Below are 72,089 nucleotides of genomic sequence, written 5' to 3'. Positions count from 1 at the left end.
TTCAATGTGAATTTTAAACACGAGACAATCGGAGGCTGAAATAACCCCCAACCCCGGAAAACCTTCAAGGAAAACCCTCGGCATTTAACGTTGTTTTATTATCACTCCCATTATTATTATTAATTATTATTATTATTATTATTATTATTATTATTATTATTATTGCAGCTGAGTGTCTTATGATGAAACTCGTTTTATTATAAGCTTCCTTGTCACTGACAGGGGGTGACTTCCTTCGCACCATAAAAATCTACTTTCAGAATCCGTTAAAACAGACCCAAAATATATTTGTTTCCTGTCTACGGAGGAATCTTTCTTCTGACTGATAGAAATTGGGTCACGTGATGGTTAAAGGACTGCGTATACCGTGAACGTGTAAATCTTTGTATGATGCGACATATCGCCCGCTGAGCTGAGGTTCAAATGTGCTTTAAATGTAAATTTACATAAATAAAACAGTAGATTGCATTTCCCTAGTGATGTCATAGGCATCTCCCTTAGAAATGAGTGCCCTAGTGATGTCATACATCACGCTGCCATCACTAACCACCGGCAATCGATAGGTTATTTGTGGCTCCCTGTGGTTATTGATAAGCTGGAGCTTTGATTGCTTTTTCTTTAATAAATAATAATCTATATTTTCTGGATAATAAGTTGCATTTTTTTTTTAACGGAGGTTCGTATTCCGTGGATCTGAGGAAGCCGGCGTCTCGCATCATAACCCCCCCCCCCACCGCCCTTACGTCTCAGCGGTCCGGCTATACATTAATCTTTATGTGGGGGTCTCGGCTGCTCCATTACTCATAGGGTTAAGAATCAAACTCTCATCAGCCTAATATCGCATGATTTAGCGTAACGACGACCGCGGTAATTAATGTCGCTAATTATCGGCAGAGGAAATGGCCGCGCATTTCTGAGAGTCCTGCGTAGATTAGAACCAGATGTAGAGAAAGCGGCACCGAAGGGGAACATTTAATCAGCCAACGGCAGCGAATTCACTGATTCCCTTCCAAGTTCACCGAGCCAAATGCCCTGGAAACGCCAGACGGATCAGCTGGAGCAACGAGACGCCCGTCATCCGGCAATCTCCCTCAATGTATGAGATTTAATAAAACGTTCGGTTTTAGGAAAAATTTTGGCAACCATAAGGTGGACAAAATGACCTAAAATGTTTAGTTATTCCGGATGTTTTTATTATAGATTCGTAATTAAAGCAGATCTCGGGGGCAGCCATATTGTCCTCTTCATTACAGCGATGAGCAGATGAAGCGATAAAGTCGTAGTCACGGCAGGAAAAAATCTTTCTTTTTTCAAAAACCATTATTATGTAATTATTATTATTATTTTTGATATTATTGTGTAATTATTATTATTTTTTATATTATTGTGTAATTGTTAGATCAATTATTCTACCCTTTTTTAAAGAAAATATTTAGGCCATTGGGCAAAAAAAAATATTGAAGGTGTAATTTTGCTGAAATACCTCGAATGGCTGTAAATGAGTCAATCAAATAATAAAAAAAACACATATTAAGAAGGGCATTAAGATCAAGGAATTTGGTTTAATAAAGAAAACACGTAGTTGGAAACGCACACTCATCTCCTGCGCGGAAAAGAGCTGGGGGGGGCAGGGAAAGTGGGGCAAATTGGGGGGATTCTGTATTTACAAGGTGGAACCCAAAAAAATTTAAAGGCACCCCACATTATATATCCGTGAGACATCTTCTTTTTCCAACAATTGGGGCAAATAATTAAAAGTCGCGTTTTCTGATTAAAAGTATGCCAGTTAGTATCACGCGAGACCCCCTGACCTGTCAGACGTTAGAGCGCTCCGAAGCACTACGTCTCGGTTTTTAGGGGCAGAACAGGTTTATTGGACACAATTATGTCATAGGAGTGATGAAAATAATAATTCTATAGAAACAAAGGAAACGGATACATGTAACGAGAAGTAAGATACTTTATAACGAGATAAGTAGGCTGCTCAATCACCCCACGTCCTCCAGGGGTCTCCTATATTTCACAATAATCTCGGGGTCTCTCCATCCGATTCCCTCCCCCGACTCTCATAGCCATTACGCCGTCGTTTTTAGAGGCTCGTTCTCGTCGGTACCGAGCAGAGAACCGAATCTTCCTCGCTGTCTTCGCCATCAACCTCAATGATCAACATCAACGAGACTAATAATAACTATAATGAAAAATAAAACCCCTTTTGTAAAGTTTTATGAAATATTTTGTTCATTATAATAACAAAACAGATACAAAGATATATTTCAAGGCTGCTTCACCCAGATATGTATTTATTATTTATTATTTTTCTTATTATTTCTCTGATTCTAAAACTGAACAGAATCAGTCGTGGATTTAATGAGGACGCAAGTAACTAAGACTGAAAAGGAAAATATTCCGAGTCCCACATGAAGTATATAAAGGAATTATGTTGATAATTTATGTAAATTTGACCCTCGTCAAAAACTTACACCCAAAAAGTGAAAAGAAAGTGAAGTTATATCAGAAAAGGAAGGGTTAAGTGTATATATATATATATATAGTAAAATGATGTTGGGTGAATGTTGGGTGCAGTAAAACGCGCGTTTTCAGCTAAAGGTTGCCTAAATAATAATTTACCTTTTTAGAGAGGGGCTGTCGGAGCTGTCAGTGAGCTCTCTGCTCGCAATATAATGGATCGCTGAACCTCATCATTATACTTGGTGCTGGAAATGGATGTTAAATTATACGTTATGAGAACAAACACAATCCCGAGACTGTCAGCGGCGCTGGCCGGACGCAGGACACTCGCTCAAGGTCCTGTACCAACTACTCCGGGACACATGCACAGCGTTCGGACATTCACTTACTGACGGCTGGGCACATGAGCTAACACTTCATTCATTCTAATCATACATTATATTATCACAGCCTACGGCAATGTACACGGTAACATATACGGCAATGTACACGGCAATGTACACGGCAGTCTCGCTACGTATTATAAGGAAAGGCCGGGGGGTCTCGCTACGTATTATAAGGAAAGGCCGGGGGGTCTCGCTACGTATTATAAGGAAAGGCCGGGGGGTCTCGCTACGTATTATAAGGAAAGCCCGGGGGGTCTCGCTACGTATTATAAGGAAAGGCCGGGGGTCTCGCTACGTATTATAAGGAAAGACCGGGGGGTCTCGATACGTATTATAAGGAAAGGCTGGGGGGTCTTGATACGTATTATAAGGAAAGGCCGGGGGGTCTCGATACGTATTATAAGGAAAGGCCGGGGGTCTCGCTACGTATTATAAGGAAAGGCCGGGGGTCTCGCTACGTATTATAAGGAAAGGCCGGGGGTCTCTATACCTATTATAAGGAAAGGCCGGGGGTCTCGATACGTATTATAAGGAAAGGCCGGGGGTCTCGATACGTATTATAAGGAAAGGCCGGGGGGTCTCGATACGTATTATAAGGAAAGGCCGGGGGTCTTGCTACGTATTATAAGGAAAGGCCAGGGGGTCTCTGTGACAGGGCCAGGCTAGCTGGCTCTTATGTCATATGAAGTTTAGCCGGGTCACGGAGCACTTTTGTGTCCGGTTCTGTATACTGTGACCCGGTAATATATTATATTGTGTTTATTGTGTAACCGGCCCAGAGACTGATGTGGATTCAGCCCCAGCCTTCAAAGAGACGATCCTATAATCTGGCTGGGGCTCTTAATCAGCCAACACAGCCCTGTCTGCCCCGCCGGCCCCCGCACTACAGGGGGGATAACACAGGTGGGGGAACCCATTGTATTCTGTAATCCCCTCACCTGATACATCCCCTGTATACTGATGGGATTTGTGATGGGATGTGGCTGATGGGATTGGGGGTTGGGTTCGGTACACATTGCATTGAGATTGTATAAAGTTCTGTGTGTTTGTAATAAAGAGAGTTCTTCTTGGTTTACTACGAATGGTGGTCTGGATGATCCGTGGATAGCTGAGTGCGATCCGTATGAGGGACTGACTGGTGATTCCTCAGCCCTCAAACAGGGGTACCCAGCCTTGGGTACGGTGACCCTGTAACATTGGTGGCAGCGGTGGGAAGAATCCCACGACTTGGGTGAAATCCAAACCACCAACTGGGATTGCAGACGAGAGACACCAAGAGAGCTCCTGGAGGTTTGTAGCAAAGGAAAGGCTACTCTGATTGCGGACTGCAGAGAGATGGATCGGCACCAGGATGGCCCAGAGGAGAGCCTCGGACTGAGTGCTCTACCAAAGAACATTCTATGGCACCTATCCCTGTACCCAGGAGGGGCTACATCGGAGCAAGTGATGACGGTGATTGAAATGTGTCACCGGGAACTGAGCCAGAGTGGGTCTGTATCTCCCAGACTAGGGGAACAGACCCCCAAAATATCATACCAGGATATCCAACCCTTCCGAGAACCAGAGGATGAGACAGACTGGGTTACAGCCGAGGTGTGTGAGCTGGAACACCAGCAATGGCAGTTAGAGTCTGCGCCTGCAGACTGGAGGGATGATTTCTCCCATCCCCACTTTGAAACGTACTGGGCACAATACTGGACAATGTGGGATATACGAGTTCCACTCCTGGGGGACAACCCGTTGCCGGAGTGGGAAGACGAATTGAGGGGTCTCATATATGCAGAGCTCGACCTCCAGAGCCGCTACCAGGGATTCTCCCAGCAGTTAGCAGGTGAAGACCACAGCGACCCTCTGATGCTGTATAGCCCCATCGACCCAGGACTGATATATGATGCCTTCCAATTTGACTCGTCCTTCGGAAGCCCCTGCCAGTACCGCAGGGATACAATCTGGGACAACCGTGCAGAAGTCCTGGTTTATGCTATTCCCCCCGAGCTGGAGGCTGTTATGGATTGCCTGGTCCAAGAGGAATGGCAGCTCGAGAGGGACTATAAAGAATTGCTGCGGAGAGTGGAGCTCCAGGAGTTACAAGGAGACTGGGAGCATGGTACTACAACTTGCGGGAGTGGGACCGAGGTCCTCTTCACCTACTCCTCGGCCCCTGCCCTGGTGAGAAGAACCGAGGTCCTCGCCAGCAAAAAGAAGCGGAGGAGGAAGCCAAAAGCTCCGACCCAAGTCCCCACCAACAACCCTGGCTGCTCTACCCCGGCAGAAGAGATGACTGTCCCCACCGCCCGAGTAAGTGGCACAATCCCCCTCACCAAACCCTTATCTATGCTCGTAGAAGCCAGGGCCCCAGATTGTCCCCCTGATTTCCCGAGTGTCCTGGGAGAAGTCCGGGTCACTGCCCCAGAGGTTCCCACTGAAGTCCCCGGTGACCCGGTAGAGGCACCGTTCCCTAACCTAGCGAGGACGCCAGAGGGGCTGCCGAGTTCCCTGGGTCCTCTCAGTAGCCTGGCGCAGGCCCTGGTTCCTATCCCTGTGTTCTCTGAAGTGATCCCTGGTTCCCCAAGTGTCCTGGTAGAAGCCCAGGTCACTGTCCCAGAGTGTTCCTCTGACTCTCCCCGTGCCCAGGCAGAGGCACCTGTCCCAGAGAGGAAGATCGAGGGTCTGCTTAACCCTCCCGGTGGTCCAGTATTGGCACCTGTCCCTGCCCCGGAGTATTCCCCTGGGTCCCCTGAGTACCCCGCAGAGCTGCTTAGCTCGCCCAATAACCCTGTAAGGGCACCTGTTCCTGTCCCAGAGTGTCCCCTAGGTCACTCCAGTGTCCCGGTAGAGGCCTCGCTTACTACCTCTACGTGTTTTCCTGGTTCCCCGAGTGCCCCCGGCCCGATCAGCAGGGTTTTCCTTCCATGCAACCACCCTGGCCTGGCAGCTGCCCCAGACTCAGTTCCCAAGACTAGGGAGCAAGAGTCTCCACGTGCCCCTGTTACCCCGGTGAGGGGGATAGCCATGTGCCCCCGGCTGAGCTGGGACCGTCCTCCAATTCACAGAGGACTACTGACTATCCTTTTGGGCAACCAGGGCCCTGGCCCACCTTCAATGGATGATTCTGACAAAGGGGGCCATGAACTAAGGCCTGCACCTTTGAGCTTTGTCCACTCGGACAGCCTGCAGCAGACCCGTGTGGATCTGCCTGGTCTGCCGGACCGTTGGTCAAGGGGGAGATCTGTGACAGGGCCAGGCTAGCTGGCTCATATGTCATATGAAGTTTAGCCGGGTCACGGAGCACTTTTGTGTCCGGTTCCGTATACCGTGACCCGGTAATATATTATATTGTGTTTATTGTGTAACCGGCCCAGAGACTGATGTGGATTCAGCCCCAGCCTTCAAAGAGACGATCCTATAATCTGGCTGGGGCTCTTAATCAGCCAGCACAGCCCTGTCTGCCCAGACGGCCCCCGCACTACAGGGGGGATAACACAGGTGGGGGAACCCATTGTATTCTGTAATCCCCTCACCTGATACATCCCCTGTATACTGATGGGATTTGTGATGGGATGTGAGTGATGGGATTGGGGGTTGGGTTCGGTACACATTGCATTGAGATTGTATATAAGTTCTGTGTGTTTGTAATAAAGAGAGTTCTTCTTGGTTTGCTACGAATGGTGGTCTGGATGATCCGTGGATAGCTGAGTGCGATCCGTACGAGGGACTGACTGGTGATTCCTCAGCCCTCAAACAGGGGGACCCAGCCTTGGGTACGGTGACCCTGTAACAGTCTCGATACGTATTATAAGGAAAGGCCGGGGGTCTCGATACGTATTATAAGGAAAGGCTGGTGGGTCTCGATACGTATTATAAGGAAAGGCTGGTGGGTCTCGATACGTATTATAAGGAAAGGCTGGGGGGTCTCGATACGTATTATAAGGAAAGGCCGGGGGGTCTCGATACGTATTATAAGGAAAGGCCGGGGGTCTCGCTACGTATTATAAGGGAAGGCTGGGGGTCTCGCAACGTATTATAAGGAAAGGCTGGGGGGTCTCGCTACATATTATGAGGAACGGCCGGGGGTCTCAATATTTCTGGCTTTGGAAGGAGAAAAAAGAGAGAGGAGGGAAGTTTATTTTAAAGGAGGAGAGAAGTTCCAGAGGCCTGAGCTTTATAATAATACAAAAAGATAAAACATGGTCAGAGTTTCTGCCATCGCCGAGCCCCGGATACAAAAATGGCCGCCATGCATCCTATATTTGCGTGAGGCAAACGAATCGAACCTGAATGGTTTCCAAAAACAAAGAATTAAAACACGCGATTAAAAGCCGTCACCTTCTCTACACGCAACAAATACACGCAACGTCGTTCCAAATAAACCCGAGTCTTCCTCGCGGGCTCCTGGGGTTACTTTAAGTACAAATCACGTTTCTCTCATATTTTCTAAGCCAAAAGTTAACTCGTTAAATGAGTCGCCCGCTTGATTATAGAAGAGGAACGCGCATCGATGTATACAATAAAGCGTCAAACTGTCTCAGCGCCTGACACTTATTGTGAAAACGACGTTCGGACGGCGGCTCTGATATCAGCTTCCAGATTAATAAATGTGAAACGAAGAAGTTCCGCTGCACTTCAGGGTCGTTACGGTAACGCGAAAGAACATTGAGATTGGGATGAAAAAGTGACAGTTTTCAAATATCTCAGAATATCTCTAAAGTCCCAAAACATCAAGCTTTTTGCTCTTGGTCGGGGGGGGGGGATGCGATGATCTGCATGACTTCCGTACTGAAGGGCAATTTGTTTTTTTTGGGGCAGAATTTTATTTTTCTTTCTTTCTTAATATGTCACAATGTGCCCCGAGGAGTTTGCATTGGGTGGTTGTGCGGCGGGTTATTGTGTCTGCGTGTGCGGAGGGTTAGCGTGTCTGCGTGTGCAGCGGGTTAGCGTGTCTGTGTGTGCGGAGGGTTAGCGTGTCTGTGTGTGCGGAGGGTTAGCGTGTCTGCGTGTGCAGAGGGTTAGCATGTCTGCATGTGCGGAGGGTTCGCGTGTCTGCGTGTGCGGCGGGTTAGCATGTCTGTGTGTGCGGAGGGTTAGCATGTCTGCGTGTGCGGAGGGTTAGCGTGTCTGCATGTGCGCCGTGGATGTGCTGAGTTCCTAGTTTTGGGAAGTCTTTTGACTCATTTATCTAGAAGACTTCAGATATAGGCGAGAGGTGATGAGTGAGCTGAGATATTGGAGACAGGTGATCCCCGATATAGGAGAGGGGTGATCCCCGATATAGGAGCGGGGTGATGGGTGATCCCCGATATAGGAGAGGGGTGATGGGTGATCCCCGATATAGGAGAGGGGTGATCCCCGATATAGGAGAGGGGTGATGGGTGATCCCTGATATAGGAGCGGGGTGATGGGTGATCCCCGATATAGGAGAGGGGTGATCCCCGATATAGGAGCGGGGTGATGGGTGATCCCCGATATAGGAGTGGGGTGAGCCCTGATTATATAAACATCTGTATTCTACCCCATAGATCACAAGCACTCGACAGGAAAGTCTCCAGTCTTTCCTCAAATCAACAAAGAAAAAGAGAAGCGGATTTTGCTCCCCAGCTACGCGGGGGAGATCAGGAACGCAGTGTGTCAAACAAAACCTCCCATTTATAACAGCAGGCCGCTCCGCGCTTCTTCAGATGTTATTAATTCTCACCGTTCTAGAACCAAATCTTCAGAGATAAATGTTTTATATCGAGAAACACAAACACCGTATATATGGAAACTAAGACAGGGGTTTTTATTTTCTTCTAAGTAATCTAATTTTTAGTAAACTGGCTCCGCAGAACAACGCAGGAGTTTCTCTCTCTGCAGAATTCTCCGTCTCATTAATCATCTGTTATTTCCAAACTGCCGACATATATATTTTCACATATTCTCATAAAACACACATTCGATATTTCAAACAACGGCTCTTTCGGGTGCAGCGGATGTGCGGCTGTTACACGCTGTGGCCGCGATATGTTCAGCGCTGTGTGATATTTCTAGAAATAATCTGAGTATTCTGTTTATGCGGAGGCTTGGAGCAGAATTTATACAGAGTACAGGATCCTCCTATGAATGACATCGTGCTTTGGATTGGTGAAGCCCCCTCCGTACTCACCCATGTTCATTGGATAATCAAAAAAAGCCTTATATGGGAGTAGGAGTGGAAGTGGGTGGGGATGGGCGTGGTCAGATATCGTTTCTCAACTCGAAGAAATGGGAAGGCAACCCAGAGAGCCCGGAAGGCAGCGCTTCACCCAGAGACTGCGGGTCATATATGTGAGTCCCGGATCGAAGATTAGAGAGAGACACTGTCCAGCAACCACTAGGTCCCTGGGCCAAATCTCTCACTAGATGTCAGAGGGGCCCAAAGTGTGTACCGGACGGCCACAAACTCTTCCTCTAGTTCTGGTTATCTCATCTGCGCCCCCCAAAAAAAGGAAAATGTTATGTAATTGCCCTCTTTTCACAAACGCAATCAGATGAGATTCTAAAGGTTTTGATTTTTAAATCTTAAAAAATAAAATAATCTAAAAAAAAAAAAGTCAAAGATAGCAAATGGCGCGCGCTCGTTGCGCAAACCAGAAACGCACACCTCCGTTGTAATTCTCAGGGTAACTGGTGCTTAATTAATAGAATTAATAGCCGCAGAAGCAAATTGACTTTTTAGAAGAAAATTGAAGAATTGATAAAGTGGAAAGAAATGCAGTAATTTTCTCTCGGTGCTCACGGAAGCAGCAGGAAGGCGCTGTCTCAGCAGGCGATATTCCACCGAGTCACGTCTGTAGGTTTCTACTAACAGCTTTTAGCTCCAAACACTTCCCTGCCCTAGAGAAGGACGATTAGGAGCTTCAATAAACCGCTACAAATTCTCTTACAATTTGAGGACAAAAATCCAAAATGTTCATTTTCTTCCTTTTTTGGGGCCCGAGCACATTGATAAAAACGTCATTGACATTCTTTTGATGATAAGAACACCCGAATAAAAAGGAAAAACGATGGCATAAACTTGTGGCAATTAAAATCTTTGCAAACTAAACAAAAAAGAAAACTAAACTGAAGTTTGAACAAAAAAAAGACCAAAGTCATCAAAAATCTACCCAATCAAATTTATTATTAAGGAGGTTTTTAAACAAATGGATCCTGCGGCGCGGAGCCTCTGTTCTCCCGTGTAGGCATTTTTGTTTATTCCTGCAGTCTTGGTCACAATTATACTTTTTATTTCATTAGACAAACTTTGAAGGGCCAAATAAAGACAAAATTCTAATGAACTCTGCCCGACCCAAACTCTAGAGGTTACTCGTTAATGGCTGGAGGTGGAAGTTATCAACCTGTGAATTCATTAAACCGGTTTTTGGTCTCGGGACTGATATGGAGTGGGTCCCTCGGTGAAAGTACTCGGGCCTATTCACTACGAAGTCGAGTGATGAGTGGAGGGTTGACTCAATTGACCAGACTCCCTCTCATGCTAACACAACAACTTTTTTTTGTTGCTTTAGAACATTTGCAGGTTGAACTTTTCTCCAACTCATGTGGACTTTTCGTCATTGAGAGGGTGGTAGATAAGTGGAGCAGCCTCCCAGCAGAAGTGGTAGAGGGTAATACCGTGAGGGTATTAAACATACATGGGATAGACATACGGCTCCTGAATCTAAGACGAGACCAACGACTGATTAAGGTTTGAGTCGTAACAGCAGGAGAAACAGGCGACTAGATGGGCCGAATGGGGGCCGATCTGCCGTGTCTATACGTGTCTATGTTTCAAACTGACATTTTTAGCCAACTCACAAGCACTAACACTTTAGTAAATAGACCTACCTAACGTGGCTGATTTAAATAATAAATGATCTGGTTCCCATTTTCCCTTTAAAACCATCGGACATTTAATGTCGGCCAGTTTGGGCCGCGTGGAAAGGTTTAGCAAAGGCTGAATATTCCAGCTCAAGGCGAGTATTACGTCTAAAGGTACAAAGCTAAAACCGAAACGTGAGTGAAGAGAACGGAATAATACAGTGACAGAATAAAGATGCATATCAGAATATTTCATTACATTTTTTGTATCACTTTGATTTTTTTTACATTTGTATCAAATTTCAGTTGCTATGAATAAAATGAATCCCATCACGATGTTTCCATTGTATAAAATACATCCCGTTTTAATTAAATTAACAGAATGTCGCTTGGAATCCCATTGTGCGCCAGATACTCTTTAGCATTTACTATTAGAACCCGATGACAAAGCGTTCCGTCTTTGTGCCGGATAATACCATAATTCAGATTTCTAAATCTTATTTGTTCCAATAAATCTGAGTCAGTAACTGACTCCGGCGAGTCGCTAAACCGATGTCTCATCCTTACTGATCAAGGTTATTATAGTTTAATGCTATTTTAACTCTCGAAAGAATCCTCAAATCCTCTTTAATTCGCGATAGTCAGCAGCTGGGATCAATGTTTATACCAGTAAACAGGAGAAAGAATAATCTGGATTTGAAACAGTCGCAAGAAATCGATAAGGTTCATTAGAACGGGAAGGGAGATGCTATAAGGAATATATTTTGCGCATGTACCCAGATACCGCGTTACACACATGATAAATCTATAACGAGGTTATCTGGCGTTTTCAATGAACTTAAAGAGAGTTGTTTATTCTGAATACGTAATGTAATACGGGAAGGCTTTATATGTTTTTACATTATTATAAAAGCTGCCAAAATAACGCCTGACTAGATCATGAGAAAGTTTTTTTTTTTAATTAATGAGAACATTTTTTGATTATTGTTTTATTTTAATTTTATTATTTTTTTTTATTTTTAATTTTATTATTTTTTATTTTTATTTTATTATTTTAATTTTTTTTTATTTTTTTTTTTGTATTATTAGTTTGTTAATTATTATGTTCCTTTTTTGCTAGACTCGGCATCAGATCTGAACCCAAAGATAACCAGCTCTGAACTAGTAAGTAATCTGTATAAATAAAAATGCAGAACATTCCTTGACATGTTCACGGGAAGCCATCGCTCGCTACGACCCATTGAGTCGGCCATTTTGAATTCCAGATGTAAAATGCTTCGTGCTGAGCAGAAGATTGAGGGATTAGCATTTCAGGGGCTTTTCCTTTATGTATGAGGTGAAGAATCAGTGTTTTTCTTATTATAATTTATTTATCAATCTCTGACATATTCCATAGAGCGGTACAGATCATCCCGACCAGAAATCCCATGTGTGACCAAACCGTCTTCCTCTACGGTTAATGACGGAAGTATTCCATGTACCTGGCGGGGGAGTAGCGGCTTCAATAAGACCCAACGTATTCGTGTATAAATATGTATAGAAAGATTTCTATCTTTCTACTGAAAAAAAGAATATATCTGAATCACAGATTTTGTGTTTATCGCTGAGGATCGATGGCAAAGTGCAATCACGAAACAAGCAGAGCCGGTGCCGGCAGAAGCCGGAGATCGACATCGATGCCCGCCGGGGTTCATCTTACCTCTCGATGCGTTCCCATAAAGGTGTCCGAGTCCCAATTATTAATAAAGAGATGATAAAAAAAACTATTATTTAAAGTTTTGTTTTTTTTTAAAGTATATTGGACCGTAGGTATAAAGAGAAATTCTGGAGCAAAGTCCCAAATATGGAGCAGTTACCATGGAAACCGATAGAATGCTCATGACTACTGTTCCACATTTAGCAATTTGCTCCGTAACGTAATGTAGAACTCGTCCAGTAATTATTGTAATTAGTAATTCTTAGTCCCTGTTTTCCCGCGTGATTTATGTGCGTTAAATCCCGTGATCGCTACAGCCGAGGTCATCTTCCGAGGGATTGATACAATACCACAGTATTATGATTATGACATCATCACTTGGTGCTCTCAATGTAGTGACGAGTGCGGAGGTTGAAACAAGAGTGCCAGGAGGAGAGGGGTAAAAACGTCGGCTTCGTTACTGTTTGCAATGTTTTTTGTTTTTTGCAGGATTATAGGATTACTTAAATATATGAATCAGTAAGAAATGTCTTTTATGTGCAAGAAAACTAAGTATTTTTTTCCCTTTATTATTATTTGTTTTTCTCTAAAAAAAAACCATTATAAATAAACCCAAACAAGTTCTGCATGTTGCATCTTTATCTAAACTATAACAAAGTAGGAGAATAAAACAAGAAGGGTTTTTATTGAGACGTTCCGATAACATAGAACACGGCTGTCACATAAAAAGCGTAAAAGAATTGTTCTAGGTAATAAAATATTTATATGTACAGCTGGAATTATAATACAATGTTTAATTGCCAAAAAATGCAATAATCAGTTTTTCAATTTGAATGCTTTTCCTACACGAAATGTAAATGCGGTGGTTTTGTCGCTTCTCATCCTAACTAATTATACATTTTTCTAAATAGAATTGTAATATTACACAGAATCCATTATTATTGGCGCTGCGGTATAACACGGTCGATAAATCGCTCGGTTCTAGGTTTAGCGTCCCCTTTCGCGAGTTTCTGGGGTAACGTTCCCTCTGTCTGTCTGTAAATCTGCTGGATTTCCATATAATTATTTGAGTTCTACAAACACGGAAAGGGTTGCAGTAAGGCAATGGGAAAAGTGGTGCTGTTACCATGGCAACCAACAGAATATTGCTTCCGATTATGTCAGTATTGACACTTTTGCACCATGTTTGCTCTTTATATACGGCTGTCTCTGAGATAACGATCACATATGTTAAGCAGAGGAAGACCTGGACGAGGTTAATAAAACGACCCACCACGTTACCCCCTAGAAAACATTGACGGTGTCCAGAGGGGCTTTATGGGAAACGGACCTGCAGATGTCTGGAGGAAGATGGTTATATTTGTCAAAGCAAAGCCAGACTAATTCTGGGCTAAAGTTCTAGATCTGGAACAATCAGCAGGAATGTAGAGTTGTTTCCATGGTGACTGCTCCATGTTCAGAGCTTTGACCCCAGAATTGCTCTGGTTGTTCCCCAGGTACAGGGCTTCTATATCCCATAATCCTTGCGCATAGTTATCCCCCCCGCCCCGAGTGCAATGGCCCCAGAGATAAACAGGCTCAGCGATGAGTCCTAAACCCTAGTTACCCCTGTCTGTTTACGGGACGGGCAATAATGTTTCCATTGTCACGGCGGCTTTGCACTTCGTTTTGGACTTTCTGATGCGTTCCGGATTCTTCCCTACTTATTTCAGAAATCTAGAACAGCACGGAACATTTTTGAATAATCTGTAATATTCTTCTTGGATCTGAAAAAAAGGGAGAAAAAACCCATTAAAATATAAAGCGAAAATATTGTATATTGAGATTTTTTTTTAAACATTTTTAGAGTTTGTAGACTTTTAAAAAAATAATTGCCACATATATGAAATTACATGAAATCTGCCATAAACAAGTTTTTTTTCTTACTAAAATTTACTTTAAAAATACCCCAGGCCAGGACATCTGTATAGCTCATCGATAAATGGATTTTTAAGGTCCATGGAACCAGATTGTGGGGGTCTTGTAGCACTATTAACTTCTGAGGGTTCAAGGGTCTGGAAGCAGGTTCCGGTCGGATTCCATAGGAAGGAGTTTTGGGTTAATAATAATAATAAAAAAAATATTATTATGTTATTTTTTATTATTATTTGTATTATTATGTTTATTATTATTATTAGATGTATTAATACTAACTAATTAATTAGACATAACTTTTATTGATCATCTTACCATAACAGGACATGATTTAAAATAAAAAAATGATCCAGTTGGTCCAAATGGGGAAGTTTTTGCCGTTTCCCTTTGATATTTGTTTAACAACTTAGTTTCAGAAATTAATACCGCTAAATAATAAATATTTTATTAACATATTTAAAATATTTTACAAATTTCCTGTTTTCTCCATAGAGAATTAATTTCATAATGTAAATGTTCTGTTCTCTACCCAAACATTCAGTGACACGGTAGCCGCACATCTTCCTGCGCAAGACCCCCAAAAAGGGAATGGAGAAGACGCGGTCATCGCCTCCTACATTATAACTTACATTATAACCTGCCATACCCCGCCATTCCCACGTTCTTTATTTATGTATCACCCGCCGGGCCCTTCCACCCCCGAAATAGTTTTTAGGAGTCAGCAAAGCACCGTGCCTGGGGGGGGGCAGTAACTTCTCCACTAATAGTCGACTTTGATACAATTACCAGAAGTTCAATATTTGTCTTTATTCTACATCACAAAAAGAATCCACAAACTCTCAATTGCACAGAGGGGACTTACTTTTTTGGACAAGACACAGAGGAATATGAAGATGAACATTCCTTGAAACGCGTTGGCGATTGTGAAGAGATACGCTGTCACTACGGACCTATTCACCACATGAAGAACCCCAAACATCCAGGTGGCTCCAAGGAGAAATAAGAGAGCGAGGGCACCTCGGGCGCAGGACCTGGATCAGAACATCAACGATTAAAGTACAGGTGAGAAAGTACCCTCCGGTATTCTGAATACACGGCCCCCCGTAACAAAACAAAAATGTGGCATATCGTTATATTTTATTTTTTTCCCTGTTTAGAATACATTTAGGAAATAAATCTACAAAAGTAGCGAGGAATTATTCATCTCAGATCCTGCGAGGCATGGTCAGGGCATAAACCTCCAACCTGCATTGGAACAGCACCGCTTTACCCAGCTGTAGGCAGTTACCCTCACCTGCCCTCGCCTGAAACTCACAAAAATCACATGTACTCGCAAACAGCTCGTATGTTAGTGAATGAATATGGAAGCTCATGCTGCCTCAGTTGACCGTTCGACCTTCTAGCAATTCTGGGCACCTGACCATAAAAAGTACTTTACGGAACTAGAACATGTGCCAAAGAGGGCTACAAAACGAATAAGGGGATTGGGAGATCTTGGTTATGAAGAGAGACAGTTGTATAGAGAGAGACCGTCCAGGTGATTGTCATGGAGTTACGGCTCAGAAAGACCCGGGATTTCCCATCATCGGCGACATGGCTTCTTCTAACATGAAAAATGACATCCTTCTAGATTGTTTCAGTTTACTATGGATATTTCCCTAATGCTCCGGAAATCATCGAGGTATTTATCCCCCTCAATTACTCTTCATTCATTTTCTACATGTTAGTACCTTTCAAAAGTTTGGGGTCACTGAGCTGTTTCCAGGAAAAACATAATTACAAAAGGGGGTTCTAGCCATCAATTACCCTTTTAAACTTGGATCAGAGAACACAACGTGCCATTGGAACACAGGAGTGATAGGAGTGATAAAGGGCTTTGTTTCCAGCTACAATAGTAATTTACAGCATTAACCCCGTCTGTGCTGGATCTCTGATCCACTTTATGTTATTTTAATGGACAAAATGTGTTTTTTTCTTTTAAAAACAAGGAAATGTCTAAGTGACCCCAAACCTTTGAATGGTAGGGTATATATCATTACTTTTGGAACTCCTGGTAGATCTACTCTTCAATGTAAGGAATTGGAATGTTTTTCTTGGTGGATTTGTCAAATATGACTAAGGATCCGTGTCTCCCGTGCTGTATAAACCCTCGAAATGTATCCGGATTGCAGAGAATCACACGGCGTCTGAAACGCTTTCAGTTCCCCGTTACGAGGATTTTCTGCCATCACTTTCCTCGTCTACGAATGCATCTCAAAAATACTTATTTCAACCGTTAGATGAAAGGAAAAACCTTCATTATCGCCAAGCAAATAAACTCTTATCAGTTGTTTGTGGAACTTGTAAAAAGCTTCCCAAAGTTCCATTAACTTCGTTTTAAAGCTGAAGTCCTGTCATCCTGTCTGCCAAATTATTTTAAAGGAATCACCCTGAGCTTAAAAAGTTCCCCAGTAATTAGGGCAGAGAAGGCTGTCTGCGCGGCACGGGAAGGCTGTACGTTCCGCCAGCATCATGGAGATGAATAGTTGCTTCTTCTGCTGAAATATGGGGGGGAAAAGTCTCATCACTCAGCTTTAACTCCCTGGGTGCTGGAGAGACATAGCCGGCAAGATGTAATTGCTGCCGGGGTTACGGGAAACGTTCATATCTTGAGTCAGTTCTGAAATACTATGGAAGTCGGGAGACAGATCGAAAATATTTAGTCTGAATCAGATATCCGGACTATAAAAAAGGTCTAGACAATCCCAAAGCTTTGTCTAAATCTTTACAGAGCTCCGTGTTCCCCATCAGACTGGGGACGCAGTTTTCCGTTGCCCTCGTTGCTCATTGTTGGGTTATATACACCATAGAGTAGCTTCCTACACAGGAAGTGAGGTGTGCGAACACAAATGGTGTCCCCTATCCTGCTGCCATTTCCAAGTACAGTATTGTTTCTTTATAGGGTAGTGACTGTCGCATTAGATCTTTTATGGAGTAAAATAAGTTATATTTCAGCATTTGTGTTAAATTAGCGTTTTGTATGCCAGGGACCAGGTGTTATCCCCAGGGAGTCAAAGCTGTTGCATTTTGCTTGAATTGGCACAGATATAAGAGGGTTTTTTGTCTGTTTGGACATCTGGTGAAACAAAACGGGTCTGTAAATTTTGATATCCAGCCTATCGAAAGAAAAAGAAAAGTGGGGTGCGTTCCCCCCCAACATGGTGCGGCCTCATAATTTAATTCCGCTACGTGAATTGGTCGATACTCCTGCCCTCGTTTCCATTGTAAAGAAATCAGATGTATTTTTGTATTCACTCTGCGGCATTATATAAAATAATTCATAGGGGGACAGGGAACGCGGCCCTGATTTTATAGGAATATTTCCTCTTAATTTATATGGAACCTCTAATTAACGGACGGGATTATTTCCCATGGGGGGGGCAGCCCGCAGTTGATGAATTCCCACGTTCTGATTGCGCTCGTTATTATGCGTTAATTTTAAGAGAGTCGTTGGCTTTCACTCTTTCGGGTTTCAGGACCGGGAAGGTTACAGACCTTATACTTTCGTAGCAACTAACTTCTGGCTTCAGCATCTTAGTGTGTCGGAAGACTTTGTATATAATCACGCCGAACGCCATCAGGTTAACCTGGAAACAACGAAACGAATAATTACGCTGGATACATTCGCCATTGTTTTTAAAATCGTCAGAAATATGAAATAAAAATAAATAAATCTCTTTCATGAACAATTTCATAACAAAACATCAAAATATCTACTTTGTAGATTAAAATGTTTCATTTAATTATGTTTCATTGTATTCATTTTTTTATATTGTATCGTCTGGGGGAACAAAGAAGCCCAGAACCTGCCGGCAGATCGGCCCCATGCGGCCCCCATCGAGTTGCCCATTGTTTCCCTTAATCAGTCGTTGGTCCCGTCTTAGATTCAGGAGCTGTATGTCTATCCCATGCATGTTTAATACCCTCGCTGTATTACCCTCTACCACTTCTGCTGGGAGACTGTTCCACTTATCCACCACCCTCTCAGTGAAGTAAAACTTCCTTCCGTTCCATGTCCATCTCTGATCCTCTAGTGTTAGATTCCGGTCTCTTGTTGTAACTTTTCTCCTCCTCTGAAATAAATTCCCTCCCGTCCCTATTCCCCATTTATTTGACTCACAGAAACGTTGTGATCAACATAGAACGACTTCTTACAGTAAGAAACGGAGTATTTAGGTAAAAACCAACAATCTAACTAATATATAGTTTCACAAAGCAGAAAATCATTTGCAGAATTCCTTCGCTTTTACGTTTTGACCGTTGTTTCTATTTTTTTGGATTCTCCGACGACTTTCTAATATATTTTAATCGACTCAATAAAATATCTTGTGAAAAACCAAAAGCAGGAAAGAAAAGGAATCTGCTGACTGATTGAAGCCCCGGAGCCGATGTGGCCGATGTTCAAAAATCCTGCTTTTATTTATTTGTTACTCTTTCGGTCCTGCGAGGCGCGGCGAGGACGTCAGCTCGGCGCTCTGATTGGTCGGAAAAGTTTCGGGTGAACCGGGAGGCCGGGAAGTTGGCCGACCTCCCGCCGCTTCACAGCAGAGATTTTCTGTGGATTTTCGGAGGCTGTGAAATTGGGAGCTCTCGTCTGATGCTGCAATTCGGTTAAAAATAGCTGTGATGATTACAGGGTACAGGAGAGTTTGTGAGAAATGAAGATGACGGTCTAATCTTCTGAGATGACCGATCACCGATAACACAATCTCTCAAATATCACATTACGGGGGCTGTTGACATTCCGTCTGCCCCAACCCCCCGCTGAGTTTTTTTTCTAAACTACCGCTTACATGTCAAACTTTATCTTCTACGCCGAAGGAATTGGACAAAAATCGGCTTTTTGAAGCCATTTCAGAAAACAGACCGTTTTAACAATGGGATCGAGGAGAAAATCCAGGAATAGTTCATGCAGATTCACCGAGATCCCAAACGGCAGATTATAAAAAATTTCGCCACAAATTAACGATTTTTTTTTTATCATTCCAGTAACGTGTTTTCTTATTAATTTATTAGCAACGTTACAAAAGGTACAGAGACGACGTCTGAACATCTAGTGGTTTTTATTATTATTTTTATTATTATTATTATTTTTTTTTATTATTATTATTATTTCCAATATTGTTTAAAAAAATTAAATAAACAAAAAAAATACAAATTTATTTAAACTATTATAAAAGTGTTAGAACAAGAGGCCATAACCTAGACTAGAGGCTTAGATGGAAGGAGGTTTTACTTTACTGAGAGGGTGGTAGATAAAGGGAACAGCCTCCCAGCAGAGGTGGTAGAGGGTAATACAGTGAGGGTATTAAACATGCATGGGACAGACATACGGCTCCTGAATCTAAGACGAGACCAACGACTGATTAAGGTTTGAGTCTTTACAGGAGGAGAACCGGGGGCCGGAATCCGTTGAGTGGGATCTGACTGGGACATCTCGCGTCCACCAACGAGTTGAAATCCTCTGTAACAGTGAGTATGTTTTTATAATGATTAATACAAATACCAAATCATATTGACAACATTTTTTCCTGCATTTTTATATTAAAATACCCAATATTTGCACGGATTTGGACTTACGAGAATGATCAAGCAGGCCGGCCCGATAAAACTCCATATAAAGTTATTTTCGGTACTCAACCAACATCTACAAAACACAAATAAACCCAAGAAATGAATGCAAAAGAAATATTACATTAAATAAATATTTTATATAAAGTGTGAGAGTTTAGGATATTCCTGGTGATCCCTTATAACGGTTAAAAAAGCTCGTTTTTGGGACTTCTTACACTTTATCCGTGCCGTAATATTTGTAACCAAGAACAGCGGAGATTCCCACGACCACGGCGGGACTGCAATAGCCGAATATGTAGAAGTTCTTGTGCAGGAATCCTTTGTTGTAAATGACCCCGACCACCATCAGGTACAGGTGGATTCCCTCGATGCACATCCACGCGAAGGCGGCCAGGAAGAAGTAATGCAGCGACCCCGCGATGACAGCGCAGAGGAGCTAAAAACAGCCAGAAGAAGAAAAAGCATTTTATATACAAAAATATATACCAAAAAACCCACCAGAAAAACATTATTTTATGTTACAATGTATCCCTGGCTTGAAGCAGCCCATCGGTAGCAGGAAAGCGTTCCCATTGAAATCAAGATGGAGCACTTTCAACGCATGCGCACGAGAGTCGCAACCGGATTTGTTGGCAATTGGCATTTACAACAAAAATGATGACGTTAAAGATATTCAGCAAAAATATCACAGAAGAAAGATGATGGGAATAATGGGGTGAAAGAGGACATTTTTTAAATAAAAAAATGAACTTTTTTATTTGCATGTAATGAAGAAAATTTTAGAGAGGAAATGTAGAGAAAAAATAATTACTTTTCTTTGGGTTTTAAATGCAGTGATGTAATAAAATAATACTGAAGAGAACCGTCTCATTACCCCAATAAACCCCCTTTATCTGCAGACCTGGAGCCGCCGTTGCTGTCAGTCATGTGATATTTTGGGTGACTTTCCCGGCTCAAACCCCACACTGAGCTGATGCTTTATGGCGATGCTAATGAAGTCCGTCCCTCCATAGACTTTCATTAATCAGAGAGTCCGGCTGGGTGATTCATGATGGAGTCAGGGGCTTCAGGCCCGGGACTTTCTTTAGGCTCCCCACTAGATGGGCACTTTGGGAATCAGAGGAGAGATTGTCTGCCACCTTTACAGGGAAAGATAAGCCCTGCAGCCTTTGTATCATTTTATAGTCGTGCTTCTGACGACCGGAGTGAAAATACAGAGAGGGGAAAAGATAAAATTTCAAGCAGGGAAAAAAAAGAGAGAGAGAGCGAGAGAGAGAGAGAGAGAGAGACTTGTCTAATTCATATAGATTGCTACATATAAAATAAATATGAAGTCGTTCTGTTTGCCGTGATAAATGAAACCAGGAGCTGATTCATCGCTATTTTTATTTAGTGGAACTTCACTGACAGAGAGCGGCTGTAAATCAAATTTGTAATTCAGCAATAATTTCTGGCAGTAAAAAAATATGTGCCTGGAAGCCGCGCACGTGCGGATCGGTAAATATTTATACGGTGATTCAGCTTTTACTGGGACGATAATTTAACAACAAGATCGCGTCATGCGAGGTACGGCGACCGAACCTCAAAAAATCAACCAGCCGGAAATCGCTGACGGCCATAAAGATCCCGGAGACGAAACAGAGAGCGTCCGACATTCGGAACGAGTTACAAAAAAACGCCTGGATGACCCAAAATCCAATACTTCTTAAGTGCCCCTGTTTAGCTTGTCCAGTCCCGCTTTGAGCCCCAAACCCCTAATTCCCCTCTCTCCTCCCCTGATGCCCCCTTCTCTCCCCCCCCTGATGCCCCTCTTTTCTAGGTCAGAATGTTTGCTGGGTATGAGGGGATCGCAGGGTTCTACAGCCTTAAAAGCCCCGATAATGTGTATAGAAACAGCAGGAGACGGCTTTATAAATGAAACGGGGTAAAAAAACCCCATTATTTTGCCTCCTTTTAAACACATATCCCCATGTGATTGACCATGACATCATACATGATGCTTAAAGTTAACTGACTCCTCAATGGCATCAATTATTACTGTACATGACTATAAAGATTCACTTATTATTATTATTATTATGATTAGTAGTATTATTATTATTATTTATTGTTTTATATAGCGCCATCATATTCCATAGCGCTGTACAATGGGCCTCAATCCATAATGTTCCCAATACTACTACTAATAATAACACATTTACTATTATTATAAATAGACACATAATACCATTCATACCTTTGGTGTCACTTGTTTTTGAGAGAAAAGCAGATTTTCCCCATTAAAATAACATGAAAGGGATCAGAAATCCAGCGCAGACGGGGTTAATGTTGTAAATGACTATTGTAGCTGATTTTTAATGGAATCTCTTCATAAGCGTTCCAATGGCCCTTTATCACTCCCATCACTCCTGTGTTCCAATGGCCCTTTATCACTCCCATCAATCCTATGTTCCAATGGCCCTTTATCACTCCCATCACTCCTGTGTTCCAATGGCCCTTTATCACTCCCATCACTCCTGTGTTCCAATGGCCCTTTATCACTCCCATCACTCCTGTGTTCCAATGGCCCTTTATCACTCCCATCACTCCTGTGTTCCAATGGCCCTTTATCACTCCCATCACTCCTGTGTTCCATTGGCCCTTTATCACTCCCATCACTCCTGTGTTCCAATGGCCCTTTCTCACTCCCATCACTCCTGTGTTCCAATGGCCCTTTATCACTCCCATCACTCCTGTGTTCCAATGGCCCCTTTATCACTCCCATCACTCCTGTGTTCCAATGGCCCTTTATCACTCCCATCACTCCTGTGTTCCAATGGCCCTTTATCACTCCCATCACTCCTGTGTTCCAATGGCCCTTTATCACTCCCATCACTCCTGTGTTCCATTGGCCCTTTATCACTCCCATCACTCCTGTGTTCCATTGGCCCTTTATCACTCCCATCACTCCTGGGTTCCAATATAGCCTATTATATAGATTAACTAGAGATGTTGCAATAACTGCTTCTCTTTGATATTAACACTTAGAATGCCGCTCTGTTAGCGGGGAATTCCGTGGATAAAGGCGTTATTTGCTCCTCAGTTACATCGGAATGTTTTAGAAAGTCCGTTTCCTGCAATAAAATGACCTGTGAATTTTTCACAATGTGAGACTTCGCTCTGTTCCAATTTGGTTTGGATAAAATCAGACGTTATCGGGTATTCGGCGTCCCCTCCGCTGAGCGCTCCCGCTATCTGCAATCCTCTCTTGTATTTGTATCTATAAAGCCATCGAAGATAGTGATCCATTTCGGGCTCAGACTGTGTCTGGGTGCATTCAAAGTTTAATTACGGTGCTTGGAGAGAGCATTAATAGAAATTGTAATAAATTATGTTTCTCTAGAGATAACCGCGAGGAGACACAATAGCTTTATTTTCCATAGACGGAAAAGCCAAGGAGCATTTCTCCATGATAGGTGCAGTTAGGAGGTATGACAAAGTATCATTATTTCACCCCAGTCTCTCCTAGGAGGATCAAAACAAAATCAGATTAATGATCTGGAGAGGATCATTAAAAGTCTTCCGGTTTCTGAGTTCTCACACCAGGAAGGCAAAGAAAACTTTTGTATGAAAGTAACGAAAACGATTCCAAATCAATAAATAAAGTCGGGAAATCTTAATAAAGAAATTCCAGCGATAAAATATATATTTTTTTAAAGTTCCCCTGTAATAATATCACATATTATCAAATATTACATATGCCCCCCCTTAAAAAAAATATGCTGCAGGTGAAAGAAAAAATGGTGTCATTGTGATGATGTCATAAGGCTTCTGTGAATCACAAGATACTCGACATTCAGGAATTTTATTGTATTTGACAAGGTGTTAAATTTGGTCAAAATTTGGTAAAATTATCACATTTTGGTGCGACGTTATGATTGGCCGGATGCAGATAAGTCGTAGGGGGGGCTTCTACGGAGCTGAAGGTTATTCGGATCGATGTTCTAAGAGGGTAAAGGGTTAAATGGCAATATAGGGTTATTATGGGAAGGAACTTGGTGACGTACCTTGTTTTTTGTCATATTTATACCAATAAGAAAAAGGAGTTCAGCCAAAAACAGGGCGCAGCAGAGGTTTTTATGAATCGTGATCCTCGTGCTTTGGATTTCGCTGAAGAAGAAAAACGTGAAAATGCAGAGCGAGAGGCAGATCAGGGAGACGATGATCCCCAGCTGGGTGATCCGGGTCAGGACGGTCTGGTGAGCGGCCAGCTGCGGGTCAAACAGATCGCGCAAATAAGAGACAAAACATAGAAACCTAGAACCTGCCGGCCCCATCCGGCCCCCCGTCTAGTCTGCCCGTTCCCCCAAACTTTTGAACGGCTATGTATATATTTATATAAATGGGTCGAAACATAATCTGGTTTATTTATGCCGTAAATTCCCTTTAAAAAAAAACTTACAGAACTTTTCTTTTTTCAAACCTCGGAGTAATAAATGTGACTTAAACGCTTAACAGGTTATTTTAAAAAATAAAATGTGAAGTAAATCAATCGGAGACAAAAATAAAGAAATAGAACCGCTCCTTTTTCAAATCAATTTCTATTAAGAAGAAAGTAATCTCTCCAGACGCTGATGAGAAAATAATACGGAGGCCGCGATTGGATTTTATTTTATAGATAATTAGACAACTTGGGCTGTGAATTACTGGGGGAAAAAAATCGTTATGAGCTTTAAGCTAAATGGAGAGGTGAAATCGCTTACCTGGCTGGGACCTGATGATGTCATCAGGATAGCAAAGTGAGTGAGATGGTTGCATTTGCAGGAGGTATGGCTCACATTGGAATAGAGAACCTCGCAGCCGTCTGTAGACCACTCTCCCTGCATGCTGTCAGGTGAATAATTCCAGAACGCACATTGCACCAGACTGGGATCCGTGGACGGCTGTAAAAAGGATTGGACACGAATATGTTTAGTCCTCGATAGAGATGTGCAAATAATGCAAAAATGTCACAGAAAGCCCCGTCATTGCCCCCTAATTTAAACTTGGGGCAATATGGGGGTGCGTCCTGTGACGTCCCCTTCCTCGATTGGAAGATCAGGGGAGAGGAAGTCACCGCAAGCGCCGGAAGTTGCAGGCCGAGTTATGTCTGCAGGGATCCGGACGAAGATAGAAAACAGCAGCTTGAAGATAGGAGAGAAGATAAAAGAAGAAGAAGACGCGGAAGCGGAAGTGGTCGGCACTTACAGAAAGCGTGAGAGACACGTGAGAGAGGGGGTATCAGGGGAGGAAAGGGGGCATCATGGGGAAAGAGGGGCATCGGGGGAGGGGAAGATGAGCTCAGGAGAGGATAAAAGGACTTTAGAGTAAGAAAGAATGGCATAGGAGAGGAGATGGGGGCTTTAGGGCAGGAAAGATGGCTTTTGGGGGGCAGGGGGTGGAGCTAGAGGATTTGGGACCCAGAGACAGACTAGCCGAACTAAACAGAGACATTTGGGAGTTATGGATATAATGGGGTCTTTACAGACACTCCTGTGCAAATAGGGGGTACGCTCTTAGGGACGTGGAGAGTGCTAGAAATGTAGGTTCCTTTAAACGAGAATTTGATACATTTGTTACAAGAGATGCCATTCTTGTGCTCATTATTTTATACAAACAGAAGTTGATCCAATGATAGAACTTTATATGCCGGTTTTAATCATAAATGGTATTTCACCAAATATATTTATCTGTCTCTCAGCTCGCTACGTGATTAAATATAACGGTAACCTCTCTCTCTGTATAATGGGGATATTCTGCAGCTCTCTCGGATCGGTATATAACTCATGGAGCGTTGGATATGGAAGTCATGTTTCTTTAATGTTGTGCAGAAAAATATACGTTCGGTCCCATAATCCTTTGCACATCTATTTACTACGTCCCAGCGGGATGCGGCCCAGTGGGGGGGGGGTGATCAGGAGGGGGTCTAATGGTACTAGAAAACATGGTGGGGAAAAATATGGGTAATTTATTTTATTACACACACAGAAAATAAAATTGCGCAGATTGTCGACTTTGGTTCCTGAAGCACAAGATTTATACAACCCTGAAAAGGTTATTTTTTAAGATTATCTTTTTTTAAATTAAAATAGAAAAGACAAAATCTTCAAAAAAAATAGTAGTAATAATAAAGATATATAATATATAATATAAGACTGCTTATATGAACAGTTGTCTTGCAGGGTAGGTAGGAGGGGGGGATATTCTGAAGGTCCTAGTTGGGGGTCACATATCAGCGGCGCTGCATTTATGGTTTATTCCATTACTTGGACTTTTACCTTTTTTTTCATGGTCTGGCAGACGTTAGAAGAACATACTTTGGATATTTTATTTGGCTTCTGCTAAGTGGGACAGCGTATTGATCTTTAGTAAGTGGTGGCAGAAGTGGGATTACAATTTGTAACTGCTGATTTAAACCTGCTCAGAATAAAGATAAACGACATGGATAATAATCTTTCCCTATGAACAAATATTATTATAATGTTAATTGCTTTCATTTGTCTGTCTAAAGCCAGAATTTACTTTTATTCTTTGTAATTGTTTCAGCCGATGCATCTTTTTTTGCTTTGACAGAAGAGTTGCCCGTCGACAAATTCATTTCGGAGAATGACAATCCGGTCTCCGTTCCTGCTCGTTCGTTTGATAAATACGGACAATGGAGACACATTTGTCAGGTCTAGAAAAGTTCTCTTTTTCAGTTATTCTTTGATAAATCTATCCCCTGATCTTTAACCCTCCTCGATGGGAACTCGGGAGACAGGATGAAATACATGCCTTGGAGTTCAAACAATTGATAACATTTAATATACCTGAAGCACAGCTGATTTATGTCTGTTTTCTAAGATATTACGAACAGTATTTCTCTAACGATTCTTCGAATTAATCAATAGACGGATTTCTTGCACTCCTAGTTTTATTAAACAGGCAGGAGCCCCCGGATACACCTGGTGATAGAATATTCTTCTAGCTGGATACATTGTATTAAAAAAACAGCTTTAAAAATCCCTGTCCGTAACCAATAGTAATAAATTATATAAAATATGCACCATGTCCCTCTTTCCTCCCATGTACCCTTCTTTCCTCCTCTGATGCCCCTCTTTCCTCCTCTCTGCCCCTCTTTCCTCCCCCGATGCCCCTCTTTTTCTAGGAGCTCAGAAAGTTTGCTGGGTATGAGGGTATCACAGGGTTCTACAACCCGAAAAGCCCCAAATAAAGCAGCCAAGACTGGAGGGAAAATGCTCCAATGGAGCTCAATAGGAGCACTTTCTATACATGCGCCCAGGGGGAGAGAGAGGTCATGTTAAAAAAAACACTCATTTAGAGGTGAAGCTCAATTATTCTATGCATTAAGTGGCATATGGTGGCTGGAATATCCCTTCAAGTAGCGAAGCGCTAAGCACAACATGTAAGCCATGGAAAAGAAAGGGTTAAAACATTCAGCATGAACCAAAACAGAAAATGTTCCCAACAAACTCAAATTCGAGCAGGAGTTACTACGACAACATATCACGGTTACCATGTTGCAAATGCTTTAGTTTCTAAATTAAGTTTCTATGGCAACTCTCCAATAAAATCTTTTTGTAACTATAAAATAGTTCTTTGGATACTCTCAGCTCCCCAGAAGAATTACGGCAACAAAGACGGCATTGTTTATATCACTTTACTTTGTTACCGCTGTTAGGGAATTTAACAAAAAACGCACCGCGTGTCTTCAACGGTGAATATGTTGCATTTAGGGGGAATATTAATAATATTAATTATTACTATTAATAAATAGTTCCTGGTCTCTCCTGTAAGTGTTTTAGCTGGCAGAGATTGTTTGCCGTTTCAGATGACATCATAATTTCAAATGCTCGATATCATAGACATTTTATGAGGGGCTGGCAAAAAAAAAATAAGTGAAACTTATGGTTGCTATGGTGATAGAACAACTTTTGCACCAGAATCACTTAACCCCTATTGTATGTTGTCAGGGGTATAACTAGAAACCACACGGTGCCAGCTTTGCCACCAGTTTGTTGGTACCAACTTTCTCCCCAAACAGCTTGTCAGTGCCAACTTTGTCCCAAAACAGCTTGCCTTTGCCGTCTTTGTCCCCAACTTCCTATGAATTTGGTTAAAACTTGGGATAAGCTATTGTAAATTATTCACTTGCATATAATCTGAAATAAAATACTGTAAAATAAAGACATTATTTACAACGCACCTGTGAATGTTTTAACATGAAGGTAACTTTGTCCAGCTGGTAGAGTGTCGGCGGGTCCGAGTGGATCGCGGCAGCGATAACGGGGGATATTATCTGCTGCGATTCTTCGGGTAGTTGGCTTTTTTCCCCATTATTATTGTTTTCAGAAGATTCGAGCAAAACTCCAACGGTGTCGTATCGCAAGAACACGATAGATACGGTGCCTGGACGGTAATAAAAAAAACATGAACCGTGCCAGTAGCGCTACCCGACAGAACAATGCTAGTAATTTACAAATAAAATATCATCATGAATTCCAATCACTTATATAAACTAGGATGCCAGCCTTGTATGCTGCACTCACCCGGCGAGTGGCCCAGTTGGAGCTTTAACTACTGATCTGGTTAGACATAAAGGTAAAGGACCAGAACCTTAACTTCCATTGAGCAAGAAGGGCAGCTGCCTCAGGTACCATAAGGTGAGGGTGCTTGAGCCCCCCACCGGCAGTGTCCCAATGTACCTTTTCGAAGCGGATGTGACCTCTTATTCAGCCCCAGATGCCAAGAACCCAAGTTATAGCTCTTAAGAGAAATATTATTATTGTTATTATTATTTATTGTTTTATATAGCGCCATCAAGTTCCATAGCGCTGTACAATGGGTATCTCTACAAGGTCCCACAGCTCTTCCATTATACTTGGCCAAACAGTTGAGTATCAGAGAGCAAATGGAGGTGTCTTGATAAAATAACTGTCTGCCGTGTCTTCCCATGACAGCGTGCTCCATGTTGGGTCTTTGGTCATAAATCGCTGTAATTATATTGATTGGCTCATTCAACAAAATGGAAAACTCATCTTCTAACGGGAATGACTCTCGCTCAGCTTTTGGCGGTCCGGAGGAGGGGGGAGAATCGTTTATCATCGGTAGACCCTCCAGTTGGCCATTTGGGATCTACAATGGGTTTTATAGCCAGTGGATAATAGGGGAGTGGCTTGGTAGGTGATACAGCAGGGGGTGGGGCCTGTAAAACCAATCAATGTGCAGCTTTGTATCCAAATTATGTGCCAGTAGCACAAAGAGGCAAAGATGGAGCCACCCTGCTTCCGGGAGAAGAAACGACCAAAACATTCAAAATATTACATTTACAAGTAAAAAAAAATTCTGTAATTAGGCGAATTTACTATGAAAACTCCACATTTCTTTAAATGGTTTTAAATACATTCAATAAAATATTAATGATCTATTTTGTTCTACTTGCAAAAAAAAATTATTTAGTCAGCTTTTTTCATAAAAAAAGACAGCTAGTTCTGGTGAATTGGCCTTTTATTCATGATTTTTAAAATATTTTTATGTTTTGTTTTTTTCTCTCTATATTTTTTTCTGATACAAAAGGCAATCTGATACTTACCATTTGGAAGAGATGTTTCCTTTTTCTTGGGGGAGATCTTGATATAATCTCCTTCTATAAGCACGTGCGGGTGGATGTGCTTCATGTGGCCGGAGTCAAAGGTAAACAATTTGAGAGCTATGAAAAAAAACGGGGCAGAAATTACACATTGTGTGATTCCGCTCCGAAAATAAAAACAACTGAAAACATATAAACATTCCAAAAATATCCAGCAAAGGAAGCTGCGCGGAGATTGGGAGTCCGTTCTCTTCCTTCGGTGACAATGAAATTCCTTTTTTAGTGGAAAAATTCCTTCTTTAGTGGAAGATTACAGTTATTTGGAACAAAAGGTGCAGCCTGGAATATCCTAAATTATCTAAATATTTCTACAATCATATTTTCTGGGTCTAAATGATACAAATATTGACTCCCCGCGTCACAGGGAACGCCGACTGGAGGGAAAAGGTTATTTTTGGGCTGAATAATGGCACTTTTGTTTCAGATATGACATAGTTTCTTTTAATCTATTAATGTTATTTATATATAGATATAGATTTATTGTCTTTAAAATCCCAACTTGAGATGGGGGGGTCACAGATTTGGCACCCAAGTCTGGCACAATAAGGCTCTCCTGCATGGGGGTGGATACTGAACTGTCCATTATTGGTTTTATTTACTAAGATTTCATAAAAAAATAAACTCTGCATCAGGGTTATCTTTCTCAAGCACTGGGAAATGACTCCTTTCCCAAGGAGCTTGCAATCTACTTGTTAGTGTGCATGAATTTATAGAGGTCGCAGACTAAATGGTTTGTGAGTCGCTGAGCAGACCCAGTCCACTGCGCATGAAGAGGGGATCGTAGGGGGGGCACGCTATGCAGTGTAAAGCCATCATTTGAAACTCATTAAATACCAGCACCATAAGAGCTGACACTCATTTACTGACACACGTTATTATTCTCTGCTTCACATGAGGTTAGATATTCCACCCCAACATTTTTTCTCTCTTCCACCATATTGTCAGGGCTCATGCAAGAAAATTAAGAGAGGGGTTAAACCCACTGGCAGCCTCCATCGCCAAAGGGCATTTGTTTCCATGGTAATCCTACCCTAGACCATCAACATTTCCCGCACAAGTAGTGAGTCGGTGAAACATTTACACTAAATACCCATTGTACCGCACTACAGACTATGACAGCGCTATACAAATCAACAAATAAAAATAATAAATCATTTTTATATGTTATGTAGCGAAATACTGATAAACCGCGGACGGACCTCAATAAACACATAGGAGCAGCCTGACAATATACGATGTTACAGGCAGCGCTCACATATCCGGCAGCGGGTGATACGAGCAGGGCTTAGCCGCCTCTCCGAGTTATTACGGGCACGGCTTAATTAATAAGATGGCTCTCTGCAGGATTATTAGTTAATTATCTCCCCGTATATTTGGAAACCGCTACTCGTATTGTTTTTCTAATAAAGTCTGAAAGCGTTTATCAGAAGATAGTATTGATAATTTCATTTCAAATTGTTAAATGAGATGCTGGTCCTCGTCCAAACGGCTTCTTCATCGCGGGAATAACGATAAACGTACCTGCGGTCTGACCCTGGATAACAGCCGGCCGGCTCCCGGTGCCCTCCAGTAGAGCGGTTATGGTGAAGAACCGGCTTTTCTTGTAATCGCCGAATTTAATGCTTTGGGGCAGCTGAAAATGACCTCCCTGCCCGTATCTGCCGATTACTCGCTTCATGGAAATGAGGCTGCATCGTAGGATTTCCCATAACGGCCAATAAATTACCCTCAGCCAACCCCACCTCGCTAGGACTCGATGGACTTCACTGTACATTTCGTGTTATCTTGATCTTTACAGACCCCACCTAAAACTCATGGGCCCCTGACATTAACCCTTTGGAGAGGCACTGAGCCCACCCATGCCTCTTCCCCTCCATCCATGTTCTGTTCAATGAGATGGAAGACCCTACCTTTGCCCCTCTAAGTCTATATAGAGGGGTGCACGGCCCATCCAATGCATCCTCTGGGTGCCAGGAGGGTGAACAGGGTGGCAGTTTGCAGCCTGAAACAGCAACTTAAACCAAGTGAAGGGGAAGCAAGATGGCGGCTCCCGCAATCAGCACAATGGGGATTGACAGAGGGGCTTTTATAGTAACACCTAAGTATAAGTACTTTCAGATAAGTATGTTGGATAAAGGTTAGGGTTAAGGATAACCTGGAACGCCCTATTTAAAAGTTAGCATTGATTTCAGATATCCTTACGGCTTCTTGGCCACCGTCCTGCCCCACGCGGCCCCCACACACCTCCATTTTTATGTTCTGTGTGTGCGGGAAATCAAAGTGGTAACCAAGTCATTTCTTGGAAACCATTATCTGTAATTCATGCCGCCCCAGGGAACCCCAACAACGAGAAGATTTTTAAAAAGTTACGAGACCTGAGAATTTTGCAGTTTCGCCCATTTATCCGAATAATGAATGAACGAATGCAACATTGGACGAAAGAAAACGAACGTGCGCAACACAAACATCTTCATTCATTTGTTCATCCGCTCGTCGCCATGGCCACCATTTTAACTATATAAACAGGAGGAGAATCTGGTCATTTTAATTCAACTCCTTCTAAGTGTTTATTTCTTGTTTCCATGGCAACCGGATGGACGAATGGGATTTCCGAAAACGAAAAATGCTGGGCGAATTTCATCGAATAGCAAGATGGTGACGGATGAAGTTTGTCCAATACAAAGAATGCCCCCCCCAAAAAACGAACACAAAGTTTGTGCCGTGCCCAAGTCTAGTTGTTACCATTGTGAGCGCAGGACTAACATCAAGGTGACAATCATAACATGATTGGATGAACCTAAACAGGAACTAATAAAGTATTGATGTGATTGGTTAAAAATGATCTGCTTTTGTTACATTATTGTAACCGACCTGTTCAAGATTGGGACGTTTGTATTGTGCGCTCGTCTATAAATCTGTGCGAAATGCTTCATTCGGAACTTTTTCCCCATTTCACTTTTGTGACTATCGGCATGAAAATATTCCCTAAGCGCGTAAAAATCCAGCAATTCCCCTAAATAATTTGAATTGGGGCGCCTATCCTGTCACCAGTCCTTGCTAGCTAAGGTAAAATGGGCTAAAAAATGAAAGAAAATAGATGGAGAAAAGAAAAAAGAAAAAAGAGGGAACGAGACAAAAAACAAGAATACATTTAGTCCAACAAAGCCCTGGAACTAAATCCAACGGCAATTTGTGAGGATTTATTTTAGAATTTAGCTGCGTGATTCTCGTACCCACGGCGCTGGCATCGACGTCGACCTGCGAGGTCCTTTTGAAGTTCTGTGACAGCTCCAGAGCAGCCTGCTCCATGGAGTGAAGGAGCTTCGTCATGCTTCTTTTCCTGTCATTCTCCGATAGCTTCTTCCAAACTTTAATTTTATCCTTTTCTACGAAGTTGTTCACGGTATTAACAAAAGTCTGCCGATACGGGGAGGGGGGGGGGGGGATAAAAAAAAGTTCAGCTAAATTACACATTTACGTTTGTTATTCATTCTTTAAACAAAAAAAATGTCAAATCGCTTACGGTAATGGTAGTGTTGGCGAGACTCTCTTTGTTCGCTGCTGTATTGTTCGCAGAGCTTAGAAATGGATAAGATGTAGCAAGCGCTTCGACGTAGGAAATCACGTCTACCGGCTGGACCTCTCCGGCGGTGCTTTTCTGAATCTCATTAAGCACGGCAATCGGCTCCTTAATGCTGCCGACCTGATTGAGGAAAACAGCGCAGTTCAGATGGATACAACGGTCAAAATTTTACATAGAAACCTAGAACCTGCAGGCAGATCGGCCCCATCCGGCCCCCGTCTAGTCGCCCGACTTAATCAGTCGTTGGTCTCGTCTTAGTTTCAGGAGCCGTATGTCTACCCCATGCGTATTTAAATTCCTTCACTTTGCAAAAGTCTGTGAAGAGAGTTAATACGTTCACCGGCACTTTTTGTCCCCTTTTTAGGAGTTATTTTCTAATAAACTTTTTTTTTCCCACCAAGTAACTTCCGAGGAGGATTTAAGGTTAACGGGCAAACTGAGCTTTTAGTTTGAAGACCCAGTAGTTAATGATGTTGGAAATTCTGAGATTAGAACGCTGAAAACAGCGGAATAATCAAATATTTAAACATTTTCAAACAAGAAAATATGCTCTAAAGGAGAAGCCGATGTTAGGATATCCAAGATGGCGGCTGGTTTTGTAACTTTCAGATTTTCATAAATCCGTAGCAGATCTAAATCCAGAGATGCTATCCGGGGAAAATTCTGTATATATCCATGAGACGATAGACAGATAGATAGATAGATAGATAGATAGATAGATAGATAATACATAGGTAGTAGATAGATATATAGAAAGATAACATATAGATAGATGATCGATAGATAGATAATAAATATAATATATAATAAGTGGATTGATAAATGATAGATAGATAATATAAAGATAATAGATAACAAGTAGATAGATAGATAGACGGATAGATAGATAGATAGATAGATAGATAGATAGATAGATAGATTGATAGATAGATAATAGATAGATAGATAATAGATAGATAGATAGATAGATAGATAGATAGATAGATAGATAGATAGATAGATAATAGATAGATAGATAATAGATAGATAGATAGATAGATAGATAGATAGATAGATAGATAGATAATAGATAGATAGATAATAGATAGATAGATAGACGGATAGATAGATTGATAGATAGATAGATAGATAGATAGATAGATAGATAGATAATAGATAGATAGATAGATAGAGTCCCAGTGCTAGTTGCATACAACACATGAATTGAGATAATTTGAAGGCGTTTGAATATTACTTACTTTACTTAAGGTTTGATTAATATTTGCAGAAATGCAGTTATCGTCCAAATGGCATTTAATCTTCAGGTTTTCTGTGGAAGGATGGAAATAGACTTGTGTTAAATTACTGTAATTCACTGAATAATTTAACAGCCGGCGTTCGTTTAGAGCGAATGTGGATCTGGATGGACCCAAAAGGCCATCGATCTTCTAGAAATCCACAGAAATCGGTCATTTTCTAGGCTCAGTTTTAACGCTATCTGCGCCGGGCTGTAGCATAAACCCCCCCCCCAACGCGTAATCTACATCGGAACGGAAGAATATTCTCCAGTTTGGCATTCAAGGGGTTTTATGAGCTGCAGACACTTCTGGGCAATTAATTAAATGAAGATATATGGACAGATTCACTAAAACGGCCCTTAGCGGGGGATTTCATTATCCTGCTGGACACAGAACACCACGAATAGGAACAAAAAATATTATTCAATAATAATAATAGATTTAGAGTTTCTTTATTTACCTTTTTAAGGAGTAGAAAAGATAAACAGCGCATGCACGCACATATTCAGGATAGTTGGTAAACACATTACGTTGGTGTAAGGAACTGTAATATGTGAGATTTAGGACAGATGTGCCTTACATTTTTAGCTTTCTTGATATTTTAATGTAAGAATAGTGATTTTTTTTTTTTGATTTTTTTTTTTAGTAATTGCACATTAAAGTCCCAGCAACGTAAAGTGGAAAAATTATCCATCGCAGAAACAATTTCAATTTTTCTGGAAAGAATTTGAATAAAACTTTATGAAAAATGTTGAGCTGAAATAAATCCTGTTACATTGTAGCACTGATGTGATAATTAAATGACACAAATGTTTATAACAATATCTCGATTTCTCACCTCGACAATAAGTGCCGTCATCCGCCGCAAACTGTCGTCTTCCTGAGGACGGCTGATAACCTTCCTGGCAGGAACAAGTGTACCCTCCGGCGGTGTTTTCGCACCGCGTATGATCCCCGCATTTACTTTCACCGCATTCATCTATATCTGCAAACACCGTACAAAATTAGCATTTAATAAAGTATTTCGAAAATGCTAAATTTCCCTTCTTGTTGTTAATAATGTTTCATGACACCAATCAAAATTGTAATTTTTGGAGCAGATTAAAAAAAAATATATATTTCAAAAATAAATAAAATCATCCAAGTCTAGTGAAAAAATAGAAAAATAAAGATACTTTCTATGACTTAATGTTTCAAGAGGATGCAGAACACAGTAGAAGAGCCTTAATCCGAGACGCAGACGGCAACCCAAAAAGCTGGGAATTGTCTCTGCCTTAAAAAAAAATTACAAATTCTGAATTTTCAGAAATATTCAGAAACAAGACAGAAGCAGGGATTTTTAGATTTTGGGAGTTTTATAACAGGTCAGCTAATTATAAAGATAATATTATATTTGGGATAAAAAATAAATAATAAATAAATAATAATAACATTTAAAACCATTATGCTAAAATTAAAAAAAAACAAACAGTAGTGAAGCTTTTATGGGGAAAAAAACGAACAGAAATGACTGAGGTGGAGCCTCTTCCCCATTCCTTCATTATCATTGGAAGAACAAAAGTAGGAGGTCCCTGAGGCACCAGCAGAGGCTCCGCCCTGTTGCAGAAGTGTACCGGAAAGGAGATAGTAATGCAGACAGGGAAGTGAAGACAGGGGAGCGGTTATCAGAAAAGGTAGGGAGAGAGTAAGGAAAGAGCCTTAAATTTCAAACAAAAATTCACTGAATTTTTCTCCTTTGTTGTAATTTGTTTCGTTGGGGCCTCCTCCTTGTTCTCGGACATTCGTACCAATAAACGGCTCACAAAATTTGTTAAAACGAAAATTTGCATGAATTTGAATACAAAAGTCCAATCTGCATGGCCTATCTTGATAAACAAATCCATTATTTTTGGGTCCAGTTCTATCTCGATGGTATCTGCAGGCGCGATATAACTAAAACATATTGTATGGTTTGGACGCACAAAATGTGCTAATATGTTCAAGACAGAGATTATTATCCAATGGTTTTTATAGCGCCATCATATACTGCGGAGATTGACGTTAATGATTACGCTGATAAATGATGCCACAACCTCGGTCATTAACAGCTTCAATATAAAGAATTGCAAGAGAAGAGAAAAGCAAGATGGTCGCCTTTTTTAAAACATGGCTGGCGCTTTAACAAACAGCAAATATAATTGAGCGGTTTGGTAACGTTGCACAAATGAAATGCCATTATTTTTAGGAATGTCAGTAATGCGGGGATTTCCTTTCCCAGGAAGCTGGGTATATGATAAACCGTAAGGAATTCCAATCAGCTGGACGCTCCTGGCAGATGCCCAATAACACAAAGTACGGATCCGCAAAGCAAGACGAAGCGGAGCTTCCAGCAATTTATTTTGGTTTGATTTTCTTCAAAATGAAGTAACTAACGATATTTTGCTGTGTGACAAATAAACCGAATCCTGGAGAAATTAATCCTATATATCAGGAGAAATAAATCAAATTATTTCTCCCAAAATACGTCTCACCCAGCGGAGAGAGCACGAAAATCTTTAAAAAGAAAAAAAATCCGAATTCTTTCTGTGCTTCTCAAGTCAATGAAATATTGATTTGGGTTTCTGAGGATGGAATACAATCTGCAATCAGCTGGGGGAAAAAAGAGTGTCTGCTGGTGAAGGAATGCAAGGTTTGATAAAAAGTGAATTTAAAATTGTTATAGCGCGAGAATGCATATAAAAAGTAAATTAACTATTATTTATGATCCAGGGAACAATAGATTCCACCTTGTTTATCAGCAGCGATTAGTTGATTTTTAACCCGGAATATCTCCATAATATTTTGGTTCCACAATTGTGTTATTTTTTTTTTAAATATGATTCCTGAATATTTGTCAAAAAATCCTTATCAACATGGACAGAGAACAGGATTCTTATATGAAAAGGTATTCCAAGTATTGGGGGGGCACCACAACATACATACATACATACATATTTATAAATAAATAAATATTTATACAGCGGCTCAGCTCAGGAGCATCTATTGCACCATTACAGAGCGAGGGGGAATCTCCAATAACGTATCAGGCAAGGAAGTCCACGTCTGGACTCACCTATTCACTTGGGGTGAGGCCTTAGAGCTACCCAATGTACCATACAAAACATATTGAAATCGCTCAGTAAGGACGGACAGCCACTTCATAACCTGTCCATGCTTGTGAAAACCATAATAATTCTTCTGCTTTCCATTGAAAAGAAAAATCCTCCATCAAGATATTACCCAGAAGGAAAGAGGAGACTCACTTTTTCACTTACGGACGAGCCCCAAAGAGTGAATTACCATACAAAACGAATTTGAGATGCTCACTGAGAACAAACAGCCGATTCATAAACCTTTGTTCCGTCTCTTACGCCATCTACATATCGGCGTGATCTGGACTAAACAGCAACACGAGGCAAACATTCGCTGCTTAAGAAAACCAACAATTTATGGGTGGATTGGTATAATTCTAGGCACAAGAGAGAAAAGTGATCCACGTCTGAAGTCACCTTTTTACTTGGGGTGAGAAACAAGAGACTCACTGCAAACAAACAGCCTTTGCTTGTACCATGACAGAGAAAACAACCCCTCCACTACCACATGAGTGAGAACCGGCCCCCGCGACAACATGAGGCAAATTAAGAAGGTCAGGTAGGTTTAACGCCAGATAAAAGAGGGCAAGGAGGTCCACATCTGAACTCACCTTTTCACTTGGGACGAAAACCAAGAGACCCCCATAGGGTGATAGCCTATATAAAAAAAAATTTGAGATGCACTCCGAGAACAGACAGCCGCTTCATAACCTTCCGTACCAAAGGGCAGTCCAGAACTAAACCACAAAGCTTTGAGAAGCCTCACGAGTTGTCCAATTGGTATCCCTCTTGGAGCAAAAGAGCAACGCAATCCACATCTGAACTCACCTTTCACTTGGGGTGACAACCAAGAGATCCCTAAAGGGTAAAAACCCTTACAGAACAAATTTGAGATGTTCACCGAAAACAGACAGCCGTTTTACAACCCTTCCTACCTCATATCAGAGAATTTCAAGGTGTTGTGCTTTTGTGCCTTTACAGAACTAAAACGCAAAGCAAACGTCCCCGGTGCAGGAATAAAACCACCAACCGCAGACATACATCTCTTCCTTCACAGCGCTCATCAGTCTGCACCGATTGGTGTTCCTCTAGAAGTAAAAGGGCTTCCACATCTGAACTCACCTTTACAATTGGGGTGAGAACCAAGCAAAAAAGTATAGTTAAAACGATACCATTTATTGGCTGAGAGTTTAATTGCAAGATTTCAAGACCAAGTTGTCAGATGCCTTTCTTGGGCATTTACAAAATTAAAATGGAACTTCTTAAATACAAAAACAAAACCAAGAGATCCCTGAAACATGAAAGTCCATACAAACTGAATTTGGAATACAGCCCAAGAACCAATAGACACTTTGCAACCTGACCTACAGGGCTTAGGAAACTTAAAATTTAGTTCCTTTGTATCATTACAGAGAACATTACAAGCAAAATCCAACCAGTATCAAGTCAGGACTCACTTTTACACTTGGGGTGAGAACCAAGAGATCCCTGAAGGGTAAAAGTCCATATAAAACAAATTGGAGATGCTCACCAAGACCGCTTCATAAACATCTCGTACTGTGCGCTGTCCAAAACTAAAATAAGAACCAACAACCCGAATGTATGTTTCGACCTTCATGAGCCTCACCAATCAGGGATTATTGGTATCCCCCTAAGAGCCAAGAAAACCACATCTGGACTCATCTCTACACTTAGAGTAAGAACCAAGAGCTCCCTGAAAAGTGAAATTCCAAGAAAACAGCATGGTCCAATTCCATGGGTAACATGAAGTAACTCCCTGCTTAGAAAAACCAACATCCCAGACAAATAATTTATTTGCTTTACCAAATCTTTCTGTCAACACTCTCATTAGGAAGGCTAGGTTGGTGCAACCATAGACACACACACACACACACAAAAAAAAAACAAAAAAAAAAAAAACAAAAAACCAAGGACGTCTGGACTCACCTTTTCACTTGGGGTGAGAACCAAGAGATCCCCAAAGAGTGAAAGTCCATATAAAATGAATCTGAGATATACAGACAGACAGGACAGACAGCCGCTTCATAACCTTTCGTACTGCGCGCTGTCACTTGGAAGCATCTCATGTTTAAGTCCCCTTGTGCCATCTACATATCCGTGTGCTCCTGTCCCAAGGGCAGTCCAGAACTGAATTATGAAGCAAATCACATCAGACTGATATGTTTATGGAGATTTTTCCTCTGTAAGAGCGGCTGTCTGTTCTCGGTATTTCGCCAATTGGAGTTCTCTTTGATCTCTCCCCAAGTGAAAAGGGGAGCCCATAAGTGGATCTCCTGTCTCTCGTGTGGGTTTATGGGTGCTGATTGGTCAGATGAGAGCCTGAATGGCAGAAAATTATGTCTGAGGCTGCTGGCTTCTTAAAGCAGGAGAAGTTGGCCTTCAGAGCTGTCTTGTAAGATGGGTTATGGAGCAGTTTTCTGTTCTTGGTGAGCATCTCACTTTTGCGTTGTATGATATTCTGTCTCCTGGGGATCTCTTGGAGCTCACCTCAAGTGTAAAGCAGATTTCAGATGAGGACCTTCTTGGTCTTTCATGCTTGGATAGGCACTAGTTGGACCCCGTTGATGAGGGACATGGAGACAAGAATGTATATCTGGTGTTATTAATTCTCTTGTTTGCTTTCTATGCTTTATTCTGAAATATAAATTTTGGTTATTGTGGACGCGATCAACATCACTTCCTCTTTTTACAGATAAATTGTTAAGTTCTTCATAGAGCGTGAACAGCAGTCTTTACAGCCTGACCTACTGTGATTAGGAGCCTTAAAACATAGTTCTCTTGTATAATCACAGAGAAAGTTCCTACCCCAAAAAGAACTGGAACATGAGACAAACTACCCTCTCCACAAAAGAAACAACAGCCCTGAGCATTTGCTTCTGCCGCTACCAGCATCCCAAGCTAAATCCAACTGGTATCCTGCTAATGTAAAAGAGCAAAGAGGGCCAAGTCGGGACTCTCTTTTACACTTGGGGCGAGAACCAAGAGATTCCCGAAGGGTGAAAGTCCATATAAAACAAATCGGAGATGCTCACCGAGACCGCTTCATAAACATCTCGTACTGTGCGCTGTCACTTGGAAGCATCTCAAGTTTTTGTGCCCTTGTGTCATCTACATATCAGTCTGATCCGGCCTCAAGGGCGGTCCAGAACTAAAATAAGAACCAACAACCCAAATGTAAGGTTTGACCTTCATGAGCCTCACCGGTCAGGTTTTATCGGTATCCCTCTAGGAGCAAATAAACTCACATCCGAACTCATCTTTACACTTAGAGTAAGAACCAAAAGATCCCTGTGAGGAGAAATTCCAAATGAACCGTGTGATCCAGTCCCAAAAGCAACATGAGACAAATCCTCTCTGTTTAGAAAAAACAACAGCCCCAGACAGACTCAACTAACTAATTAATTTAAAATTGTTCTTTTACCATTAAGGTGGTTGGGTTAATATACCAAGAAATAAACAAAAACAAAACCACCAAAAAAAAAAAAAAAAAAAAAAAAAAAAAAAAAAAAAGAGCAAGGAAGCCCACATCTGGACTTATCTTTTCACTTGGAGTGAGAACCAAGAGCTCCCCAATGGGTGAAAGTCCATATAAAATGAATCTGAGATGCACTCCGAGAACAGACAGCCGCTTCATAACCTTTCGTATCGTGCGCCCCAAGGGCAGTCCAGAACTAAATTATGAAGAAAATCACATCAGACTGATATGTTTCGGGAGATTTTTCCTCTGTAAGAGTGGCTGTCTGTGGAGTCCTCTTTGATCTCTCCCCATGTGAAAAGGTGAGTCCATAAGTGGATCTCCTGGCTCTCTTGTAGTTTGATGGGAGTTAGCTGGTCTGATGAGTTCCTGAACGGTAGAGGCGCAAATCTGAGTTTGCTGCTGGTTTAATGCTGAAGAAGTGTATCTTTGGAGCAGATCATAAGATACTCTCTAGCTGTGCTGTAGGAATTATAATAAAGTCACTGTTTATTCTTGGTGAGCACCCCTTTGGGGTTCTCTTGGGTCTCACCCCAAGTAAAAAAGGTGAGTCTAGATGTAGATCTCTTTGCTCTCTAGCACATAGTGGGATACCAGGCGGATGGATGAATTCTCTAATGGGCAAAACGTACGTCTGGGGTTGTTGAGTCTTTACTGCCCCAAGTAAATGTGCCCTTGGGGGCAGACTCAGACTGACACGATGGATGAGGTTTTTCTTCTGAAATGACAAGCTGGAATGGAACAGTAAGATGGGCTACGGAGCAGCTTTCTGTTCTTGGTGAGTATCTCAAATTTGCTTTGTATGATATCTCATCATTCGGGGATCTCTTGGAGCTCACCGCAAGTGTAAGGGAGATTTCAGACGTGGACCTCCTTGGTCTTTCATACTTGGAGACACGCTAGTTGGACCCCCGTTAATGAGGGTCATGAAAACAAAAATGTATTTCTCGGGTTATTAATTCTCCTGTTTGCTTTCTATGCTTTATTCTGAAATACTAATCACAAAAGGTATGTCGGGTAAGAGTGATGGAAAACCCTTCCGCTTAAAATTAAGGGGGTAGTAGAAGTATTATTATTAAACACTCATCTACAGATGCCAGACAAGTCAGAAGGCTTGTTTTTTCCCTCAGTAATCTTAATGATGCTGCCACAACCACAAGGGATTCTGGGTCGGCGCATGCAAATAAGGTCAACAATGATCACCTTTTGCCTCTATATCCACTTTATACATGGACCCGTTGAAAGTAATCGCCCGCTTTACAGGACAGACTTTACACAAAACTCGGGTAAGAGGTGTAGTAGCCAGATCACCACCTTTACTCACCATAACTTATGTAATTGGTATTTCTTGGCTACCCCAAGCCTCGCGTATTAAGTTGGTATCGCAACCTCATGCTGGCGAGTTCTATGAAGGATGAAGCAGCTGTCTATAAGCAGTGATCTTGTTATGAGGGGTCTGTCCAAATATTTCTGCTCCTCCAACAATCCATTTTTCAAAAATAGTAAAAGTGAATTTTCAGATTCATTTTATTAACCTAGACTGTTTAATGAATCTGCCGCATCGTTTGTGAAATCCGTGTTTGTATGTCACACGTGTGTAACAGATGTTAGATACGGCGATCCTCTGAAATGTTTCGCAGCTCAATAAAGATGGAAAGAAAATGATTTGTAGGAAGTAATAACAGAAAAATATCAAACGTGTTCTTGGTTCTTGTGATAAGCCCCGGCGTAATAAGCATTCATCAGAAGGGATACAGTATCTTCCTAATATATTCTAATGTTATTGTCACGTTTCGCTATAGCTCAGGGTGCCTCATATTGCTTCATATGAGCATCTTACCTCCAAGAAGCAATCTATCAGACTCTGATTACATTGACGCTCCGTTTTCTGTAGCCGCTAGGGTTCAGGAGATGATGTAACCTCAGGGTGCTGACACCCCCTCCCCCCGATATGATCCACACGCCAAACAAAACCCAAACTTAAAGATTTTCATATTTTTCTCTCTTCTTGACTTTAATACCCCCGGTCGGTTAAAATACGGTCCTGGGTATAAAGTGCTTCTAACCTTAAAGAGGGTATTTTGAGTAAACGAAGCAGAGGACTCATTGTCGAAGGCTGAGTCTCCTCTAAGTTCTGAGTAGAGCGTGAGCCGGAGTCAAGCCGTTCAAACTCCTCCGCGTCCAGAAGGACACCGGCAAGGACCGTGCGTCAGGTACCCCGAGACATTGTATTGAAAAGGCTGGCGCACCTCAAATTCCACATTAGGAGGAATTGTTGGCCTCGTTTGGAGCAAAGATTGCAGAAAACCTAAATATTTCAGTGATGGGGAGATGTTTGTCAGATACCAGATGTATTCGTCCAACGATTAAACCCAAGGTATAGAAACCCAGGACCTGCCGGCAGATCGGCCCCATTTGGCCCCCCATCTAGTCCCCCCAATCCCGTTTCTCCTTCTGTAACGACTCAAACCTTAATCAGTCGTTTTTCTCAGGAGCCGTATGTCTATCCCATGCATGTTTAATACCCTCACTGTATTACCCTCTACCACTTCTGCTGGGAGGCTGTTCCACTTATCCATCCTCTCTCTCTCTCCTTACAGGAACCAGTAGACCCTCATTTGGAACCCCCACTAATATGAGTCTTAATCAGATCGCATTCCACAAGATCTGTGTTTGCTACCTCTGAACAAATATTGCCCTGGATAAATTATTTTTTGGTATTTTTTATACAATTTAAAAAAAAATTATTTAGCTCTCAGGTGTTTTTTCACATATTTTTTTATATTCTAGCGTCAACTAGCAAACCTGATATCAAGTATCAGATTTCCGAAATCAGCGCATCTTCTCACCCATACAGTAGGTCCCGTCGTTGGTGACAAACTGCTCCGACCCGCTGGACGTGAATCCCGGGACACACATGCAGTAGTATCCGCCTTCCGTGTTTGTGCAGTTGGCGTTTTCTCCACAAATAAAGGTTGCGTTTTGACATTCATTATCATCTGGGAACAAAAAAAAAAAAAGAACGCAGCCATCAGTTTGGGACAAAAACCCACGTTTTCCAGCTTAGACTAATGACTCACAAACCCTTCAGTTACTTACGGCTCGCTTTTATTCATTACATTTCTTTTAATTGCATTTCATTAATTAAAAAAAAAATATTGTGAATATTACAGCTTTTTTTTTTAATTATTATTTAAACTAAACCAGTTTGTATTAGCCGCCGACACAACAATCCTTCGCACTCCTAATTGTTGCTCATATGTTACGCTCACACGCATCAATAACTTTTAAATTATAATATTCTAATGAAATAAAGCAGAATAACAGCCGCCATATGTCACATTCGGCAAAACCATATGGGCGCAAATTTCTTCAAACTTTTAAACAGCTGATTAGAAAGCGTTTTTTTTAATTGCAATTCATACATGCAGCTAATTTTTATTTACAATGTTAAAGCCGATGCACATTTTCTTTCGGCTAAATAGTCAGCCTATGCAATTTGTTACATCAAAGGAGAACGAAACGTTAAATTGAGACGCCTTTCAAAATGATAATGGCAGCAATTAAAGAGTTTTCTAAAACCCAATGAGTCTATTCATCACTAATATAAAGCGATGCTTTCCAAAAGAAAAAAAATAAAAAAAATAAAAAATAAATAAAAAATTAAATATAATCCTCTCTGTGCCTGTTGTGCCGGAGTGTTTATATATTCTCTCGTGCACCAGTGGCCCCAAGTGGATGGAGGCTGCATTGCATCTTCCATTGACTTGCATGGGACCCAATTACTTGAATAGGCATGCATTAGAATCAATAAAGGATGCAATGCAACCTCCATCCACTTGGGGTCGCTGTTTCATGTGAGTATATATACATACTCCTGCACTGTCCTCCCTCCTGGGACCAATAGGATGCTTGGGAAGACCTCATCCCTTCTACCTGGGGGTAGAGGCCATTTTTTTTAAGTTCTACCCCCTCCGTCCAACAGAACATTGATGTGGGGGGGAGTCTATGCCTCTAAAAAGATTTTCTTTATAGCATTTTATAGCAGTTTAGACCATACCAATATCATGAAACTCAATGAGAATTTACTATCCAAGGAAATTCTAAAAAGTCCCTTGTTGAATAGTCCAGAAAATCACTAAAAAAGGAGCTTTTGAATATGAGGTTTTAATGACTTATTTAAAAAAAAACACAGGAATGTCTTTAAGTGCATTTAGTATCCAAAATAAACTTTAAAATACAGTCTGTGCTCGACTAGTTATCTTAAAGAAAGAGAAATAACAATGGGAGGAAGGTATGAATAATTAAGATGGTATTTTACAGGAAATGTGTCAGGCTGCAGTCAGGAGGGTACGGCTCTTTGCCGCGCATGTAAAGGGTAAATTAAAAGCCTAAACATTATGTTTTCTATCCCTGTGTACCGCAAGAAAGGAAGAAACGTCATCGCAAAATGGTACAATCAGATAAATGACTGCGAAGATGTTTTATGTGTTACCCCTAAAAAAATGTTGGTTGTTTATTTATTTCTTTATTTTGTATTAATGTCTCTTTTGGATTTTTTTTAGTGGAATTCAGAATATCTTCCTTTTCTTAGTAATGGAATTATTTTGAAGATTTTGTATACAAATAAATGGATGGTTTTCAGTGCATACAACCACTTTACGGAAAAATGGCCTCATTATGGATAATGATCCCGAAAAGAAGCACTAAAGCTAACGCCGTCATCAGCTGCTTTCGGATGTGGAACTCAGCATTGTGGTCTTACGGAAACCCCTTTGTTTATACGGCAGATAGTGGGGGGGTTCAACCATGCGGAGGGGTACTGTGTGCCGCTGTTCCACCCAGACCTGAAGAGTTCTGAAGAGCCGTCTTTTTTTAACTTCTCAATTAGTTCTCCGCCACCCTATTTGGGCTCAGTTGGGTTTTGGGAAGATGCTTTAAGGGGGTTATTTAATGCCTAGGGGCTCCCAGGATAATCTCCGTTCGTATGACTTGTCTGTTAGGCCGGTTCACAAAGGTCTCGAGTTGCAGGGAGTTGGCAGTCGAGCTTCTCACGAGGCAGCTCAACTGATTTACAGAATGATTGACAGACTGGTATGACAAACCAGATCACGACTCGTCAACTTGATTGACAGATGGAAAAAAAAACTTCTAGCAATCAAACTGATCATAGCTTAAAGTTTCTCTTACTTTGTTCCCTCTCACATCCTAATACCGACGATGATCTAAATTGTCCGTGGCTCTTTCAGGTGTCACATGGGGCCAAAGGACTAAAAGCGAGTGATTAAAATTTAACCCTTGATGCCAGTCTTCAAAAAACCCAGACAAGCAAACATGTATAGAGCAAGATATCAGAGATATCAGAGGTACCAAGCGATGACCACAGAGCTACAGGTGGCGCATGTTTAATGGATGCACGAGGCCAGGCATATCCAGACGGCCAGCCCGTGGTAGAGTAATGGCCATTTGCTGTGAATATATCTTTCCAAGTTTCTAAAATGTCTCTTAACCAGTTAAATCGCTGTAACAAAATCAGCAAATGCGCTCCTTCATATGTAAAACGCGGCTCCATCAGCCGTTACATGAAAGCCTCCACATTTAAATGACTTCTGTCGCGTTCATGAATATTCGCAGGAAAGGACAAATAGGTGCTAGATTGAAATGGTTGGATACATTTTTACTTCTATTCACTTCAAGCAGATGTTTGTTTTGTTTGATTTTTAAGTGGAAAAGTGTCTTTTTCCGTAATCAGCAAATCCATGGAAACGTTTATGTCGAACGCACACGCAAACTAAAAAAAAAGGTTTCTGCATTTCCAAGGATCGCCGCTGTTACCTTCCTCCTCGGGGGATAGGAGGCAGAACTGGCCGTTTTTCAGTAGGAAACGCTCGCTTTGAGATAAGTTTCAGTGCGGAAGCTTCTCGTTTGCAGAAAGGGACACAAAAGTCCCTCTTTTGATGGCCGGCGACCAATTACTTATATCTGAAAATGTAACGTGATGTAACTTTCTCCTATGTCCTGTTACAAGGTTACTAGAGGTCATTGTGGGTTATAAAATGTGAGGGATAATTTACTGCCCCCGATGCCCCCACTATAAAAGAACGCAAGTACTCTGCGAGTAACCCTGACCCTCTGAGTACTCTGTGAAAATAAAAGATGCAGAAGATGTAACCCTGCTGCTGCCCTCTTCCACCAAGATCTGACTATTCTTGTCACTGATTGGCTGAATACTTCTGCTGCAGGGCTTTTAGCTGGAGGTGGGTAAAGGGGCAAATGCATGGGGGAAAATTCTTCAACCCCCCCCCCCCACATGCATTTACAAAATGGGCAGCATGAAAATTTAAAGGGACCCCGTACCTATCATATGCGTTAAAGGGCATGCGATGGTTCAAGTGTCCCTTTAATTATCTATTTATTTAAATGATCAACCTTTTCTGTTTAGTAAATCCAAATAAATAGCAGAGTTTCTGGATATCCTCTAATTTCCCCAAATTATTTCCTTGGACATTCTTGATCACAGGTCAGTGGAATAAAAAGTGTTTATTGCGGAATACTTTCTGTAAAACCTCACCTGTGTATTACAGCGAGGAAAGCAGATATTGGGGAAGATGAGTGTGGTGTGTGGCCGAGTGTTATGTGTATCGCGTGCGTTAGTTTGTGTGAGAGTGGAAAGTGTGGGTGTGGGTGTGTGTATGTACGATGGTGCGGCTGAGAACGGTATGAGTGCTTAGGAGTGCTCGGTATTCGTGTAAATCAGTGATCAGTGTGGGTTAATGTCAGGCTGACAGTGATGAGTGTGAGTGCATCAATGTGGTGAGAGGTGGACAGTATGAGGGTGCATCAATGATTCCGGCTCAGTTTTTTGGATAAAAAGTCCTTTTTTTCTTAAAAAAACGTTTGTAAAGTAAAATTCATTTCTGGCCTCGTGTTATTTAGATGTTCGTGTAAATTTATTTAATCCGAGCTGCTTTATACTGCGAGTTCCGAGTCTGTAGTGCTTTTCATTCATTTCTTATTCCGTTAATTATATTTTATTTGTGTGACTGCTCCCCGGATTCTTTTATCTGCCTTTGATTTTAGAGGTTACACCGTCCTTGCTAATTGCCCGGCGAGTTTTCGCTTGCCCTGACCCTCAGCCGGATGGTTTTTAAGCAGAAGCAGCGTCTCCTACACGAGGCGTTTTCTGTGTCAATATTTCTTGGCGGCGTTGCACGCGGCGGGGGGGGGGTTGGGGGGGTTGTGCTTTACGGGTCAAGACAAAGTTTTAGCGGAATCTTAACGTTCTAATGAATTATAATTAGTGGTGAAAAAGAAACCTTGTTACTCGCTGATTATTAAACCAGATTGCGTCCACAATTCATTCACTCGTTACATGAAATTACCAGAAATAATATGTAGGCAGCGGCTTCTCATGTTTTTTTTTTTGTGATTTCAAGATCTGCCGGCAGACCGGCCCCATTCGGCCCCCGTCTAGTCGCCCGTTTCTCCTGCTGTACCGACTCAAACCTTAATCAGATTCAGGAGCCGTATGTCTATCCCATGCATGTTTAATACCCTCACTGTATTACCCTCTACCACTTCTGCTGGGAGGCCATTCCACTTATCTACCACCCTCTTTATATCCAGGATAGCCTCATGCCAATCCCATGCATGTTTACATTCAATACTTTTATTGTATGCCATGTATACAAGAAGAAATATCAGAATATTTAAAATATTTGGGCAGGCAAATCATCAAATCCCCTGAGTTACGCGGCTTTTATATCCCTTCTAAAGGTCAGTTGAGTGAATGAGACCGGCCGATCTGGGACACAAATGGTTCATCCAGGTTTATCAGGGGAAATGTAAAGAAATGCGATCAATAAACAAATGAAACACACTTTTTGTTAACACCTGGGGAGAAAAACCACAGAAAAAAAATCAAATAAAAAAAAATGAAAAAAAATCTGTTCTGCTTTCTTGGGTTTCTTTTCGGTAACAAAAAGCACTTTATGAATAATGGCCGCCTTCGCCTTCGGTAAATTAAGCATTTTTCATAACAAGGGGTCTTTTTTTAAAAAAAAAAAGAGAGGTGAAGGACGCTTTTCTTTAACCTGCGCGTTAGGAAACTGCCTTTTGAAACTCCGAAGGTAATAACGACTTTTTAATTGCTAGACTAGAACATTTTCGATCATTACAGGGATTATTCACACTTCCTGTGCAGAAGGAAAATCCGAGTTCCTCGCTCGGGGGAAATGATTGCAACGGCGAATCGCGAAAAATAAATAAAAAAAAATAAAATCATTTTGTGGCCATTTAAAGCGCGCTCAGATTTATTGCCAGATATTTCAATTAATGTGCTCAAAATCTATTTCTTATCAGCGCCCACACACAAACCGCACATTTCATTTTCAAATCGCAATCTGTAAATTAAATCAGTAAACTTGCGGAAAATGTATTTAGAAACCAATTCCTTGTTTCTTTTCGTGTTTCCGTTTTCACAGCGGCTGCTATCTTCTGTCTGTGTAGAGAGTTACATGTGATTTCCGATACAAATCCCGCCCGAAAAATGCTACCCCCCCCCAAGGTTTCATATATCAATTACTTTTTAATATAGTCCAAGGAAGTTTAAATACTTGGATTGGATTTTACAAAATTTAGAAAGTTGGGCTAAGAATGAAAAAAGTGAATATATATATATATATATAAATAGTTATCGAGAATTTGTCAGCCAACAAAGGGTTAATTATTAGCTCATTTCAATTCATTTTAATTTGCTAATCCTGCCTTAAAACAATGAAAAGAGTGAGTTAAATAGAACACTATATTATTATTATAATTATTATTATTGTTATTATTATTATTGTTATTATTATTATTATTATTATTATTATTGTTATTATTATTATTATTATTATTGTTATTATTATTCTTATTATAATTATCATTGTAATTATTATTATTGTTATTATTTTTAGTGATTTATATAGCGCCATCAGGTTCTGCAGCGCTGTACTCTAGTTTTCTGATGCACAAAGGGTTAAGTACAATAATCAAGTGTAAAATTCTGGATTTGCAGTTCTATCCTTATAACCGTTTCCCGAAAACATACATTGAAACTATTCATGGAGCCCTTTGTGGGGGGAAAAATATACGATGTTTGATAGTTTTGTACCCAAAACAAAATGAACCGCACCCAGCGTGTCTCCGTCACGCCTTGTTTTGGTCCCGCGCCCGTAACATGATTGCCTTTTACTCTTAAAAGCCCTAAAGATAGCGAATTGTTCTGCGTGAAATAGAATGACTTCGATACATGATGAATTTCTCTAAGACTTCGCCGCATTATTGTAACGGTAACAATCCCCGTTTCCTTCGGAATCGAATGAAAACGTTCGTCTGGATTAAAATATTAGCCTGAAATTCATTTGTTTTGTTTGTCAGCAATTTAACAATAGAGGAGAGATAACTTAACGGGGAGGAAAAATAATGCAGACCCTAAAACAGGAAGTTAAGATGGCCTCTCCCATGGTATAAAAGGGGGGTTTCTGATACATATATTGCTAATATATATTATTAATATATATTTAAAACATATTTTAATCTGTTAGCACCTTACATAAGTTTATTTAGTGCACAGAAGTTGGTAAAAGTGAGAGTTCTGTATCGGGTAACGGTGGATTCCGTATATTTTCTGCTCTCACTGTAAGGAATCCTTTATGCAACAGAAAATGAAACGTCCTTAACTAGATGAAAAGACTGGATTTGCAAATAATACTTAAACGAGAAAACAACTAATCAAATGAAATCAGGACTGGTCCAACCATGTAAGGTGAGGTAGGCGGCTGCCTAAGGCTCTGAGCTGATGGTGGTTGCCCCGTGGGGCTTTTCCCTGGCAAATAAGTGCATGTAGAACGGGGGCGTTATTCCTCCAGGGTGCTGAAATGGCAGAAATCCTGCAGTTATTAAAAATAACTTTCCGCTTATCGGTAACGGGGACCCAGGTTATTTAATCGGAATTGGAAATTAAGTCAAAACAAGTTGGAAACATTAATTTATAAGGAAACAAAGGGGTTTATAAGATCATCCACATTAAGATGTTTCATCCCCTGGTTAATTTATACTCGTCACAAAAATAAGAAGTGATAGATTTAATAAGATTAATTATAATATAATAATATATTAATAATATTAATATAAATATATTTATATTACAAATATACATTTATTAATCTACCTTTTTCGTTAATCACTTTTTTAGTATTCTCACTCGTTACGCTCAGATTTGCATTAATGAGGCTCCAAAATTCGATCGCATGGCGATAAAACATTGTTACTTATTTATGTTGTTATTTTTCATATTATTTCTGCTTCTATAAAAAGTATCTTTCCGAGTTACTTTTATTTTTATCTCTCTTTCTTTAATTCCGTAGTCTTTGTAAATATCTGCCCGGAATCTGTACGGCTGGTAAATTGTTTGCTGTGGATTGAGATGGAAGCGGCGTCTTCGGAAAGACCAGGCATGAGTTATCGGGGCCGACATCAATCGTCTCTCTGAAGCTCGTTCTCATGGAAACTTTCTACAAACAGGACTCCGAACGCTAAAAATCCAAACTAGATTGAAACATTTCCTCGTAACTCGCTGAGATCGTTCATTTCGCAGCATCTGGAATGTTCTGGGGTGGGGGGGGGGTTCTGTGAACAATACATAAGCCTATTGGACTCATAAAAAATGTTTTTTATAATAGGAATAAATAATAATTTTATAAAAAAATAGTTAAAATAAACAAGAGTGAAAATAAACATTAACGAGGCAGAATAGGTGGAACAGCAGCTTTAAATTACGGCAAAGCACGGTCGCCCCGCCGGGGTAGATAGAATTTGACATTGTGTTTTTTGGGCATCATCTTTAATAGTTCACAATTTTGGAAAAATCAGTGTTAAAAACCTGCCGGTAACCATGGAAACATTTTCATTTTGATTTGAAAAGTAAATGATTTCGAAATTTTATGAGAGAGGAAGAGACGAAAGAGATATAATGAAGAAATTAAAGAAATTCCTAAAATCAATATTTTTAGCAATCAAACGTCTGATTGAGGATTTGGGTCACTTTGGGATAAATCTCTTTAATTTTGATGCAATTTATTTTTATATTTTTGGAAATTCTTGTTATGTTTATTAAAATGTTTTTCTAAAACTGGTAAAAATGATAATAACAGGAAGCCGGTCGCTGGGAGCTCCTGGAAAATCAATTTCTTGTAGTAAATAAACTTCGGGAGGCCAGGGCGGGAGCTGCGGCGCTTTGGGAATTAACACCAAGGTCACAGAAAGCCGAATGGAAACGTTTGTTCCGAACAATGTAAAAGTCCGACAGAATAACACCCCTTATAAACACTGCTCATAGAAAGTGATCGGAAAGAGTGAGCGCAACGGGAAACTGCTTCCCCCAATGTAATAAACACGGGTCATGGGGAACTATTACGCACACACATTTTAAAGCATTTTTTTAAGTTAATTTTGTCATTTCCAAGACATCCGAGTGACTCCCGTGAAAAGTTATGTTTAATCACATTTTATATTTTCTCCAGTTTTCCAGTGATTATCGTGATCCGGTGGATTGATTGTTTTTTTTTTGGGACCAATCCAATTGATTCTTCATCAATAATGAACCAATCACCAACCACCGTTGCCACCGGATATCTATCGGTCGTCATCAGCCAAGAGTTTTGCCTTCCCGGTTAATCATGCGACATCGGAGCTCGCTGTCGGATGGAAATTTCCGGAACGTTCAAAGTAGAGGAAACGACCACTTTATCTGTTTAGAAGTTTCCACGTTTATTCTTTAAATCATTCCGACAAATCAAAGTGGAAAAAAAACTAATCTTAGATGACTTTAAAATAGCCTGACGGAAGCTAAAAAAAGAGTTCTACAAGTCAAGAATTAGTCAAGAGGTGAACAATAATGTACGTCTACCCTGTTCTTATTGATGAAAAGGAATAATGAAATCTTGTATATTTAAGGCTGGGGAGCGATAGGACGAGAGGCCAGAATCAAAAAATAGAGGGTCCCGAGGATAAAATGTAAGGAAGTATTTCTTTACTGAGAGGGTAGTAGATAAGTGGGACAGCCTCTCGGTAGAAGTGGCAAAGAGTAATACAGTGAGGGTATTAAACATGCATGGGATAGGCATATGGTTCCTGAAGCTAAGACAGCAGGAGAAACGGTCGACTGGGGGCCATTGGGGGCCGATCTGCTAGCAGATTCTGGCTTTCTATTATTGTTTCTATTATTGCATTATTTTTGGTAGAATTAATAATTAAAGGAAGGAAAAATAACCTCTTTATTAAATGGGATGAGGTCAGCCGCTGGAGGTCACTTCGTTACATCCAGAAATATCTTCCCGGAGAGAGAGTAACGGAGAATTCGCAGATCCATCGCGTCAGAGATAAATCCTCTTCCAGCGCGAGCCGACGTTACGTGACTGGCAGAGAATCTCCCCGCGGAGAGGAAGCTTCTGACCTCCACATTCTGTCAAATTTCCTTAAAACTTCAGGACTTTCGGTCTTTCGGCTCGATTCCCATCCATCCATCGCTCTGGGTTCGGTTCTTTCTTGCGTTCCGTATGTCGGTGGAATTATTCAATCGAAAACTCAAACCTTATTCAGTCGTTGGTCTCGTCTTAGATTCAGGAGCCGTATGTCTATCCCATGCATGTTTAATCCCCTCACTGTATTACCCTCTACCACTTCTGCTGGGAGGCTGTGACTCTGCCCCTGACCCTCTAATCTTAGATTATGGCCTCTTGCTGTAACAAATCTCCTCCTATCCGCAAAATACGATGAAATAGATAACACGAGTCTGTGGTTAGAGGGTAACCTGTCAGGAGGGATGGAATTATTCTTCTTAATACACTCAATTCTTGCGTTCTTCGGTTTCCGCCGTAGTCATTCTTGACCTTCTGCTCCGACACAATGTTCCAAACCCCCAGTGATACATTTTTGCGATTAGAAGTTCAAAGTATTCTCTCTCGGATCAGTCCGTCCATCCTATGCTTTCATTAGAGCTCCTCAAACATTGTCTGCGATGGAGAAAAATTACCCAATATTTATGCCGCAGACAGAATGGAGAAAACTCTAAGAAAACACAAATCAATGATATCTTATACACACAGACATTCTGTAAACACAGAGACATTCTCTAAACCCACAAACATTCTGTAAACACACATTCATTCTCTAAACCCACAAACATTCTGTAAACACACATTCATTCTCTAAACCCACAAACATTCTGTAAACACACATTCATTCTCTAAACCCACAGACATTCTCTAAATACACAGACATTCTCTAAATGTACAGACATTCTGTAAACACACATACATACCCTAAACACACATTCATTCTCTAAACCCACAAACATTCTGTAAACACACAGACATTCTGTAAACACACATGCATTCTCTAAACCCACAGACATACTCTAAATGCACAGAAATTCTCTAAATGTACAGATATTCTGTAAACATACATTCTGTAAACGCACAGACATTCTCCAAACACACAAACATTCTCTAAACAAACAAACATTCTCTAAACAAACAAACATACTCTACATGTACAGACATTCTCTAAACCCACAGACATACTCTAAATGTACAGACATTCTCTAAACACACAAACATTCTCTAAACAAACAAACATTCTGTAAACACACATTCTCTAAACCAGGGGTCCTCAAACTTTTTAAACAGGGGGCCAGTTCACGGTCCCTCAGACCGTTGGAGGGCCGGACTATAGTTTAAAAAAAAAAACTATGAACAAATACCTATGCACACTGCATATATCTTATTTTGAAGTGAAGAAACAAAACGGGAATAAATACAATATTTAAAATGAAGAACAAGTAAAGTTAAATCAACAAATATACCCTCCCCCCCTACCCACTATATATCCCCCCACCCACTATATACCCTCTCCCCCCTAGCCACTATATATCCTCTCCCCCCTACCCACTATATATCCTTTCCTCCCTACCCACTATATATCCTCTCCCCCCTTACCCACTATATGTCCTCTCCCCCCTTACCCATTATATATACTCTCCCCCCTTACCCATTATATATCCTCTCCCCCCTTACCCATTATATATCCTCTCCCCCCTTACCCATTATATATCCTCTCCCCCCTTACCCACTATATATCCTCCCCCCACCCACTATATACCCTCTCCCCCCTACCCACTATATACCCTCTCCCCCCTAGCCATTATATACCCTCTCCCCCCTACCCACTATATACCCCCCCCCCCTCACCTTGAAGTCCAGCGACGGGAGCACGATGCTTCTTTCTTCCTGCACCGCTCGCTGGTGCCCGCTGCTTCACTGCTGAGCGCCGTAATATGACGTCATATTTCGGCGCCCAACAGTGAAGCAGCGGGCACCAGCGAGCGGCTTTTAAAGGCTGTCTTCTTTTTTTGGATGCGGGGGAGAACGAGGGGCGCCGAGCGGTTGCTAGGCGCCCCTCTCTCTCCTCCGCATCAGTGTTTAAAAGCCGCTTGCTGGTGCCGGCTGTTTCACTGCTGAGCGCCACAATATGCCGGCATATTGCGGCGCTCGGTTGCCATGGGTGCACGCATGGGACGTCAGTAACGTCGCTGCGTGCTTCACAGAGGCATCCTTGTGTTTCGAAAGCATCTTTCGGAACACATAGATGTCCTGAGGCAAAAACACCCGGTGGGCCGGGTAAATGCGCACCCGCGGGCCGTAGTTTGAGGACCCCTGCTCTAAACCCACAGATATTCTCTAAATGTACAGACATTCTGTAAACACACATTCTGTAAACGCACAGACATTCTGTAAACACACATTCTGTAAACGCACAGACATTCTGTAAACACACATTCTGTAAACGCACAGACATTCTGTAAACACACATTCTGTAAACACACATTGAGCTTTAAGACTGAATTTATATGACAACAGAAAATGGACTCATATGAAAAAAAAACATGTTTCCATGGTAATTGCACCAGGAAAACTTTTTTAGCTTTTCCCTTAATTTTATACCACTTTCACCATGACCGTGTCCTTTCTGGGTTCAATTTTTTTTTTTTTTGGTTCCTGGATTTAGTACGACAATTAGGTTTGAGGGCAAACATTAAAATATCTAACTCTCAATAATTATTAAAAATGCTAAATACAAAAATTGGGGAAATGTAAATATTTGATGTTTGATGTTATAATTTTACCTCCCGTTCTCCGCGCTGCTGAGTGAGACGGGGCTGCAGATCAATGCAGTTGATCATCGATTTCAATGTTTTTTAATTTCCTGCCAAGTTACAGGGAAAATGTTGTCATTTTGTCCCTTGAGTTGGAAGTTTGAATTTTGTTAATTAAATGAGATTCCGCCCAGGGCTTTGGCGCTTTCAAGCATTTTTTTTGTTTATTTTTAAGTGAAATTTCACGTTGTAACGAAAAATACAAATTGGGGAGTTAAGTCGTGATAATACCGGCAGCTCATTAAATGCCGCGAAGTGAGACGTACACATTGTGCAGACTTTCTAAAGCTCGGCAGAAGAAATAATTCCAAAAATAGCAGAAAATAGCGAGTTCTGTATATCCGATTCTTCTCTGGAAAAACACTTTATTCACTAATTACGAATTGTGGTTATAAATTAATAATCATCAGTTAATGTCGTTTTATCCTAAGACAGAGGACCAGAGACAGATGATACCTGGGAACTCTCCTGGTCTCTTGGTCACTATGGAGAAACTCCGGGTGGCGGGAGCGGCTTGGGGGCACGCCCCACACATACATATACACACCTATACACATATACACATATACACACACATACATACATATACACACACATATACATATACACACCTATACACATATACACACACATACATATACACACACATACATACATATACACACACATATACATATACACACCTATACACATATACACACACATACATATACACACACATACATACATATACACACACATATACATATACACACACATATACATATACACACACCTATACACATATACACACCTATACGCATATACACACACATACATACATATACACACACACATATACATATACACACCTATACACATATACACATATACACACACATACATACATATACACACACATATACATATACACACCTATACACATATACACACACATACATATACACACACATACATACATATACACACACATATACATATACACACCTATACACATATACACACACATACATATACACACACATACATACATATACACACACATATACATATACACACCTATACACATATACACACATACATATACACACACATACATACATATACACACACATATACATATACACACACATATACATATACACACCTATACACATATACACACATACATATACACACACATACATACATATACACACACATATACATATACACACACATATACATATACACACCTATACACATATACACACCTATACACATATACACACACATACATACATATACACACACACATATACATATACACACCTATACACATATACACACACACGCACATACATACATATACACACACATATACATATACACACCTATACACATATACACACACATACATATACACACACATACATACATATACACACACATATACATATACACACACATATACATATACACACCTATACACATATACACACATACATATACACACACATACATACATATACACACACATATACATATACACACACATATACATATACACACCTATACACATATACACACCTATACACATATACACACACATACATACATATACACACACACATATACATATACACACCTATACACATATACACACACACGCACATACATACATATACACACACATATACATATACACACCTATACACATATACACACACATACATATACACACACATATACATATACACACCTATACACATATACATACACACACACATACATACATATACACACACATATACATATACACACCTATACACATATACACACACATACATATACACACACATACATACATATACACACACATATACATATACACACCTATAAACATATACACACATACATATACACACACATACATACATATACACACACATATACATATACACACACATATACATATACACACACCTATACACATATACACACCTATACACATATACACACACATACATACATATACACACACACATATACATATACACACCTATACACATATACACACACACGCACATACATACATATACACACACATACTTATACACACCTATACACATATACACACACATATACACACACATACATACAAATACACACATATACACACACACGCACATACATATACACACATATACACACATATACACACACAAACATAAACAAACACGTACATATACACACACACACATATACACACCTATACACATATACACACATACATACATATACACACCTATACACATATACACACACATACATGTATAGACACACTACCTCCAATGTTTGTATAACAAAGTTCTGCCCTTTAAGCCGAATAACTCCTCGGGGGGGGGAGGGGGGTTTGCTCGCTGATTGTCTGCCAGCTGTGTGCGGAGTCGCTGAGCAGAGATCCGAAACAAACCGGGATCCAGAAAAAAAATCACCATTTCCATTTTAATTTTTAGACAACAATAAATTAGAAAAATATCACTGAGAGGGAAAAGAAAAAAATCTTAAAATGAACTCAGTCTCCCTTATCACACACCGTACACTATTACCAAGCTTTTACTCAGATTGCCAAAATCTGCCCCTGGGGCTTTTAACTTTTCATTCTTAGTAAGGGCAAATAAAATCTAGTTAAGCAAGGCTTGTACACCTTCTACCTCTATCCCCCCCCATAATATTATAGAGGGCACGTTAGATCCTTTAAGACATAATATTTAAAAACATTACTTCTTTGGTTTATAAGTCTGAAGGATATGAGACGGAACCTGATGGTGTTACTGTGTAACTCTCTCCATTGTTTGCTACATTGGAAGAGGAGAGCCAGCAACTTCCAGCAATATGTCCCAATAACACAACAGCCCTAAACATTCCCAACATGCTTAATGCACAAAAAGACAACATGCGCAGAATTCCCAGCACAGAATGACTTAAAAGACGCACGCAAAGGATCCAGTCAGGGTGCAAATACTGCCATAACACTTATGTATGAAGGTAGGATTACAAGTAAAACACAGGAAAAGGAGATTGCTGCAGTGGGTCAATATTTTCAAATGAGAGCAGTTGAGGGGTAATTGCGCATGCCCAGCACATAATACCTCTGGATCCTTAATGACTATACAGAGTGGGAGAATAGGATCCTTTACTGGTTCCATCACCCACTCAGTAATTCATATTAATAGTTTAGTTAGATCTTTGACTCTGTGATGTGCAAAGCAGGGGCCAGCGTGGTTCATTCTTCCGCTTTTTTTAGGGGGTGCATTCTGGGGAGGAATCAATAAAAATAAATCTTTGGTATGGCCTGTACCTATCCTTCGTGACACGTCATGTCTAGTCTATGACATCACATCCCCTGGGTTTGGCAGTTTCAGGCACCTTAATGAAGCCCCCATCATTTCCTAAATTTCCTACAGCTCTATCCCATCCCAACATGTGAACAACACGTATCCCAATCCTCATCCCATCCCAACATGTGAACAACACGTATCCCAATCCTCATCCCATCCCAACATGTGAACAACACGTATCCCAATCCTCATCCCATCCCAACATGTGAACAACACGTATCCCAATCCTCATCCCATCCCAACATGTGAACAACACGTATCCCAATCCTCATCCCATCCCAACATGTGAACAACACGTATCCCAATCCTCATCCCATCCCCATTTACCCCATTTAACAAAGGAGGAGAAAAATTACAACAAGAGACCGGAATCTAACACTAGAGGATCAGAGATGGAATGGAAGGAAGTTTTACTTTACAGAGAGGGTGGTAGCTAAGGGGAACAGCCTCCCAGCAGAAGTGGTAGAGGGTAATACAGTGAGGGTATTAAACATGCATGGGATAGACATACGGCTCCTGAATCTAAGACGAGACCAACGACTGATTAAGGTTTGAATCTTTACAGCAGGAGAAACGGGCGACTAGACGGGGGCCAGATGGGGCCGGCAGGTCCTGGTTTCACAGGTATCGCCAGTATCTGGCATATATATCCTGTATATCTACGAGTGTCTCGGTAATTGTGATTTTCTTACAAGACGTAAACATGTTCTTTTGAAGGAATCGGGGGGCCGGCGGCGGTGCGGATCGCTGTCGGCGGGGGGGATAGTCTGCGAGGTTACGAGACACCTTGTACCCGCGAGAAGATCAAGCTGACATCCTTCTCTCTTCACTTGAAAGGTAGGATTATTTGCCGCGTTTTGATCCTACCCTCCTCGCTGCCCTTTTAGTCTGGTAGGTTTTTCTCGGCAAAAAAAAAGTATTTTTTTTAATTTTTTTTTATCATTTTTAGAAGCTTCAAGGTTACCGTGACGATCGTCGCTCTCTCGGCTACCCTGACATGACTTCTCTCCGCGCCGTCGACATACAATGCGAGACGTTTTCCCTTCTTCCCGACGCAGAGACGATTCCCTCGGTGACTCCAATTATCTGAAGATGCTTCTTTCCTTTTTTTTTTCTTTTTTTTTTTTCAGAAAGTAAACTATTTGAGGATTTTGATGGTAAAGAAAGAATTGAAGAATAAATGAAAGGAAGAACTGGATGACATCGCTGAATGTTTTTAATTCCTCCTTCGTTCGATTTGATTCCATTATCTCTGTAATTTTGTCAAAACTTGAGAGCAATAACGGCGACTTCGGAAAGGAGAATTATTGAAGAAAAACGAAATATACATTTTTTTTTATTCTAAGAGACGAGGGGAAATGAAACTTTGCAGAATTAGGCGAGCAGCCAGCGGGGAGATGACAATTACAGTTTTTTGGCCTTTTTGGAATATTTGAAACAAACTAACGAGGACTCGAATCGTCTATTGATCCGTTAAGTAAACACAGCCCTCCATGGTGTTATTGGGCCAGTTGGGGCAATCAGTGGCGCTTTTGATCACTGAAAGGGGCAGTTGGCTTCATATATATATATATACATATAGTAAACTGCCACCAAATGTTACTGAACTCACCTCCGCTGGGGTAAATAAACTTTTTAATACTTCAGCTAGATTGTCAGTTCTCAGACCCCGGGGGGGGGGGGGAGATGCCACGCGAGTAAAAGTGATGCCGTTACCATAACAACCACCAGAAACCCAATGGGTTTATGGACTTTGAAACGTTCATTCTTAACCAAGGCGCAAAAAACTCACAATGGGGCAATTTTACAGAATCCTCAAATCTGTTTAAATTCCAAAAAAACCAACACGCGGGGGGAGCAGCCCGGGGGGAGCAGCGCAGGGGGGAGCAGCGCAGGGGGAGCAGCGCAGGTCCCGCCGCGATCAGCCGCCAGGAAGTGCATGATTTCAAAACTCGCCATAAACCCAGTGCTGAGCGTCCGCGGAGAGGAGCGGCGGAGAGCGGGGGCCGGCGGGGGCCGCGTCCCAGCGTTACATTTATTTTTAGAAATGGATAAGAGGTCGGTACCTTTGCAGAAGTTGATGCCGTCGCCGGTGTATCCGTTGGCGCAGTAACACGCGGTGATTCCTTTCACGGTTTTACACTCAGCGTTTCCATGACAGCTCGAGGGGCACTGCTGGTAACCCCGTCCCAGTAATCCCAGTATACACACTGGAAAACAGGACATGCGCTTATTAACCAGATAATGCCCGCAACAGAATGCGGCCTGCTGCTGGACGGCTTAAATACATTTAACTATACATTATACAGGGCATCTCTCTGATTTATCTATACATTATACAGGGCATCTCTCTGATTTATCTATACATTATACAGGGGGCCGGTCACTGATTTATCTATACATTATACAGGGGCCGGTCACTGATTTATCTATACATTATACAGGGGCCGGTCACTGATTTATCTATACATTATACAGGGGCCGGTCACTGATTTAACTATACATTATACAGGGGGCCGGTCACTGTTTTATCTATACATTATACAGGAGCCGGTCCCTGATTTATCTATACATTATACAGGGGCCGGTCACTGATTTAACTATACATTATACAGGGGGCCGGTCACTGATTTATCTATACATTATACAGGGGGCCGGACACTGATTTATCTATACATTATACAGGGGGCCGGTCACTGATATATCTATACATTATACAGGGGGCCGGTCACTGATTTATCTATACATTATACAGGGCATCTCACTGATTTATCTATACATTATACAGGGGGCCGGCTCGCTGATTTATCTATACATTATACAGGACATCTCTCTGATTTATCTATACATTATACAGGGCATCTCTCTGATTTATCTATACATTATACTGGGGCCGGTCGCTGATTTATCTATACATTATACAGGGGGCCGGCTCGCTGATTTAACTATACATTATACAGGGGCCGGTCACTGATTTATCTATACATTATACAGGGGCCGGTCACTGATTTAACTATACATTATACAGGGGCCAGTCACTGATTTATCTATATATTATACAGGGGGCCGGTCACTGATTTATCTATACATTATACAGGGGCCGGTCACTGATTTATCTATACATTATACAGGGGGCCGGTCACTGATTTATCTATACATTATACAGGGGCCGGTCACTGATTTATCTATACATTATAGAGGGCATCTCTCTGATTTAACTATACATTATACAGGGAACATACATTATTATTATATATGTTATATTATATATATATTAGTGGCTGACTCAGCCCTCCTTGCAGGAAAAGCTCCCTGGGGGTTGCAGGGTGAAGTCAGTTAGAGGAGATGTAAACTCCTGGTTTAGTAAATAAATCCCTAAATTCATCACAAATGACATAGAAAGAACCCCCACAAATATACCTATTTTCTGTAATTATAGAATGAGATATTTGGGGGATCTCATCGATTTATAGAGATAGAATTCGTTCTCCATTGTTTGGGGACCGAGCCTCGCAGGTCCCAGAATATTTTCGGCCAACAGACTCAGCCGGGTCAGAAAACGACAGCAAAAAACCTAAAAGAGTGAAATTATAAAAACGTCCCCCCAACATTCCGGCTCGGCGGCTGCGGAGGGGCAGACCCCCCAGTCTCTTACCTGTTATAAAGTATCTTTTCATTGGAGGCGGCTGGTCGGCGCTTCAGTGTTCGGCAGGCGATGGCGTTCGCTCTGAGCTTCTCTCCTCTGTGACGTCGCTGGTTTCCTGCTCACTTTTCCTGTTTCTTTATTTTCCCAGGAAATCTGTTTCCTAAACTTTCATCGTCTTAAAGAAAGCGCTCGCTGTAACCAACATACGGCGATAACACGCAAAGTCTGAACATACGACGATAACACGAAAAGTCTGAACATAAGATGATAACACGCAATGTATGAACATACAATGATAACACGCAAAGTCTGAACATAAGATGATAACATGCAATGTATGAACATATGATGATTACATGATGATAACACATAAAATTATAACATACAATGTCTGAACATACAACAATAACACACAATGTCTAAACATAAAATGATAACACACAAAGTCTGAACATACGACGATAACACACAATGTATGAACATATGATGATCACACGCAATGTCTGAACATATGATGATTACATGATGATAACACAGAAAATTATAACATACAATGTCTGAACATACAACAATAACACACAATGTCTGAACATACGATGATAACGCGCAATGTCTGAACATACGATGATAACACGCAAAGTCTGAACATAAGATGATAACACGCAATGTATGAACATACAATGATAACACGCAAAGTCTGAACATAAGATGATAACATGCAATGTATGAACATATGATGATTACATGATGATAACACAAAATTATAACATACAATGTCTGAACATACAACAATAACACACAATGTCTAAACATAAAATGATAACACACAAAGTCTGAACATACGACGATAACACACAATGTATGAACATATGATGATCACACGCAATGTCTGAACATATGATGATTACATGATGATAACACAGAAAATTATAACATACAATGTCTGAACATACAACAATAACACACAATGTCTGAACATACGATGATAACGCGCAATGTCTGAACATACGATGATAACACGCAATGTCTGAACATGTGACTCTCGAAATGTTCAATAAGGTCGTGGTTACTTTGTAACGTTCTGTAGTTTGTGACTCATTAATGACGAGGAGCAGACGGGATCCTCGAGCGACGCCTCGTCTGATCCTGAGAAAGATTCCAGCAGAAGCCGCCTCACATCCACCTCTTAAGGAACAATTCGCACTTCCTGGCCCGAGAACGCGGCGACGCAAATAGACTCGGCCGTGATGTCAGGGGCTGCTAAACCCACATGGTACACGGCAGGCAGACGTTTCTAACAGTTTTAATTGTTTTGGGAAGTTGATTCTAAGGAGTCTGCCCCCAGCAGAGAACTAAAAGGCCCAATGAACCAAGAGCATGTGTGAATGAATGACCCACGTGTTAATAAATAATCTACCAGTGTGAATGAATTATCTACCCGTGTAATTGAATGACCCCCATGTGTCAATAAATAATCTATTCCTAAATATGAATAATCTACCAGTGTGAATGAATGATCCATATGTGTTAATAATCTATCAGTGTGAATGAATGATCCACCTGTGTGAATTAATGTCTTATTTGGAGCATGATGGGAGTTGTAATTTGGTGCATTATGTCTATCTCTGTATAGTAACCCTTACCATCTATATTGGAAGGCTGTTGCCTGCACCCACCACCCGCTTAGTAATCCTTTACGTCCTGTCACTGAGTTTCCTCCTTTAACTCTCATAATCTATAAAGAAGAAAAGAAAGAAAACTAAGTGAATCCCTTAACCTTTTCAGTGCTGGAGTCTCCTGCAAATCTTTGTAAAAATCCTAATAATACATTCCCCGCTCTAATAAATTAGCCCGGAACGAACCAATCTCTTCAAACGTATAAATGTTGAAGTGTTTGATAATTTTACTTTCCTGTCTTTATTTTGCTTCATTTCTTGATACATTAAGCAAAAATAAACAAGGTTTTAATGTTACAAATACAGGAATATTTACCCTTTTCATTCCTCGCTCGCATCACTAAAGTAAAATCGAATGTGGCATTTAAATGAACGTTTCTTTGTATTAAATGAAGTCCTGCGAGAAAACGGAGGCCGGGTTCTCAATATTATTTTAACCTGCGAAGGTCGTGAATCCTGGGAGGCTTCAATGGGACGTTTTCATGAAATTAGTGGAAAATACAAGATATTTCACATCGAGCTTAACCCTTCAACCTCATAAAATATATGAAAGAAATAACCATGTAGTATGTATCTCGGTAAAACATATTGCAGCGAGCTCATGAATGAATGTTGGAGAAACGTCTTCCAAAATGATTGGTAATTCCTCTATACATTGTGCAAATGACTTAGAAATTCATCATTCTAATTGCATATTTGATGGACACGTTAGGGCTGAAATGAATTATATTGTGCAAACATCGTTTCTTAGAATCATGAGATAATAATAATACTTGTATAATAATCTAAAACTACGCAGAAGCCAAGGGAGTTTAATTTAGAGGGTGGTAGATTAGTGGAACAGCCTCCCAGCAGAAGTGGTAGAGGGTAATACAGCGAGGGGATTAAACACGCATGGGATAGACATACGGCTCCTGAATCTAAGACGAGACCGACGACTGATTAAGGTTTGAGTCTTTACAGCAGGAGAAACTGGCGACGGGGGCCGGATGGGGGCCGGTCTGCCGGCAGGTTCTAGGTTTCTATGTTTAAAAAAAAAAAAAAAAAAAAAAAATTCCTTTTCTAATCTATAAAAAGCAGCCTTGTCCGCCGTAAACAATATGTTATCCATACTAAGTGCTAAGAGCTCGCTGATTCACGGTGGCGTCTTCCTGGTCGTCTGAATTTTTTTGTGTTAATAATGACGTCAGTGAACGGGATACGGCGTCTCTTTCCTGCACGGGAAACGCCTCATCATTAAGTGGCCACATCATCGAGCATCAATGAGGACCAAGAATAATCAATTTTACCAAGTTTTGTTTGAATTATCATTTTTAACAAAACTTGTAACTGGTTAACTCTTTTAAGATAATATATTATTATTATTATTATTATTATCATTATCATTATTATTATTATTATTATTAATATTATTATCTTTATTATTATTATCATTATTATTATTATTATTATTATTATTATTATTGTGTTTATTAATATTTATTTATTTTTTTATTATTATTATTATTACTAATCTTTTATTTATCAAATTATAAGGTCTATATATTATGTTATAGATCCTTTAACATAATATATAGACCTTATAGATGAATATTTACTTTATTCTTAAATGGGCAATAGAGATGCTCTGTATCAGAATAAACAGATTGATTGATTGATTAATTGAGGAAAGCAGTGCTTTGATTTGTAACGCTCGCCTCTCTGGAACGGGAATGGTTAACGCATTCAATATTTTCTCGGAAACCCAAAAGGGCTACATATAGAATCTATACCTGCAGAGAGAAATGGAAGTATTGTAAGGTTTGGGTTTCGAGCCGCGAGGAAACCCCACAAACCCCCCCCCCCCGCCTGCCGGCGGCTGATGCTCCGAATCCATTAGTGGATTTTCAGCTTTTTATTCTCATTTTGTATGAGGAACCGAATGTTAGAACCGCAGGAAACAAGACATTTAACACGAGATTCCCGCAATCTTTCTTACAGCCCACAAATCCCTCTCCTGCGCCATTACCGGGCAAATGAAACCCACAAACAAAAATACTTAAGCTACATGCCGTCCCCGTCCCCATCTATTCTACATGAATAGCACACGAGTCCCCCGTACGCCTTCCGGGCCTTTTACACGGAGTCATATGAAGCCTGAACATATCTACAGAACCTCCACGTAATCACGCTAACACCTAATAAAACATGGAGATCTCCGCCCAGCAAACACGTGAACACGTCTGCACACGCACACACAAGATATCTTTAACAAGCCGTATTCTATTGTCATCCGGATGGCAGCTCCGGTCCTCGCCGTCATCTCTAATGCGATAAAGGTTTATTTTTATTCCGCCGGCAGTTATTGAGCTCGATATCTTGAGTTTTTTGTTTTTTTTTCTTTCTGTAGCTTCATTTTTTCAGAAATCTTACTCCAGCGCCGCGCTATAAATATTAACCGCCTTGCAGAACAATAACCGCAATCCATTTGGTAACGCGACGTGCGTTCTAAAAGAGTACAAACAATGGGAATATTGTGATTGCAGCCTGGAAACGTTGTGACGATCGCAGATTCCTGCTGTGCGCATGAGCTCAGAACGCATTCCAGTCTCACGAAGGTTTGTGTTTTGGTTAAATTGAGATCGGAATTCCATTTTATTGTAACGCCATTTTTCTCCCATTCAGCGCGGTCGCTTTATCTCCTTCTCGCCGTCTCCTGATCGCTGGAATGTGATAAATTGATAATATTACCTTGTTGGTTTTCCAGAATTTATATAAATAAATATTTTTTTTTATTGGTTTTCAGAATTTTGCGTTATTTTTATTTCCAGATAATCCTCGTGAATGAATTCCCGTCCCGCGCTTCCTTTCCTCGCTCCTCACGTGAATTATTGTATCAGTATATAGAATACAGATGGCCGGCGTGTGTATAGGTTGGTGAGGAGTATCGCGCACATTGAATGAATAGAAGGTTTGATCATTGTAGCCAATGCAGTGAGTACGTAGAAGACCCAAACTGTGTTAACTTTACTAAAAATGAACAGATTACCCCCAAAAAACTTTACAATAATGGAACGCAACATTTTCTTATTGTCGTAATTTTAACGGGCTGTCGGACCCTCGATTTGCGTCGTCCGCTTGGCCTGTTCTTTTTTTCTATTGTATTATGCTTGGCCGTCGACGTTGAGCAGTTGGGAGCGAAAACGTTTCCTGCCATGTCTACAATTTTGGACGCAGGTCACCGGAACGATCCAAACTGTCTGTTAATTTGGTGATGATTCTGCAGCTGAAAAAATAACGGAAAAGCTTCCACAATTTGGATACAAAAGAATTTATTAAACCAATGCAAGTCCTAAAGAAAAAAATGGCGGGTTTGTCAAATTGTTACGTTTTGCGCTGCTTTTTGTATCCTGGTTACCCATTGTACAGCGCTGTGGAATATGATGGTGATAAAAAATATCAATAAATAATAATCAAAATTGACAAGCAGAATTTGCAGGGGACGCTCTGGATTTTCTGAGCCCCCCAAAAAAATTATCTGGCCTGCAAAAAAAAATAAATGGTGAATCAACAGAACAGGGGGCTTGCCTAATATCCCACCCTCGCCACCAATCTGAATGTGTAAGCATCATTGAATGACCGCCATCATACGTGTCAGCGTGTCTTTAATGTGACTAGAACTTAGACTTTAATAGAGATTTTTAATTTGCAGGGACTCCATATCCCCCAAAAGAGGGCCAAACAAACCTAAAATTCAGTGAACGTGACCTTTAGTCCCCCTGGCTGCCTCTGCTGAAACCAGGAAGTTCAAACAGGAAGCATACTTAAGTACACTTCCTGCATTTAAAGGAGTAAGTGCTGTGTAGGAATACACTGGACTGCTTTTAGGTCATATATATATATATATATATATATATAATATTACCTATATATAAATATATATATTGTACAATTATTCCCCCGCCCCTTAGGTTTAAGTCCTTAGGCGTTGGGCTGCGTACGCTTTATGGACAGCTGTGGTGTGGCCTGATGAGCTCACCTACGCTTATATTTTAATTTTCATTTTTTTCTTTTTTACTTAATACTTGAATAAATGTGAAGTTTTTTTAATAAGCATTTCAAAGACGGCTTAATCCAGAGAACCTACTTCAATAAACCCGACTATCCTCTCCACTTCTAGCCGAGCTCTGGGGATTATCTGCACTCGTGAGGTCTCATTTCATATTTAGATATCTTAACATCGCCCGGGCGCAGGCAGAGCGATGTTAGATATCCCAAAAAAAGATGTCTCTAACGTGACATCAAACACATTCCGTCGGTAAAATCACCGCAGTGGTTACGGGCTCATTTTTCCTTGAATTCCGTCTTTAATTTTTCCTTAAATAATTGTTATTTTTATGTCCTTGATATTGGGATTATTCACTTAAGAAGAAACTTTACCGTTCAGAAAACTCTAAATCTCATCATTCTCTGTTGGGTGTTAAATGGAGGAATTTAAAATAATTTTATTACATTTTTTTTAAACACTGGCATATTTCTGAAAATTCGTGCAAATTTCCTTACAATGGAATTCAGTTCCAGCAGGAAAAAAATTGTAAAGACAATAAAATGTCCTTATCAGATTTTTCTTGTAAAATGAGAATTGGATTTCAGACGTATGGCAAGAAGAGGAAAACAAATGGAAAACATTGGATGGATCTTTTTGTTCTTTTCCTAGACTTTTTGAAAGTTTATCATTTAATATTTAAATCAAACAAATATCATACAGCTAAATACAATGTTCAATGGTTAGATTATACAAATTACTATAAATTTGTAAATTTTGGGTCATCTGAAACTTAAAGAAAATGAGAATTTTTAACAATAAATCAGTATTTTCCTCTTTAATTATTTTAAAGGGCGGTGACTTCGCCTCACAGCCAATAGTAATGTTGATGAATCAAACATTTTTGAAACATTACAAAAGGAACCAATAGAAAGGAGATGGAAACAGGTTTTTTTATGTTGTGGGTTTTCCCCGGGTAGAGACATGACACCTTCTGTGACTATTACTGGATCCTTTCTATGTTCCTTCCAAGTGCTGATGGCTCCCAGTATACAGTCTGTGTATAAACCGCGTGTAAATAATATTTCAGGACTCTCCGACTCGGGTTTTGGGAAATGTGTTCACCCCGTGATGTGGTTACAGTAAAGTCGCCCCCATCAGTGCAGTAGATTCAAAAAATTAAACAAAATCCTCAGCATTTGGGGTTTTTCTGTAATCTGAAGATGCGGCTCAATACATTTGGTGGGTTTTCTGCCGTTACATGTAATCCGTGCAAATAATCCTAACAAACATGGAAAGTCTGGTGAAGAAACCAATGAACGTTCCGGCTCCCTTTGCCAGGAATTGGTGATGAAATGGTTGCATAATAAATGTCCGAACGCTCCGGCCTGTCTGCTCGCCAAAAATATATACTTTTGTGGGGGTATTTTGAGCTGGTGAGCAGCTTAACAGCCCCAAATAACACACAGGCGTCGTGCTCCGAAACTTCCAAAATCCATAAAAAACCCATGCATGTTATTTTTTTTCTAATATATTTTGTGGTATTTTGGTCAAGTTTTTCCTTCAAATATTTTTATTATTTTAATGTATTATTCAAATTAAATGTTGGACTTTACATAAAAAAAATTAAATGTCTAAATTTCTGATCCTAAATGATATCAAAATAAAACAATATATGACTTGTGCTTACGCACAAAAATCATGGTTAAAGAAATGATAATAATGAATTAATTTAATAAGTGATTGAATAACTTAATAATAATAATAGCCTCAGTAAAGAAGGGGTTAAGCCGCGCTGGGTTCGGGGAGCAGAGCTTACACTCAGCGTTTACACGTCTCATTCGAGGAGCGTAATAATGTTTGTCTGCCTCTTGTATCAGAAGATTGCTCGGCGTTTAGAGGAAATGCGGCAGAATTGGGTTTTTGTAACATTTTGAGATTGTTTTCGAGGACGGCTGTTCGTTGCGTTGGACGCTCAGACTCGTTTGGAAGACGCTTCGTTGGCTGCTGGATTTCCCCGGAGTTGTTGAGCTGGAAGTGGCTCTAGGCTGGTTTCAAGCAGAGGTCAGACGTGAAATCTCACTTTAGCCGATGATCACTTGATAACGGGAGCCAAGAATTGTATAGAAATATAAGTTTTCCTCCAGTAGAAGCCGCCGTCACTCCGAGAATCCCTTCCGACGATAGCGGCTAGCATTTTATTCCTCTAGATTGTCAGCTTGCGTGCCGAGCTCTCTTTAATTAATGGTTTGTGCTGCAGTTCCGGTTTTATCATTTTATATTTGAATGCATGGAGTGTAAGAGGGTAATAAGCGTGTAAAGCTGTGCGTTACGTCTGCTTCTGCTGTTATGAAGCCGGAGGGGACCATCCGCGATCGGGGGACACGGCAGAAACACTGTATCTGTGGCTCCAGATCTGGGGTTTTTGGTTGGCTGTGAGTATTGGGAGTTGCGTGCAGGAACTAAACACACTTTAGCATCCAAAGCTCTATTTATATTTGGCGAAGGCAAACCGCGGACCAATAGGCAAGTCCTGGCCTGCACCTATATTATTATTACATCTCATATATACAATATGGCAGCTTGGTGTGAGAAACAAACGCCTGGCAGCCGGCAGACTAGTAACGGTTATGGATCTTTCTGGCTTCCGTCGGCTTTGGGATGTTAGGCTCTTGACTTGACTTAAGTGGTCCTGACACAAAAAACCATAATTTCAGTTTCTCACACCCCAATTCCTAAGAAAAAATGGAATTTAATTGAAATTTAAAAAAAAATAATAATAATGAGAGGAATGAGACATTTTAGGCTGTAATGTGGATTAATTTATTTTAGAAGGAAGTTCATTTGAGAAAAAGCAAAGAGGAGCCGCTACTCCATCATAAACACAGAAAAATCCTCTTCACAGTGAGGGCCATAAAGCTCTAAAATCCGCTGCGTATTTCGTATTCTTTGTGTAATTCACCCTAACTCCCTCTAGGTTGTAAGCTCCTGTGCGCAGGGCCCTCCTCACCTGTTGTCTCTGTAAGTCAAATTGTTATGTTATATACTACATGTTATGTCCTTTCTACTCATTGTACAGCG

The 72,089-nt window shown here is 40.8% G+C and overlaps 1 protein-coding gene across 1 annotated transcript; it reads right to left on the bottom strand.

Moving 5' to 3' along the window:
• Nucleotides 1–14,066: 14,066 nt before the first annotated feature.
• On the bottom strand, nucleotides 14,067–63,339 carry LOC149278389 (adhesion G protein-coupled receptor L4-like). Its single transcript, XM_089502008.1, has 16 exons — nucleotides 63,318–63,339; nucleotides 61,729–61,872; nucleotides 43,873–44,022; nucleotides 35,256–35,402; nucleotides 34,379–34,449; nucleotides 33,081–33,260; nucleotides 32,791–32,974; nucleotides 29,501–29,617; nucleotides 28,115–28,317; nucleotides 24,633–24,812; nucleotides 23,937–24,140; nucleotides 20,106–20,326; nucleotides 19,897–19,963; nucleotides 17,812–17,903; nucleotides 15,140–15,308; nucleotides 14,067–14,129 (listed from the first exon to the last, which is right to left on the bottom strand). The coding sequence occupies exons 1-16, from the start codon at nucleotides 63,337–63,339 to the stop codon at nucleotides 14,067–14,069; spliced, it is 2,214 nt and encodes a 737-aa protein (XP_089358134.1).
• Between the last annotated feature and the right edge of the window lie 8,750 nt (nucleotides 63,340–72,089).

This window comes from Sceloporus occidentalis, unplaced genomic scaffold, assembly GCF_023333645.1.
Source record: "Sceloporus occidentalis isolate IW3139 unplaced genomic scaffold, rSceOcc1.0.p SCAF_190, whole genome shotgun sequence".
Classification (NCBI taxonomy): Eukaryota; Metazoa; Chordata; class Lepidosauria; order Squamata; family Phrynosomatidae; genus Sceloporus; species Sceloporus occidentalis.
The sequence above is the reverse complement of the archived record's forward strand: the minus strand, read 5'-3'. Positions and strand labels throughout refer to the sequence as shown.

What these genes read in the sequence shown, in the direction of transcription:
- LOC149278389 (XM_089502008.1), bottom strand. Translation starts at nt 63,339, where the DNA reads ATGAAAAGATACTTTATAACAG. An exon ending in TAAATATGACAAAAAACAAG is followed by an intron (nt 20,327 to 23,936) that starts GTACGTCACCAA and finishes GGCTGTTTTTAG; the next exon opens with CTCCTCTGCGCTGTCATCGC. An exon ending in AGTTGCTACGAAAGTATAAG is followed by an intron (nt 15,309 to 17,811) that starts GTCTGTAACCTT and finishes GTTCTGATCCAG; the next exon opens with GTCCTGCGCCCGAGGTGCCC.